Raw genomic sequence first — 72,089 nt, forward strand, 5'->3', positions numbered from 1 at the left:
GTGCCATGCGACAACACTGATTTTTTTAATGTTACCGCCTGCCCTACGCATGAAACTATATACGTCAGTGGCGTAATATTTCAATGCCGGGTGTAATGTTTTATTTCCCAGCAACGATCAGTTGTAGCGCTGTTCCTATCGTTTACTTGTCAGTGCCACATTCTCTTTACCTAAGTCATGTGCCAGGCAGCGGACGTTTTATTTGAGGTTTATAAATCCACGACTGTCTTCTGTTCATTGTGGGTGAAGCTTCAGGTACAGGCTGCGAAGTAAAGCTTGGGTTGCCACTTGAGGACCAGTGCTAAATATAGGTAATATCTTGTTTTAAGTAGTTGAAGTGAAAAACTGCTAGCTTTGATGTCCGTATATGAAAAGGGGCGCTGAAGAAGGATAACGTAAAAACCAAACGGCTTTTAAAAGATTAGTGACACTTTGAAAACATCTTGCAACCGATGCAAATTTGGCCGCTTGCAATTTCTGAATTTCCGTGTGATGGCTTATTTGGATTGCATGACCTCGTTGACCGTATCACATTTCAGTGCAATCAGCAAAGGCGGTGAATGGGGCCTGCAGTTCTCTTTAGGATTCTGTCCTGAAATATCATTTTCTTGAAACACTGGTAAATGGGTTGTTCTCTACACATACCCCAAATACGTTGAAAGAAGCCTGCTATGACAGGTGCTCTATCATCTTGCATTTGCAAAGGAACCTTCTTGGTGATTTCTACTTTCCGTTTATCGATTGGCAACATATGTCATCTTCATGTCACGCGTCCCAGGAACTAATCAATTTAACGTTAGATTTCAACCTCTTCCAAATCATTAAAAAACCCACCCGTGCTTCCAATATCTTAGACTTGGTTTTCACTAACGCTCCTAACACAGTAATATCACTTTCAAATGTGGACGGCTTTAGTGACCATAATCTTCTTCAATTAACTCTTGGCATCCCGAAACCTGTGCCTGGCAAAATAACAAAACAAATTCGCGATTACAATAGAGCCAATTACGATGAGATTAACTCTCAACTAAACAATTTTTCCCACAAGTGTTACTACCCTCGTTTAACTTTCGATCCGTACACGACAACTGGGTACTCTACCGGGACAAATTATCAGAGATAGTAGACAGGTACGTTCTGCTAGTGTCTATAACTAACGATAATTCCAACCCATGGTTCACACAGTCCCTTCGTAAACTAGAAACAAAAAGAAGCGTTCGTACAAAAGGGCTAAACGCGTGTGCACTTCCGAGGCGTGGAAAGCATACAAGGATTCTTTGAAAAGCTATTGCCCGGCAATATCTTTAGCAAAAAATAAATACTACTCACAAGACCTACCTTCCCTGCTAAATTCTAACCCCCCAAAATTTTGGCGAACCATATCTCCGGCCAGAGAAGCTAACACAATAACTTTACACGGAAAAGTTAACATACCCATCCCTAGCACCGATTCCCCCACAGTGTTCAACGCGTTTTTTAAAGACGATAGTCTTTCTTGGGCTACTTAAACCCAGAAATTTTGGTCTGTCTGTATGTCTGTATGTATGTCTGTCTGTCTGTCCGTCTGTCTGTCTGTGACTCGATTCAGCCACCCGGCCAAAGCAAAACAGTGCCTGCGCAATAGTCTTACATAGTCACAGCTAAATCTACCCGTCTATGACCGGTGTAAGGTTCATACTTGCCAACATTGTGGAAGAAGAACAAGACATTACGCAAATATGAGACAACAAATCAATACAGAAGGGATATTTGCAGTCTTCCTTTATAAAAAATGAAATCTGCTTGACTTTTGCGAAATTAAATACTTCATCAACTGCAGAAAAAGAATTCACTCCGCCGTCGCCTGGTGTCGCCCACGCCCCTATAGCGTCTGGCGCCATTTTAAGAAATCAACCGGCAACAGTTACGCAAGGTTCCACTAGATAGGGTCCACGTTCTGCTTGCAACGCACGTGCAGTAGGGAAACTCGGTTCTATAAACGTTGAAGTAGGACGCCTCGATTAACGAGCGTCTTCGCCGTACGGCAGCGTTCGCATCTAGACACCCGGTGTAGAGCAGTGGAACGCGGGAAATTTAAAATTATTTAAGCAAACCTTTGGCGTCTTTACCTTGGGAGGAGAGCGACGCAAGAGGAACAACATGAGAGGTGAGCGAGATAGAGAAGGGAGGTATTTACTTCACAAAATCTGATAAGGACTATCGTCTTTTGATGGCATTTGCAACGAAAGGAGGAGATACGCGGCCAATTTTTTCATTTGTTTTCACTCAGGAGGACTATTCCAATGTTCCAACCTTTTTTGAACTTGACGCCGCATATATGGAACCCATTACTATCACTGTTGAAGGCATTGAATCACTCATTAGGAACCTAAAAATATCTACATCAGCCGGTATCGATAACATTAAATCGAAGATATTGAAAAATACCCTCGCTATATCAAGCCAGATCTTATGCCATATATTTCAGCAATGCCTATCATCTGGAATGTTACCTGCCGACTGGTTAGTAGGAAAAATAATACCAATTCACAAAACTGGAGATATTCACTCGCCTGACAACTATCGACCCATATAATTAACCTGCATATGCTGCAAAATGCTGGAGCACATTATCAGTTATAACGTGTACAATCACCTCGAGGCACACAATTTCTTTTTTACTAATCAACACGGATTTAGGAAGGGATTTTCCTGTGACACACAATTGTTCGAACTAACGACCGACTTGCACTCTAACATGAACCGCAACCTTCAAACTGACTGTATCTTTCGTGACTTTTCCAAAGCATTTGACCGCGTGCCCCACTGTCGCCTAATCTCTAAATTATCTGCTCTACGACTTGACTCTTTAACATTATCCTGGATTCGAAACTTCCTTTCTTTTCGGCAACAGTTCACAGTTGTTATCAATTTTTCTTACCCACTTTCTTCTGTCAGTTCCGGTGTGCAGCAAGGCAGCGTCCTTGGGCCCTTACTCTTCTTAATCTACATTAACGACTTACCGACCCAAATAACTTCCTGGTATGCGACTTTTTGCAGATGTCTGTATTATTTACCGTCCCATTTACACTACTGATGATCACTTAGCATTCCAAGCAGATCTTAACCTTCTTTGTAATTGGTGCTCCAGATGGTTCATGACATTAAACTTTACCAAGTGCGTGGTAATGTGCTTCAGCCGTAAACATGTAAATTCGGAATTTTCTTATCACTTAAACAACACTGTGCTTTCTCATACCTCTTCGTACAAGTACCTGGGTGTTCTTCTTTCAGCCGATCTTTCATGGGTCCCTCATATCACGTCTTTATGCGCCAAAGCATCACGTTCGCTGGGTTATCTACGTCGCGACTTGCGAAATTCGCCTACTAACATTCGTAAAATCGCCTTTCAAACATTCATTCTGCCACAATTAGAATTCGCCTCGCCAATCTGGTCGCCTCACCAGAATTACGTAATAAATATAATAGAAATGGTACAGAATAGAGCAGCCCGGTTTATATCACGTAACTACACTATCAATTCCAGCGTAACACAAATAAAACTAGACCTGCAACTTTCTCCATTAGACAGTCGCCGTAATATTGCTGCTATTGTGCCTTTTCCACAAATATATTTTCACCCATAAACGAACCCGGCTACCACTTCAAATACCTCATTGTTTTTCACGCAGATTGCATAATCAGTCCAGTTTCATTCGCATATACGGTAAAACCAATGCATTTAATTCATCCGCATTGCCTCGTGTCATCCGCCTTTGGAATGATCTGCCTGATAACATTGCCACCATATCTAACCCCGAAACATTTCGCCGTCAGTTACTCCTGCATTACACAATTTAATGCTGTTAAAATATTTTTGTGTAACACCCATTACCAGGATTTTCGTGTATGTTGTGTATGTGTGTGTTTTTTTCTCTCACAAATTGTAGGCCACAAGTGTTCATGTACGGTGAAAAAGTGATCACCTTGTTCTTGCAAAATATGTATAATGCATTTACATTTTGTTGTTACGATGTTCCTGTCTTCAATTTATGCATTGTATTGTTATTACGTTTTCACACGCCCCCCTTACTCCGTGGCCTCCATTAGGGCCTGTAAGGTTTCTATAAATAAATAAATAAATTATAAAATAAATAAATAAAAAAAACAAGCATTTCTTACTCCGTAGTTTGTATGATACCACTCCGACAGGGCCCACGCGTATCACACATAATGTTTTTGCTTGACTTATCCAGCGAATTCAGCGAAAAGCTCAAAAACCACGATTAAAATATTTTTGAGGGAAGTAAACAGGCCCGCATAGAAACAGGGAGCAGAAATTTATTTATTTGAGTACCCTAAACGCCCCGAGCACCAATAAATGGGGGGGGGGGAGGTTATTTATACAAGGTATATGTCGATACGTGTAAAAAAGGCCGCATACAGCGATAAGACACAAGTGGGTAAAAGTTAAATTTTTCAAAAAAAACAAGAAACAACAGGGATTAACACACGGTGCATGTTACATTTGCAGTACATTTCTATTCCAAGAACCACAGTTGATCTTCAACGTTGCAAATGTTGGTGTAAGGCTGGAGAATTCCTTCAAATAAATTGAGACTCGCGGGAAATGTTTATTCACAACTAAAAATTGGCAAGGAAGTCAGTTACTGTCGCTCCTTTTCAGGGCACCCTTTAGACACAATCATGAATTTATTTGTGTTTCAGTAGTTCTATTACAGTCACTTTTATCGAGGTTTCATTATAATAGTTCAGAGGGATGTTAAATGTCGCTCTTATTCTCTCCCATTGAGTGTGTTTTAGGCTTTATCGAATAAATCAAAAAAATCTTTTACACTTGTGAGCCGCATATCGACATTGAAACGACGAATATTTGTTCACTGAACCGTCGGGTACTATTTTAACGGATACGCTTTTCTTTGTTAGTTATACCACTGAGCGCCCCTAATCATGGTGTTTCTTTGTTTACCGACCCATTCATATCTTTTTCCTTTTTATTCCCCTGCTCACAAGAAGCAGACAAGCCTGAAGCAGGAGCCAGAAACGGAAGTGATCGGGGCCGCCAACAAGGTCTTGGTGGAAGCCTTGGCGGAGGGGTTGGAGCAGGTGTAACCCTCGCAGGAGTTAATGGTGTAGGCCTTGGAGGAGGTCATCGCGGTTACCCTGCTGGAAGAGCTCAACCACGTGGAGGAGTAGGCTTTGCTGGAGGCCCCAGCCCAGCAGCAGCCGGTCGGCTTTTGAATGGTGGTGGTACAGGTAACGCCAATAGTGGACCTCCTGGTATTGGCGCTGCCAGCAGTGGGCCTGGAGCGACGAACCCAAGTTCAGGTAAATTAAGATGCAAGGCACGCCTTTTCATGAACCGATAACAATGCTTGCCACAATGGGCACCAAGTCTGTCACTCCCATCGTAGCTATCAGCAGGGAAGAGTCGAGCAAGTAAAACTTTCACGACAAGAAAAGGCTTTGTCGCCATTGTCAGTATCAGTTTATTTTATGTCTGACTCTATTATCTAAGTGCTGGACCTGAGCACAACTTTGATCTCATCCTTGGGGAGGTGCTGTTTGATGATGACTATTACAAAGTAGGTCGAACAGACTTCATATCACTTTGATCATTACCTCAAAATACCTCAACGGTACTCTGTCTCGTGAATTTTTACCTGTGTAATTTTTACTGCTTTTTATCGGTGGAAGTGAAATAAATCATCTTTGCGCCAGCACACCTAAAAAAAATTCGTGTTTGGTGCGGTGTTGGACTACACAAAATGTTTTCTTTAACGTCGACATTAGCCTCTTTTGCGCTTTGTTAAGACGCTAATTGAATGACCGCATCATTTAAACCTTAGGGGTGGCGACAAGTGGGTTTGTTGGTGTAGAGACATAGTGACTGGAAGCGCAGAAAAACGCTGGACAAAGAGAGTAACTATACAGCCCGAGCGCTCACTAACTCAGTTGTTAGTAAGCGCTCGTCGTGTGTAGTTCCTCTATTTGTCCTGCGTTATTGAGTGCTTTCATTCACGATGCAATTTCAACGTTCTTGCGACTGAGGCAGCACTTTTATGTGTTGTTTCTGGAAAGATAGCTAAAACTTCATATGCCGGCAGAAATATATATTCGACAATAAATAGCCCAGAAACATGATACAGGCGGTTTAGAAATTGGCATCTAAGTAATGTCTAATGCCACATATATACTATAATAAAGCGAAGCTTTTTACCTCTACGCCCAATGGTTCTGTAGCGACCGTTGGCGCGAAGAGAACGCTCCTGCGAACAAATAAAAGAAGTTACTTGCAGCGAACAAGAAATTCCCCGCATTTCCCCGAGGGGAAGAATGTGAAAGTGCGAATGCACGAGTTGAATTTGCGCGGTTCGGTAATGTTCGCGAAAGAGAGATCACACACACACACACAACTACAAAGAAAGAAAGATGCATTTATTCACAGACACCTATTTGTGTTGTCGTTGTACTTGATTGCTAGAGGGATCTCAGCTTTGAAATTTCGTGTCAGTACTCCTTTAAGCAGGTGCATTAGCCCTTCTCACGCCCGATTCTTGGCCACTCCCCCACGTGGGTATGTGCCATGTCAGCGGCCAGGCAGCGCGCGCCCATCTCCCCCCGTTGCCAAGGAAGACGAGGAGATTCCTGGCCAATCCCCCACGTGGGTATGTGCCATGTCAGCGGCCAGGCTGCGCGCGCCCATCTCCACGTGCGCGGACATCGCCGGTGGACGCAGGTTCAGGGTCGCTTAAGAAGTGCATTCGCACTTAAAAGAATCGAACCAGAAACGAATAGGGATACGGAGGAAGAGCCTTTTGTCTTTCCGATTGATCTACGAGGCAACGCGGAGACGGGGGAGACAAATGGGGAACTCGCCGAGCACATTTGTGGGTTTACTCCCCCTGCGTTCTCACTGAATGCCATGCGATAGCGCCACGCAACCTCTCGCGCCGCTGAGCGCTCCTCCCACGGCGCGCCTTGCGCATGCACAGGAGTTAGTGAAAAATAAGGTAAGCTCAAACGAGCGCATGGCATCTCACTTCTCCTCCGGCTGTGCCGCTGATCTCGTCGCCTCCGTTGGCCTCCGCAGAGAAGGAAGAGAACTGAGATAAACTAACACCGGGTTTGAGCTTCATTTCATTTTATGAAACAAAAGGTGCACTCATGTTCTTCATCTAAACAACTCAACCAATCACCTTTCAAGGATCATGCATTGATTTGACTTTAGCAAGGTATATAAGGGTGTGGTTAAGCGCATTTAACTTGTTACTGGTTTCACTGTTTGTTTCGCCACGTGTGCGAATTCAAGTGACGTCGCATGTGTAATTGCTGTGGGTGTCGTTTGAAGCGTCACTTTCCAACCACCTACACAGGATGGACTGGCGAGCCATTTATTCGTTTCTGTAACGTCGTATCTTGTCAATAGGGGCTTTGAAGGGCTTGATTGCGGGCAGTAATTTACGGTTGTGTTTGTGTCTTGTAGAGAGTTCCTTTGCATGACGCTAAGCTGTGAAGTGAATTCAATTTTCTTGAATGAACTTTGTTTACATGCACAGTTCGAGCTGTTTTTGGGGAGGCTTTTTTTTTTGTCGCCGAAATAACTCCTGTACTTCTACCATATGGTAATCTGATTTCACCGTATGCGTTTCCGAAGCCACAGAGTACACTGCCAAACGTAGCCAGGATCATGGCCATGTTACGAACATCATTCGCTTCGGCGCTGTTTCCAAAGCAAGGCAGCCTATTTGAGATATTGATGCCTGTAGATCTGTTTTAGCGATAAAAATGGCTCCCATAGCTGCATGAATTCAAAGACTTTGTTTTCTTTTCTTGACTGACAATATGTGAGACGAGTTTATAAATTTGGCAATTTAGAAATATTTTTTTGCCCGATGAGTCTTTTTTGTATTGCTGGCTGATTTCTACTGTACTTGTGAAAATTACTTTCATGAAATATCTATAACCACGTGGAATCCAGAATGCTTCTAAACCTCCCACTGATCTTAAGAAATAAATAACATTTAGGTGAATACGGAACCACGGAAACAAGTTGACCGACAAGTAAACCGCGATCGATCATTCTGACAAACTTTCAGGCATGTTTGGGTCCTTTCTCGAACGTTACTTTATTCTATTCTCCTTGCAACCTTCAGGCCACTCACGTCTCAACGTTTCGATAGCCGCTCAACAGTCATGTTTGAGCATTGTTGTAATAGTTGTAGAATGGATCGGGAGGTACCACAATTGTTACTGACACACAGGGACGTAGACAGAGTGCAGATTTGGGTTTTCAAACACCCCAAATGTTTTTCCAGGTACCGCGTAAGCGGGTGGAAGTGTCCCTTTTGGCAAAACCTCTGCCTTCCTATAACGCATAGCCACCCACCAAAAAAGGTTTCTGTCTATGGCTCTGCTGCCACACTGTTCTCCGACAAACCGTTACTCTACTTTCTTCTTACCCTTTACCCACCCGGAAAGCAAAAATTTGTTCATATTCACAAATCTCAAGAACCTGATTTCACCTGTCTACAATCTCCGCTGTTCAAATGTACGGCAGTGTTATGACACCAAAATATATTTATTTAGATTCGAACCCTTTTGTTACCTAGAATTTGATGTCTTTACAATATTTTATATTATCCACACATGCACGTTCCGCGAAAATACGGGCTAAAAGTCTCGTAACCTTACAAAAGCATATTTGTGAGGGCCACAATAAATTGACAGTGGTTCGGATAATGTGAATTGCTTGCTGATTTTTCTAAGGCTTCTCCTTGGTAATTCCAAATGTTCTTACGCAATTTTATCAGCATTTCGTGGCAATGCGGTATGTGTGTGTGTGGAGGTGCGTTCGACAGTGCGGCAGTATGGGTATAGGGAAAATGAATGAAGGGAGTGTAAGAAAACGTTAAAGAGAATACTTTGGAGAGATAAAGTGACATATTAGAATGCTTGTACCATTCAGAAAGCTTCGGCAAAGTCCCGAATCGCCTTCCACTAATCAAAGAAGTCGTCAGTGGCGAGACACCTCCAGATTTTAATACCATGCAAAACAGACTTTTCCGTTAGTCGACTTTAATACCATGATGATATGCATGTCTATATTATGGTTCTATATATTTTTGATCATATCATCGATACTGGGACATACTTAAATCATCATACGAATGTTTTGCTATTGCATTTCATCAGAGCATAACAAAAAGCGATTAACGTTGGTAAACACCTTAACACTGAAAAAGACAACTTTTGTTGTACTTGTAAATAAGCTTTGCCATCAGTACTTTATTGTCCGTCGTATCTAATCGATTTGTTGTGCCACTTGTTCTGTGATTAGGGTTGTCCAGTCGTACAGCTGGTGGAGGACATGGAGGAACTGTTGGCAGAGCTGAAAGCCGTGGAGGACAACGTGGAAATCGGCCTTCTGGAGGAGCGGTATTTGGAAGCCGCTCTAATTTAGGCGGTGGCTCCAATGGAGTTTCTGAAAGCGGTTTTTTTGAGGACGAATCATCAACTGCGAGCTTTGGTGGTGGAGACAGGTTTCCTGACGGCCTCGGCGGATCAAGTTCCTTTGGGAATTCTGATATGGCTTCAGGTGGCTCTGGAACCCGTACTTCGGCCTCTGGCGGTTCCGGTTTCGGCAACCCTGCTTCAGGTAAAGCAGATATTTCCGGGGTTGTGGGCCCAAAGGGTGCCACGGACTTGCCTAGACGAGTGGTGAAACACTGAGGTGGTGTGCTGTAAAGCATGATGTGGCGCTTCCAGGCTATACCAAATTACTACCGCTAGTGGAGCTATGTTACTGCGAACACAATACATTCATCTAGGAAACAATAATGCTGGCAAAAGCAAAAATTCTATTCATATGGGTGTGTTGGCTTTCGCTATATACATCACTACGAATGAAATCATATCGCGTAATTTTAACTTCGCATTGTACAAATAACTACTTTCTACCGTTAAATTAGGGCCTATTCAGAAATACTGGCCCCTGACTAGATTGCTGGCTTTTAAGCAGTTCAGAACCCCCAGAAGAAAACACATGTGGGAACAAGACAACACTGTGGGCGCCTAAACTGACTTTCTTTCAATGGAAAAGCAATAGTTAAGAAAAAGCTCATAGAAAGTTGAATAATAGTTTACAATCCTCCACTTCTTCCGAATGTTCCTGTCGGTATTTCTAACACGACGTCTAATCGTCCATTACCGCGTTATATAAACGTTCGCCACCACGTTTTTTAACCCTATACGTTTCTCGCTCGAAGCGGGCTTCGCTGGCATGGTTACCTACAATTTTTTTATGAACAAACTACGCGCAAGCACGGCACGTCCCGCAGTTAAATAGCGAAGGGAATTCTCTCCCTCTTTTAACAACTCGTGCTGCATTACTATATCGTCATAAAAAGCGCCCTGCATTACAATTTTTGGAGGCCTACGGATCAAGAAAATTGGGCAGTTGCCTCGGGGGCGAAAATTATTATTTCACGTGTCACTTATAGCAACCAAACATTTGTCGAGTAGAAGCGTGGGTTTACAGACAGTATAACAGTTTAATTATATGACGGTATATCAATTCGACCCTTCGGCTGTCACCTTATAGAGTGCAAATGCAGAAACGTTGGTGTGCACGGTCCCAAACCGTCGCTGAATTCGGTTCTCCAACAAAAGAAGCCTCGTGCAGCATTAAGACCCGCTACAATTAAAATTTCATCTTCACCCATTAGGACCTTTATTACGGTAAAAACCGGTGTATGTGTATCCGTTCAGAGTATTTTTATAGCTATCTCTCTACTGTAAAAAGTGGCGGCATACTCTGATATCCACCTCCTTTAGCTTCTATCACGCCTCTTATGGCGTACTGACGGGGAAAATAGGCCTTACTCGTTTAACAATTATAACTGCAGAATTTTTTATGTGGTAATCATGATATTATTCTAAGACGGGTGTTGTTTCGCTAACAGGTTCTATTAATTTGTTATGCCATTTGCTGTAGGATTAGGCTCGCTCAATGGGAGAGCTGGTGGAGGAACTCGTGGAACGGATGGCAGGCGTGGTGCACGGGAAGGAAATCCACTTTCTGGAGGATTGGCCTTCACCAGAGGGTCAAGTGCAAGCGACGGCTCCAACGGGAACCCTGCAAACTGCTTGTCCCAGGCCGACTCCTCGAGTTGGGGTTCACGTCTTCGTGATGGCTTTGCCTACGGCCGCAGAACATCGAGGGTTGGCGGTCCTGGAGGACATTCGTCTGGCTCTGCCAGTTCTGGAATTGGGAGCTCTTTTTCAGGTAAAGTAAAATTTCAGTGGTTTCCACGCATTATGTGTGACACATTTCCTTAAAGCGAGAACTAAACACTGAAGTGGAGTATGGTGAGAAATAGTGTGGACAGTTCCTTGACTTGCGACTACCCCTGCCAGCACTGCTATCTTGTCGGAAACAAGGCAGATTTGCTTAGCAAACCATACAGCAGATGCAGTGGTAAAGTTTCGAAGCATGAGCTTGTTAAGCTCGAGCATTAATTGAACAATGAGAAACGGAAAGATCGTGTTTTTTCGGCACACCAGTTAGAGGTACTCATAACTATGAATAGGACAACATGAATTTAACCAATAGCTATTGAGAAGCTCTAGAGTACTGATGAAATCCCAAAAAAAGGAAATGGCTGATAACTGGATATTAGCGACAATACCTCAACCCGCCTGCATTTCATACGAAGCCTATATTAAAACAAACGCAAGAGCGATGGCCCATCATACAGTATAGAACCCATTCATTCAACCGATTTTGTCCTGCGATACCCTTGAGAAAAAATAAATACCGCAAATGTATTTCAATTTACGCGTTGATAACTTAGAATACCACGCTAATTTAAAAGCAGTCATTGTCATAAGCACCCGATGGTTTGTCAATACTGATGATTGTTCAAAGGGTGTATTCTAATCTCCATAGTTTTCGTCGTCGTGGTATCAACATTTAGAAATATTGCACAGCCGCTAAAAAACCCGCCCTGCAATTGTTTTTTTCTTTAATTCATCAGAAATTGACGTAGTAGTCTGGCAAAAAATTTTGAATCGACCCGCGAAGCGAGAAATAAAGAGCGCGCACGTAGATGCGATTGTTAGCCGAGCCGGTGGCGCCATTCGCTCTAGTTATATATGCGGCACTCACGGCGTAGTTTTGGAGAGATTTCAATACGAAGCGAGGGTAGACCTTCCGAAAGTACAGCGCACCTAAATGGCTGGTGATTTCTTGACGGATAGTGAAAGTACGTAGTTGGTGAGAGCATGGCTGAGTAGCCGGTGGGAGATGGGATGGGAACCACTGCGACAAAATGGTGACACCTGTAAGAGCAGCAGGCAGCCGATGACGTTGTTAAGCGTGGTATACTTGCCAGTCCAATGTTCGGGCCGCCAAGCATGGGTGGCACGGTGTGTGAAAGTCGTGCTAAGAACACCACCCGGCGGCTGCTTCAAGCAGGGAGAAATCGTCCTCATCTGTCCAAGACTTTTACGTTCGCGAGAAAAAGGCGTGGATGATCCGTAATTGTAAAATCTCCAAAGCAATCTATCAGTATTTTTATTGAGTGATAATTAGTGCTACCTACGCGAGTACTTTATACTGTGACATGAAGAAAGCAAGAAGTGTGTGGATTTTATAGTTTTGTAGAGATATTTTTATGGGAAGTGGCAGACAATTCCCGTGGCGCCATTACCCACCACCAAGGATGATGACGAGAAGGCAGAAGATGTGTGAGGGCCACAGCCAGCCTGAGCTCAGTTATGCTTCATGTTAATACTTCGTATTATGTAAATACGTAACTTCATCTCCACATGGTTCCTGTAATCTGCCGCCACGTTACAATATGTACAGCCATATGCGAGCAATTGCGGAGGAGACGTGAAATTTTATTGTCATTGGCTGGAGCTTAGTGCTGCATATCGTTCGACAAACTGGTGCACAGTACTTGTGCTGAGGAACGAGGCTTAAAAATACCTGCGCGCAGCCAACCTCCAAACCATTTCAAACTTCCTCGGGCCTGTTGCAAATTATAGTCTCTCAGTTTGCGAAGCATTAAAAAATTTCAAAAGTTTACCTTACGTCACGGTCTTCTCAAAACAATTTACTGACTCTCCACTCAGTCGCTGTATCATGGCTCTTGAATTTTGCCCTCGTCAGTGTTTCAGAAAGTACATATACTCATTCCCGCGGCGCCACTAAAACACACTTAGGTCAGACACACGCTCTCCCTTCGGACCTAAAAAAAAGGCGCGAGGAGTAGCCAAAGCATGCTTCACACATAACTTTTGTGAACACTTGAATGTAACTTCAAAAAACAAAAGTAAAGGCGCCTGCTCTTTGCTAGTTGGCCTTCCATAATCTGGAATGCGCTTTGGATTTTATTACCATTTCGCGGGGCACTTTTATGTGTGCATTCGTGATTTTTTGCAGCAGGACGATATGTTTCATCATGGTAGTGGTACGTGCATCCTGGTGCTGCCGGAAGTGGTGATAGGGATTGAGAGTATAAAGGGAGAGGAGCCTCAGTCAAGTGTGAAGTGATGCAAATAATGGCAGAAACGTGTCGAGAACGTATGTGTGTATGAAATGCCTGCGGCCTATAGCGAGCAAAACCAGAATTTTTTATGGCTATGAAAACATCCTTTCTACAATTTGAGGTACTTAAAGTTTTCGAATGCCGTTCTGTTCGTAATTCGTCCTCATCAGTGCCCCGCATGCTGCTAAAAACTTTTTCCTCCTATGATATACACTATTTTGTCTGTATTGCGGTTTTTAGCCAATTTTACATGAAGCGTGTCAGCGTGATAAGAAGGAACTGGAACTTTAGGAAGAAAAACAATGTTTTGGGCGCCTACAATACGCACTTAAATAGTCATTGAGGCCGCTGTTCAATAATACTATTAAGCATACGTATGTCTATTAGATTATCTTTTCAGCAACGTATTTTAGGACAAATGTTTACTTCATATTAAAAGAGCTGACAGACCCTGTGCTGTGATAAAGAAATGCCATTTTTTTCGTGTTAAATAAATCATACATTTACCGTCATTTCAAACCTTTGCGGGAGATTTTGGCTGGTTTGACACTAAGACAAAAGGTATAAAAGCAATGACAAACAAGCAGAATCTCAGTTTTTTACTGTTTGAAGTCCCGCCTCTCTTAAGTCTATGTTTGTTGAAGGAAGAACGCTGAACGTCGAGTGAAGTCGTGGAGAATGCTTGTAGTTCGGAACGCCCTATAATCTCATTCCATCTGGACGATCAGAAGATTTGCCACTCAAATCCCTTGCCAGATATTTTTTTTCGTAGGGAACACTGAATTATTTTTCTAAGAGGATTTCACTTTTGGAATGGCTTGTTCAGCAAGCGGTCCTTTGGGGACGGTGGCAGATCTGTCATGAACCTCCAAAATGAGCTCGGCATTCGAGTCACAGTGGCGCCCAAGTTTCCAGTTGCATAACGCTTGCTGCTAAGACTGTGATATATGCTCACGAATGAGCCAAGTCGCAATCAAGTGTAGTGTGATGTGCGCTAGCCTGGCGGCGACGATATTGTCTGCTGCCAATCGGTTAATCACCGAACGGTTCGTTGCAGTTGTTTCGCAGTGTTTGATTACGGGCTCTGGTGAGAGAAGCGCAATCTGTGTAACCTCTCCTTGGGGCCACAAATGGGCTCCAAAAATTTTTTTACAACAGGTATGTATTCCTTGACACAACAGGAGTAAATTCTCATCTCTTCACAACACTGATTGATCCTATGGATAGTAAAGTGAAGCGAAACAATTTTGGACAAAAAAACAGAGTCATCCTGCCTTCCAGTAGTGGATGCCTTGCGAAGCTTCTGGGAATAACACGTATGCATCAGTAACTATGAACTATATACCGGTTAACACAATTACATAGCATCCAAGATTCTTCGCATTGTAGCGTAACCTACACTGACCGAGGTTGAGCTGTTTCGCGTGGGCCCTGAAGGGCCGTACTGCGCAAGCGCGAAGAGCATTAGATTGGATTGAATTGGCTTGCCTTGGCTTGACTTGACTTGACTTGGCTTGGCTAGGCTTGGCTTGGATTGGTTTGAAATATATTGGATTGTATTGGAAATCCAATCCAACTGTAGTACGGGTGTGTAGAGAATGGGTCTCCACATTCGCCAGATGCGCATTCCAGAGGAGTGTCGTCATAGCCACGGCAGACGCACTGCGCCGGCTCGTGCCCAGCTGTCGGCTCCGTTGCGCAGTAGCCAAGTCGGTCACTGCGCCGGAGCCGCTTGATAGCCGTTTCGCGTGGCTCCTGGAGAGCCATGCTGCTCATGCGGGAGGAGCAGTGACTGGACTTGACTGGACTGGATTGGATTGGAAATCGTTTTAGCAGCAGTAAACGTGATAATCAGCTAATTGTAGACAACCAGGAAACCTACTTATAACCGGCTGAACCTTACATCACGATACGTATATTCTAGCATAGCCAAGCTAAGCCACTGCTAATTTTTTTTTTTTTGTTTCGCCAGGAATAAATCGGGCATGTTGGCAAAAGTTCTCGCTTTGGAACCGCGGACTCAGCGCGATGAAAGAACGTAACACGAAAGAGGTGCGGCCAAGGGGAACGTCGAGCTACCCCGGCGGCGAAGTTATCTGCGGCACCGCAGCCTTCGGATATTTCGGGGCCTGATTGTCGGGGTAACGTCATGTCGATGTGGTGGGGGCTCGATCAAGGGTCTCCTGTAAAGGCGTGTTCGACGCAGCACGCGGATTCACCTCACAAACGGTGTGCGAGATACGCCGGGATGCGGGCTTCTCAAGCGAAAGCAGAATTATGAAAAGTGGGTTGTGAAAACAATAACAGGCACATATGTAATGCCAAAAGAGTCTATAATGCGCAAGAAGGTATTTTAGGAGATAAAAAGTCCATATAGAAGTAACCTAGTAATAGGAACTTCTGGAATGTTTCCTTTTGTTTAGTTCATGCTCCAATCCAAAGAGGTTTGATAAGGATACAAAAAAATAAAAATTTTGCTTAAAGTGCCTAGACCCCAGTTATAAGCTTTCGCACAAAAACTGAATAAAAGTTTCTGTTGTACGCATGAATAAAATTTTATGATCAGGGCCCCCTTGCCCAGCAGGGCCTAATTTTTTTATTTGATTTGATTTTTATTTCCTGGCTAAAACCAAGGGGACGCCGAGACTAAAGGCTAATTGATTAATTGTGCCATTTGCTTTATTATCAGGCTCGCCGGATGGCCGACTTGGTGAAGGAGTTGGTGGAACTGCGGGCCTCCGAGAAGGCACACGTTCTGGAGGAAGGGGCTACAGTAGGCGCTCAAGTGCAAACAGGGGCTCAAATAGAATCCGTGGAAGGGGCTTGTCTCGAAGCGGCTCAACTGGGAGTTCAGGCAGTGGCGACACCTTTGCTGCTGGGTTTGGCACAGGAAATTCCGCCGCAAACTTTGCAACGGCGGCAGATGGTCCCGTAGGAGGCACATCTGCTCCTACTGGAGGTGAGTTTGGAAGCCCCGTTTCAGGTAAACTAAAATGTTGTTCGTGTGCAGCCATAGAGTGGATACCTTTACTTAAGCCAGAAATCAAGCGCTCACGTCTGGTTTGGCAGGGGCGTAGCCAGGAATATTTTTTGGTGAGGGGGGGGGGGGGAGGGGGGCGGTCGACCAAAAGATGGGAGGGGGAAATATGTAGGCAAGGCTTCTTGAGCATTGTTTTTCAAACGAAGTTTGAAATAACTCACTTCAACATGCGATTTTGTATGCAGAGCGCTAACAGTAAAGCCCACTTTAAGGAGCTTAGATGATGAAGATCAGGGTGTCGAACCGGAATTTTTTCGGGTTCGGTTCGGGTTCGGGTTCAAGCCTTTCGGGTTCGGTTCGGGTTCAGTTCCGGCGCACCATTCCGTTCCGGTTCGAACCGGTTCGAACCGGTTCAGAGAAAAAAAAAAGCAGGCGGGTTTTTTTCTGTTATTTTTTTTGTGTTCGGTTTTCGTTTCCTTGTCAGCTTTCCTTGTCAAAAACGAAGCCATAATGTAGGTTTTTTTGTGCAAATGTTTTGTTTTGGCCAAAAATAAGCAACCCTGCAACACTTTTGTCAACTTTGTTCGAAATCTTGAATGCTGCAAAAAGTAGTCAATCAACACATCCAGTACTTAGATCAGGGAGTCGGAAAGTCCCTCAGACAAAAAGTACTGCTCTGTCCCCATCAGATAACTTACAAACTTGCTTGAAATATTTTTCTCTCTTCCCCATTCTTGGCGTTCTTCTACCGCTAGAATGACGTCATTACAGCGATGTAGCGGCTATTTGCCGGCTTTCCTTAAATTACGACATTAAAATGAAACCACAAAACCGAAGCAGGAACGGAAGGCGTATCTGCTGGGACGAGCAAATCCCGCACTGCTCCTCTGTGCTGGCAATAGCTATAACTTTTGCAGTGCTTCCAGAAGCGAAGATCAGAGTGAGAGCGTTGATCTAAAGTGTTGAAGAGTTCCTTTAACTGTAAAATGTACTGCAAAATGTTTTCTATAGTAGGTACACGATTACAACATTAACTGAAGCGAAATGAAAAATTCGCTCGGACACATAAGACTGCGTATTTGTATGAATTTGAAAGCCCTGCTTTTTATGGCCGCAAGTTTGTTTTTATTGGTTTAGTTTCTTTCATTTTTATAATTTCATTTAATTTATTCTTGGATCATAACACTGCAGTTTTATACCCCGCAGTTGTTTTCTTGAGGAAGAAAATGACGTACGATTACGACACTCGCTAATGCGAAATTGGAGTGCAGCGCGCACTGTAGTCTTCTCGGCGACGGCGCATAGATGCTGTGCCTCAGGAAGTCATCGCGTCATCAGCTAATGCACGACGGCGCGCGGCATACTCTGTCGTTATCTCGTAAGGGGTCGCCACTGTGAAGCACGTCTCGCACGGTCACGGAATTACGCCCTCCCCCTTACACTTTCGTCATACTTGCAACCTCAGTTTTCCTGCTAGCTCTATCTTCGGTGCCGTCTTCGTTCTCTCGGTTATAACGAGTCCAACGCTGAGGGACTACGCGAAACCAGAGGAGCGGGTGCTTAAGGGCTGCGTTCTAACGCATGGCTCTACGTAGCCGCTGTGCAGCCATGTGATCCACTCCCTTCGCCGACAAGTGACGGGCCGCACATCGTCTCCAAATAATGCATCCGCGCCACAGTCTTCTGGAAGGGAAACAGGTAGCATCCTGACCAGTGGGCAGCACACGGGTGCCTCCGACGCCTCCGCCTCGGTGCATCTTCGCCAGAATCTTCTGGTAATGGGCAGCCTCCGTGCAGACTGCCTATTGCCCCGTCCTACTAAGCAGACGACCCGTCCGTCCACAATCGTTTTAATGCGTACCATTCTTTGCCCACAGCAAGGACCGTGTAACCCCCTTCATTTCCACAAAAATACCGATTTCGCGGGAGTTCCAGCTGTAATCGCTATAATATAGCGTAAATGGAGATAACTGGTGGCACAAAATTTCTGAAAACCTAAAAAATAAAAAAAGTAATCACCGAAACTGGCAAACCGCGTGACACCCTGCCTTTCCACAATAATGAGGATTTCGGGAAATTTCCACCTGTAATCGTTATATAGGCTAAATGGAGATAATTAGTCGAACAAAATTTATAAATGTAAAAAATAAAAAAATGTAAAATAATTGCGGAAACTGGCGAACCGTGTAACACCCTGCATTTCCACAATAAGGCAGATTTCGCTAGTTACAAATGTAAGCGTTATAATAGCGCAAATGGAAATAATTGGTCGAACGAAATTTTGAAAAACTATAAAACAAGAACAATATTAAGCAATTAAGGAAAATGGGAAACCGTATAACTGCCTTCATTTCCACAATAATGGAGATTTCGCGAATGTTCCATTTGTAATTATAGCAGCGTCAATTGAGATAATTGGTCGGACAGGTTTTGTAAAACCAAAAAATTGGCTGTAAAAACTCACACTGAGGACAAGCGGCATAGGACTGCTACGCATTCGTAGATAATTGTTTGAATTTCTGCAGAATTTTTTTAGTACCCTGGAGTGTCACCATGGTACAGTATTTTGCGTCTCCGCCGCCTCCCCCCGCCGCCCGGGCGTCTCGTGGCGGGCCACCCCTCGTCCCGAAATCACGCATCCTCGCAGGAATCGCCTGCCTGGCAGGCAGCCAGGCAGGCAGGTAGTTTACTGGTGAGCGGGAAGTCTTTTGCGCGCAAGAGAGCCTGAGCGCCCAACATCTTTTTTGGTTCCACCAAATGTCTAGGCACGCACGCGCGCATGCACCCATGTTTTCGCACAAAGAGGCAAATAATTTTGCATTTAAATAAATTGATTGGTCTGCTACGCTTTTCATGTACCCCTTGTTTCAACGGCGCTTTAGCTTTAACACGAAACCATTAGCACTGCTAGAAGTCGAAAACAGTCCCGCGTCGGCGTCAACCTCCGACTATCAAGCGTGGCTGGTGGCGTTTAAAGCGATTTCCTTCTCCTTATCTTTCATATGCTAACGTACCAGTTAGAAAGAAAGAACGGCTTTAATGACTCATTGGACGTCGTGTACAGGACGGCATTGGATAGGGAACCACCGGAGATAGGAACTTGCTAAATGGCACTTCAGCGACAGGTGAGAGCGGTTGGGCTCTACGAAAGATAATAGCCGAGTGAAGTCACAAGCAGCAGTAATTATCCCTCCCAGAGAGAGGGAAAATGAACTTTAAATAAATATAGGAAAAGTTTCAGAGAGTCGTCCTCATTCAAGGAGTAGAGTCGACAGTCGTTTCCATCAAGAGAAACTGATCTTCCACGCCGGAGCTGGCCAAGGCTTTCTCCCAAATCTCTATGAAAACGTGCAGGTTGGGTGGATCTAGGGTGGACTTGTCGCAGCCGCCTACTGTGTGTATGAGGTTCCCAGGCTCCCCACAGAAGCGACGAAATGGAGAGAATTGTGTCCCGTCAAAGAGGTGAAGACTGGTGATGTGTGGGAAGGTGTTAATACGCAGTGCATGGAATAATCTTTCCTGGTTATTCGACAGCGATTTGTGCGGGAAGGAATACGTTCTACGGGAGCGCCTATAGTGCTAATTAATTTCCTGGTATGTATACAGGATGCATGCGCTCGGGCTCGGCTTCATCAGCGCTGGCTAAGCGGGTCAAATGTCCAGCCACGAGGTTGGTGATCTTGTCTGCCGGCGATGCCAGTATCAGCTGGTGCCCATACAATCCGGGCTGGTCTCGTTGGTGGTCTCTGCTTGTTCATTCGAAGTGTTGTAGCATGCAATAGACTGTTGGCAAAGTTGTGCCACGCCTGATAAGAGTCTGTTATTAGACTTTTGGCGGCCCTTTGGCTAAGTGCACGTGCTATCGCCTTTTCCTCAGCTTGGAAGGGGCTGTGTTCGGGGGTTGAGATGCTACACCTGTGGAAGGCTGCAGAACAGTAGCACGAAGAAAGAGAAGGTATCGGAGAATGCTATCGGGTGTCTTTCGCATCAAACCAGTTGATTGTTCCTTTTTTTTCTTTCAGTTTCGTTGCTTCCTAGAATTACCTCATATATATACACATTTTGAGTACCTTTTGGTGAATATAAGACAGGCGTTAGGCATTTAGTTTTTAACTTCATTGCGAGATGTAAATCTTACGCGAGAAATAACATAAGAGCGTAATACAAAAAAGGCCTTTTATAGTATTCAGGTGGTCGACGCATAACTTTCCGGCTATTTTGTGCGTAACTAAATTTCCTGATTGGTCGAGAAAGAGAACGCTGCAAAATTTACAAATGCCAAGGACCCCAAATCTATCATGTTTGGTCCAACCCTCTAATCCGCCTTAACTGACCCGCTAATTCCTCTAATCCATATTAATCAACACCGCGGTCCCACTAATTCACATTAGTTCATTCACTCATCTCACTAAACCACCCTAGTCTACCCGCTAATCCGCGTTAATCGACTTAAATCCATGCATCGAAATGCTATCGCATTTACTTTAAAAGTGAAAATGAGAAGGCCCCAATTCTTTTTTCGATTCTCATGTTCTCCTGTGGCAGTAACCAGAGGACACAACGGCACTGTACAAGAAAAAGTGATGGTGACTTAGAGAACTGTGAGTGTTTGTGCCTCAGTGCTGTTTTTATATAAGTGCCCACTCAAACTAAAATAAGTGGAAGATACGGATTTATTGTTGATGGTGTCCCTGAAGGCCTTCGCAAGCGGACACGGATGCATTCGAATTAAAAGCATGAAAACTTCACACGATTTTAAACACACTGCCAATAGAAACCATAAAGAATACCCCATGATATGTTGCCACGGAATATGCGTTCCAACATAAGTTATTTTAAATGCAAAAAGATAATTTGGGGAGATGGGCTATACCTAAAGCAAACTACTAGTGTATACGAACTTTACAGTAAATTTAGGGTAATAATAAGATGAGAACCTGTTGGGCCTTGGGAACTGCAGACTATGCAAAATATTGGGTGTGCCGTCTGGCGAATGGTAAAAATATTTTCGGATGCAAGGTAGGGTACCGGGATGGAAAACTAGAAATCACAGTTTTGAGGCCCCGGAACCGGTTCGGAACGGTTCCTTCAATTTGTTCCGGTTCGGGTTCAGTTCCAAAATGGCGGAAAAAATACGGTTCCGGTTCAGTTCCGGTTCCGGGCAAAAATTCGGGTTCGGTTCCGGTTTTCGGTTTGGTTCCGGCTCCGGTTCGACACCCTGATGAAGATGATGGCCTAAATTCCCGTTCGCAGGTCTATGGATAGGCCATGGGTGATTCGTTCGTCCGTAAAGCAGGCGGTTATGCGGGCACGTGCTCGTGAGCGTGATAATAAGCGTCCTCGGGAGTGGCGCGCGGTGCCCGAAGTTCGTCAGGCGGAAGTGGAGGCCAACACTGGGTGTTTACTATCACGATTCGCGTGTTTTATATTTTCCTTTAGGAAAGGCAATAATAAGTTTCCTGATCAGCTACGAAGTACAGTCGAGCACGATTTGAAGGTTATCGCGCCATCATCGAGCGGCCAAACGTGTCACCAAGCGTGGCAAAGCAACGCTTTCATATAGCAAAATTATGGAACTGCAATAGTCAATGAAATGCGATGTCGGTATAAAAATAAACACATCAAGGATTGATAGTTGACTGAACAAAATACTGTGGAACGCTCTGTCATGTTATTACACAGTCCAGACCACATGTATACCTATATTAGGCTTTTCCCGCTTTTCCGTCATCTCCCGGTCGTGCGGTTCCGCCTCCGAAACATAGGGACTGCCTCTATCCGGTCGCGGTAGGTTACAGGCGCAGCGCGGTGTATCCGGCGTGAAATGCAGCCTGGCTGTATATGTTGACATGCACAGCATCCGGAACGGGCATAGGGATCAGACGTTGACGTGGCCCTTGTTTTCAGATTTATATAAGCAAGAATGTGCTTAAAACTGCAGGTACCACACCTGCAGGCGACATGAGGCGGTACTCACAGGCTACTTGAACCGTACCCCATCCAGGCACGAAACAGTTCGGGGTGGGGGGGGGGGGGGGGGGGTGGGGGGGCACGGTCCCGGTGTGCCCCTCCCCCTGGCTACGCCACTGGGGTTTGGCGAATAATAATGGCTAGGTCTAGCATACAGAGTACTAGAAAGTGTCAATCATGCAATCTCATTGTATACGCATTAGGTTTTGTCCACGAAACCCTAGTGGCAGGAGCGGGGTGGAATTACAACGGCTAACGATAGCTGCTTACCCGCCTAGACGGAGAAATGCCAAATACTGTGTAATACTTTTCCTTTCACAATGTTGTATTTATTAATCGATATTTCTAACTAACGTGGATTCAAAAATTCTGGTTGTTGTGTAAGTTTTGCAGTTTCAAAGAGTTAACATAACTACAGAAAGTAACACGCGTGTGAAAACCAGGCCGGACTAGCGATACGTCAATTGACTTTCCAGGGCCAGTTTGGCTCTGTTGCTTCCGTATGCATGGGGGCAGCCGCCCCGTAAATTTTCTTCGCGCAGCTTTTTGTGGCTACTCCTTCCATATACTCATGTATACGTAAAAAAAATCGATTTGATTTGATTTTAAAAAGAAAAAATCCGCAATTTGGTCAACGGTGTGTACAACCCACCACTGCCATCAAATGTTCTGTGCGACATTGTTAATACGTTAATAAAAACGTGAACGCCTGAAAAAACTGTACCTGAAGCGAGTAAATAAACTGCAAAACACAAATATGTTTTGCCATGGTCCCAAACAGCCCCTATGCTTTGCGTTCGTCTCTAAAAGAAGCTGATATGCACAATGAAAACGCATGCTCTTAAGAACGGCGCTAATATTTAGTATATTAGTTGCTTAAGAACGACCAAGACATGTTCCTGTGTTTTTTGTTCCGTGTACGTTTTTGACGGCCACCTTTATTTTAACAAATCTAGGTGATACTTTGTGGACGCATATTCACTCAATATCGCGGATTTACCGGCATGCGTGCAAAACTCACACAAACGTTGTCCCTCATTTCGGTACAATGCAAGCCGCTAAATATTTTTGGTACCAAAACTGCCGTACTATTTGGAGCATGATTACGGTTCCGTATTGGCGAGGTTGGTGGAAGAGGTGGCGGAAATGCATTCGGAGCGGGGGGAGTCAGCGGAGCTCCAGTTCCAGGAGGTAGAGGGCGCTTCAATCGCCACTTGGGTACAAATGGAGGCTCTGATAGAACACCTCCACTCAGCTTACCTACGAGTGGCCCTTCTACAGGCAGCCCAGGCAGAGGAGACGGCGATTCCGTCAACCTTGACGCTGGAAATTCAGGAAGTAATTTGAACGGTGGTGCTGCTGGGGCTCAACGAGGCACTGGTTCTAGGAACTCTGGCGACTCCGATTTTGGCAGCTCCGGTGCAGGTAATGTATAAATTTTGGTGGTTTAAAGGCATCTAACGCGTCACTGATGTGCATACGAACTGCGTGAAACTGACAGTGTCGGTGGGAATGTCTACGGCCAAGGTAAATTAATGGCAGCGTGGGTGACCCCGAGTTTTTAGGATGATAATAAAGAGAAAAACAAAACAACGGTAGGAGCAGCGAAGCATTGCAAGCAGAAGTGTTTCTGCAGCTTGTGCGGAAAATTCCTATTTAAGAGGACAAAAATACTGTTCTTAATAGACCGCTACATGATCAATTTGGAACACTTCATAGGCATGCTTGAAACTAAAGTGAAGTTACGAAAACTTGCTGTTGGACACAATTTTTGTTTCTAGAAAAACAAGGACGGAAACGTTTTTCTCTATTGCGACAGGAATGGTGGGGTTTGCACGGAATTTTTTGAAGTCTAACACGTATATTCTGAGGCAAAAGTTCAGCTCTATTTTTCCCTCAATGTGCTTATTTTTTTGCAAGTAATCGCTTATACCGTTTTAACATCTGTGCTTTGAAATCAGCTGAAATTTGCCCGTCCAAGTATTTTTGGGAAGCGGACTTTTTTGTAACAGCTTAAAAGTGTGTTATTTAAATTCAAACCTAAAAATTGCTGCACCAGGGAAACCGTTTCTGAGCGCGAAAAATTGGACAGAAGCTGTACTTTTTGCGTTCTCGTTATATACAGCCCACCGGTTTTGCCTCCCATAATATACAAGGTATCAACAGAATCTATGGGTACCTTCGCACGAAATAAATTTACAAATTGTTGGTCTTGGCTCTGCGGTTGAAAGGCAGTTAAAACGGTGTCTATGCTTTAGCAAGCGTAATTCATTTGGAGTGTTTTAATTACTGATTGGTTATGGGGTTTAACTGGCCAATGGTACACAGGTGATGAGGCGCGCCGTAGTAGAAGGCTCGGGACTATACTGTTGACCACTTGGGGATATATAACGTGCGCCGAAATCTCGAACACTCATTCGGAGTTAAAACACCTAGTGAACTGGAGTGGCACCTGAAAACTTTCCCTCCTTTCCCTTTGTCTTAGTAGGCTTGTTGCAAATCTCTATCAATATAAGCTAAAAAATAACAGAAAATAGAAACAACCGTACATGGCATTCAGGTGCCTTGTGTTAACAGAATATAACGACACGTTCCAAAACGAGCAAGGAAAGACTGCTTTTCCGTGGCCTAATAAAAGCCCTCAAACTCAAACTATTCCGTCTTGGCACATCAATGTTGCACATAAACTTTCGAAATTTTTTAATTCGCATACCCGCGGGGTCCTCAGGATGCATAAGAAGAGCGGAAATCATAGACCTCCGTTTGTCAGACATTCAATGTATCATGTCTGTAGAAGCTATTGTTAACGGGGGTAAAATTTGATTGAAATGGCTGGTTTCGCACAGTTTTTTTTGTGTACTCTCTTTTACGGCTAACAATGACTTTTCTTTAATACAGCGGTGTGTGAATTTGTTCAGCTACAACTGAGGTTAAAAAGCGAACTAGCACTATATTGTTTCGTTATTTCTAATTATTATGGATAGTGCTATCCAGGAGAGAAGATAATAAATATAGGCGACAGTAGAATATTACATGCAAATATCTTCAGTGTGAATGCTGTAGGAAGGAAATGCCAGGCTCGACTTAGATTCCCTACAATGAGCCCTTACTTGAGCCTACTGGCCTTCTTTTTCGAGAAACCATTGTTGGCAACCTGATAATTAAACATGGTCATTTAGGCCTGGTCTTTAATATTTATTTCGGAATTGAAAGAAACAGACGGGGAATGGTTGCTTTACGCGACAAATAGAAGACCTTAAAAATTGTGATTTATATGGTCTTAGAAGCAGGGTTGTCGGTACAAGATTACGTTTACACGTGTAGCAAAGGCCTTAGTTGTGTAATCTTTGTTCCACAGGTAGCTTGCGATCTGCTCCTCAAAAATCCGTGAAACATGAGTTCCATTACGGCTGGGAAAACGAGTGTCCACTACAACCACGAACGAAGAAGCGGCATTAGTACCCCCTCCCCAAAAGCGCAGTGAAATGTTACGTTCACAGAACTACATTGAAGCGCGCAGGGTAATGTATCCTTCGGGGCAGTTTAGTTTTTGAGGCACGGGAAGCTTACCCAGGATATTGTGAACAGGGGTTCTACCCGAGGAGTTGGTTATAATGCGAAGGCGTGAATGGGCCATCGACCGAAAGAACAGGTTTCGATGTGGTCGTGTGTCTGTAGCACGGTCTGCATACGCATTGGCTGCTACACGTTTCATAGCGCATACTTCGCATATATTGCATACATAAAAGAAGGGAATGGCCTAGTCGCGACTTGCTTTATATCGTATGCAACCAAAATAAATCACAATGTAGGGCGGCGAAAAAGTAAGAAATCACAGACTTTTAGGAAACGCCTTGGCAAGCACACGGACACAAGAAAAGCGGTGAGAAAAACGGTGTCGGCGACAGCTGTACAGCCGCCACCATTCTCGTACCGAGCTGGGGCCGGCGGCTGCTTCCACTTCAATTTCCCAGCGGAACGGAAGATTCCAGAGGGCAAGGTCGCTTTCTGCGGCAACTAAAGGCAAGCGGAACTACTCTGCCCACACTGTTTCGTTAAAATGTGCCCATCCGCAACCTAATCTAAAGCGGTGGAACGGGGGTCGAGAAACACTTTATTGAGAAACGTGACAAGAATAAAAGCAAAAAAATAAAACAAAGACCCTCTCTTAAATACACTTCAGCGGTAAACAGGGATTTCTTTTCGCCGTGCTTTCTTTATTTTTCTTCACCAATTACTTTAACATCCCTCTCTGTCACCGTTGCGCCATTGCAGTGAGGCTGCATAGGACTGCAAATTAATGCCTCCCCATCTTAACCTCGCACGAATTTTACTTCTTCATTTTGTTTCCTTCATTAAAAATTGACATCGTTTTGTTTCTTTCAAAAGAATTGAAATTTGTCGCTAAAAAACGACCTGAACATTCTGTGTTTTAACTATCGTTCCTAAGTGGTACACTCTTTCCTGTGTTTGTTGAATGCACGGTTTATTCCAACTTAGTGTAAACTACACAAATACTGAGGACCTCCATTCTAACAGGGCTGGTGCGGCACGTAGGAAAGGTAGGTTGCTTATGATTCGACCGCTCCTGACACACGTCACGCGTTAGTGTCATATGGTCCGCACGTAAAGAAAGTTTATATCACCCCTAGTTGTTTCAGAGTGCTGCAACAACCTTGAATGGTATGACATGCTTGGTGTAAACAAATATCGAGATAATGAAGGTAAATACCGAGCCACCCCAATAGCCGACTTGGTATGCCGTTGGACACGTGATCCCCGGGTTGGGTAATCCGGTCCACTCAGGAAGAATCGTCGCGTACTCCACTTTTCTATAGGGAAAAATATTTACACGCACACAAAACCACAAACCAGTTCTCTTTTTCGGTCCTTCGTGAACTTGGGTGCTTTGTCGGTGTTTATTAATCAAGCCGATTCCTCGATATTATATTTATATGAATATATATGCATAACCGTTTCATAACCGTTGCGTGCAGGATAACTGGGTACTTTTTCGTGAACAGATGATCGCCCTGATTAACCAGTACGTTCCCTTGATTTCCATTTCCAATGACAAAACTAACCCCTGGTTCACTAAATCACTCAGCCAGCTAAGAAATAGGAAAAAACGTCTGTACCAAAAAGCTAAACTCCTACGCACACTCACTTCTTGGAACACTTACAAGCAATGTTTGGTGGAGTACTGCTTTGCAATACGCTCTGCCAAATCTAAGTATTTTTCAAAAGACCTCTGTTCTCTTCTAAAAAGTAACCCTAAAAAGTTCTGGGGGGAGATATCTTGTCGTCGTGACACTAACCGTATAATTCTATATGATGATAACCAAGAACCTTTTCCAAACAGTCAATGCTGCTCTGCCTTTAATACATTTTTCACTTCCATATTCACTCAGGAAGATCAATCTACTCTTCCTGACGTGCCGGAGTATGACTACCAATACATGCAGCCCATCGAAATCACCATCGAAGGTATTGCATGCCTCATAACTAAGTTGAAGGTATCCAGCTCAGCCGGCGTTGATGATATTAATTCCAAAATACTAAAAAATACCATTCCCATTACAAGTAAAATATTGTGCCTCATTTTCCAGCAATCAATAGCGTCTGGTAAATTACCAGATGACTGGAAAATTGCCAAAGTAATACCTATTTTTAAATCTGGAGACAAACATTTGCCGCAAAATTACCGCCCCATTTCACTTACATCCATTTGTTGCAAACTTCTGGAGCACATCATCGCCTCCCATGTATTCAACCACCTTGAAACAAACCATTTCTTTTCTCCTAATCAGCATGGGTTTAGGAAGGGTTGGTCATGCGAAACGCAATTACTTGAATTCACAACTGATCTTCACACTAATATGAATAACAATCTACAGACAGACTGCATTTTTTTAGACTTTTCAAAAGCTTTTGACCGCGTACCTCATTGCCGCCTAATTTCCAAATTATCTGCTATCCAATTAGATTCGCTAACCTTATCATAGATTCGGAATTTTCTATCACTCCGTAAACAATTCACTGTCATCGATAACGACTCGTCACCTGTTTCTTATGTAACCTCTGGGGTGCCGCAGGGCAGCGTCCTTGCTCCAATTCTGTTTCTCATCTATATTAACGACTTGGCAAAGGGCCTAACATCCTGTATACGCATATTTGCCGATGATTGCATAATATACCAACCTATTAAAAACGTTGATGACCATTATACCTTACAGAAAAACCTTGACCTAGTTAACAAATGGTGTGATGCATGGCAAATGACGTTAAACGCATCCAAATGTAAAACAATACCCTTTAGTCGTCTGCATGACCCGTCTGTGTTCTCTTACCGCATTAACAATGAAGTGCTTGCGCAGGTGTCCACCTACAAATACCTCGGAGTTCATCTCACCCATAACCTTTCATGGGCCACTCACATCACTAACATCTGCGCCAGTGCCTCAAGGTCTTTAGGATACCTACGCCGTAACCTACGTTCTACTCCGTCTAACATCCGCAAATTAGCCTACGAAACATTTGTCCGGCCCCAACTTGAATTCGCCTCTGCAGTCTGGTCACCTCACCCCAACTACCTTATAAATATGGTCGAAGCAATTCAAAACAGGGCTGTCCGTTTCAGTTCCCGCAATTACGATTACGGCTCCAGTGTAACACAACTTAAAAAGGATCATTCGCTTCAACTCTTAGTCACTCGCCGCAACATCGCTCTCTTGTGCCTCTTTCACAAATACGTACACACCAGTAAAATAACCAGGCTACCCATTCTACGATCCCCCTACTTATCAAATAGATTGTACAACCGATTTAGTTTCTCGCGTATATATGGGAAAACAAATTCTTTTAACGCATCCGCATTGCCCAGTGCAATCAGGTTATGGAATGCCCTCCCTGATAACATAGCATCTGACACTAACCTCGATTCGTTCCGTCGAAAGTTACTCTTACATCTATCTTGATAGTCTCATAATTCAATAGTCTGTTTTTGTTTTTGCATATGTATGGTGCGTGCAGTACGCCGTGAATTTCTAAAAACCACGTTTTGCGATTCCTTTTTCTTTGTTGTTGATTGAATTTCTTATCTTATATTGTCAACACGCTTTCGCTCGAAAGTTACGGCACCTATCTTCTTGACTTCCTTACCTTTTCTCAAAGTTTTAGCCATTTTCATTGCGCATCCTGTATCATTTGTAAACTGCATTCTACTTTTTGTCGCGATATGCTGAATTATGTATTCCAGTTTACTACACTATTTCTTTGTGCATTCTACTTTCTTTTTGAAGCGATATGCTGGTTTATGTATTTTATTTTTGCTGCACTGTTTCCTTGTTGTTAGTAATTTTGACGCATTACTCCTGTATATTCGAGACAAACGTGTACTTTTTCTTTTTCTGCCCCCCTTACTCAATGCCCTACACAGTGGGCCTGTAAGGTACTTGTAAATAAAATAAAATATGAATATTTGCAGGTTTTGTGAATCTGTGACACATCGAGTTGGTTGCAAAGACCCTTTCTTTATGTAAAAAGCGCTGGCGTATTTAGGGACGTTCATAGAAGAGGTTAACGTTTGTTGTCTAACAACGCACTTCAACTGATTGAAGAACAACGAAAAGAGCAACAATACTTGATTTAAAACTGTTCAATAACGCAGACATTACTTGCATTTTTTTCAACGTCCGCAGATAACCCACCTGGCATGTCACAATTGCAGCCCATACCCCCCGCACGAACCTCGATTCTCTATTTGAGGAATGTTGGTCGCCTAGCTGAACTAAGGCAGCAGTAAAATGTTTTTACATGCTTAGCGGCCTCATTCACTTTGCCGAATACCTCTTTTTAGGGTAAAGCTCCTCAAAACAAACGTATCAATATAAAAGCTGACTAATGTCAACTTAGAACGAGCGCTGCTTTATACTTTCATAACGCCCAGAAGATTTGTGATGGTTTTCTTTTCGAGTGCATACGTAAACCTATGTGTTGTTTTGAAAACAATGAGACCAAATATATGGTTTGTCAACGCCTCAGGATCCGGAACATCAGCGGGAACAGCCGGAGGAATTAGCAGAGGTGGAAGAGGCAGTAATGGAGGACCAGTGGCCCTTGAACCATCATCGCCCGCTTCTGGGAATGGAGATTTTTCTGAATCTGAAACAGGACATGACGGTGTGTAGTTCTCACCTACTAATGGTCCCCACGAATGCAATGCGGAGCCACCCCATTGGCGCACATAATCAGTGACGCCGGGAAAGTAAAGAGGCTAGTTAAAAACATGTCGGAGTCCCTTGTAGTGAGTTTATGACCATAACAAAAAATGTCAAAAACATTTGAAGCTGCCTGTGAGGGTACAAGCCATGAGAAGTATTTTGGCCCTATGACGACGCTAACCCCGGCACTATTTCATTATTCTGCATCAGGGGAGCACCACGAAAGTAAAATGACTAACGTGCAATGAGTGTGTTTTTGTATAAAAATGTCGCTAGCATTGAAAGTTCAGCGACACGAAAAAGAATTGCTACCGCTGCTGGGTAATTTGCATGAATTACGGAGACAAAAAAATCTTTCTTGTAGAATTAGGCAGAAACCACGTAGTAAAACCTGGATTAATTGCAGCTCTGCGGCTGGGAGTTCAGCAGGAGTAGTATGTAAACATTATTCACCAGTTATTTCCTTCTGCGTGTCTTTAAAAGTAAGGGGTACAGGTGAAGCCTTTCCACTTAAATAACCCGCCCCAGCAAAATTCACTGCCAAAATATTGACTGAAAAGGCTACGATGGTGTTGGCGCTTGCCTAACTTGGCTGTAAGTTCGTTGCGCCGTCGAATTGATCCTTCATAGAAGGGAATAAAATCATCGCGCTCACTAATTGTTGCGTCCTTTCGCAACTTCAAATGTCTCAAATTGAAGTGGAGAAGTCTTGCGTCAGGGTAATATCTTCTGTTACTTAGCAGCCATTTAACGGTGTTAGAACGAGGAGTGCAGGGGAAAAAAGCTACTTTAACTGCATTCTCTTTTGTACTGTTTAATAGATCTAGAGATTTTCAGAAATGAGAGCTGTTACAATATTCTGAAACGGCTGAAAATACGGCCAAATGACGGCAGAAATTAATAATACTTTCATGAATGTTGGGTAGATATTTTTTCTGTAGATCATGCAACTTGTCAGGACTGAACTACGCACTTGTAGCGAGGATCCTGGTGTAGCACGCCAACGGAAAATGACTAATAAAAAGCAATGTATGCGGAGATGATGGCGGATACAGTGGGTGCTTCAGATTTTAGGTTTCTTCATCAATCGACATATCAGGTGCAGAAGATTGCAAAATATTCTCCCTGGAAATGCAATTACCGTTTTGGCTGTATAACAAATTCAGCCACCATCAGCGTATATCCCTGCTTTTACAATACTCGGCAAATATTTATTTAATATCGAAATAGATGAGACTACTACCATTTTAACCTATTTGGTTCCAATCTAAATTACTCCAATTTCTGATGATGATGATGGTTGGTGTTTAATGGCGCAAGGCCTACGAGGGCAAAGAGCGCCAGAGAAGTCATTTAATGAAAAGAAGTGATTACCACAAAAGGTAGGTATAAAACGTGTAAACTATACATAGTAAGATCAATAAAGATAATGGTAATGGCTGGTGTATAGGGCCAGATTTGATTATGCGTGATAGGAAATGAGGTTTAAAAACTTAACATCTGACAAATACTTAAAAAGGCGTTTCACAGAAACCATGGCATCGTCACCCAGAAACAACGATGGGTGTAGGGGAATATGTTGTCTGTAGAGTTCTCTGAAGTGTTTGTGTCGTGTTGTGTCAAGTGCCTTGCATTGTATGAGTATGTGGACTACGGATAGGCCCTCCCCACACCTGCTACACAGGGGTCTTGGAGATCCCGTGAGCAGGTGCGAGTGCGTAACATGCGTATGGCCTATCCGTAACCTAGCTAAGGTAACTTCAATGTGCCTGTTGTGTGAGTCAGTAGTGTATGGTCCCAAGTGTGGTTTTATGATGTGTAGTTTGTTGTCTGTCTGTTCGCTCCAGTCTGCTTGCCAAGTTTTACGGAGTTGCTGTCTTAGGTGTGGCTTGAGGTCTGTTTAAGGTAGTGTTGTTATGTTTACTGTGTTTCGGAGTGCAGCATGGGCGGCCATTTCATCAGCCAGTTCATTTCCGCCGATGCCAGAGTGGCCTGGCACCCAACACACAGTCACCTCAAGATTTGAAGAATACGCCAGCATAACTGATTTGAAGACAAGGTTGACTGCATAGTTTTTCGATGACTTTCCGGATGTTAATGCACGGACGACGCTCAGCGAATCTGTATAGATGATGGATTTAGGAATATTATGTTCAACTATGTGATTTACAGCCAGAAATATGCCATATGCTTCTGCCGAAAAAATACTTGTCTTTGCATTCATGGTTCTACCTCCTTCAAAATTGGGTCCATGAGCAGCACAAGACACTGCAGTGAACGTTTTCGAAGCATCACTGAAAAACTCTGCAGCCCTGTATTTATCCGGCAGATACATGAAATGCTGCTGAATCGCAATTCTTGGTGCCCTGCTCTTATCAAGATGCGTAAAAGACAGGTCACAGAGCACAGGGCGCAGATTGCATGGTGGTATAAAATCAGTGATGGGTGTCTTGTGAATGTCTAAAAAGGGTACCTCATGCTCAGAGGCTTCCTCTCTTACCCTAAGTGAAAAAGGCAGAGAGATGGATGGACGATTTAAGAACAGTTGTTGTGAGGATATGTTATTAATGGTGGAATTAAAAGGGTGGTTAGTCAGGGCCATGATTTTCGAGGCATACAACAAATCCATGTAAATCCTCTGGTGATATAGGGACCATTTATCACACTCGGCGTAGAGGCTCTCGACTGGGCTAGTGCGAAAAGCACCACATGCAAGGCGAAGACCCAGATGCAGCACTGGGTCGAGCATTTTCAGTGCCGTTTTTGTGGCAGACCCATAAATGACGCTGCCATAGTCCAATCGGGACCCCACTAGGCTGGTAAAAATGCGTAAGAGGAGTTGCTTGTCCGTTCCATACGACTGGTGTGACAAGATTTTAAGAATGTTGAGAGCCTTTAGACATTTATGTTTCAATTGCTTAATGTGAGGGATGAATGTAAGTTTTTCATCCAACACCACTCCTAAAAATTTGTGTTCCTTCCTAACAGGAAGCGAAACGCTATTAAGTGTTATGTCTGGGTCCGGATGGATCCCACGCTTCCTGGAGAAGACAACACAGGTGCTTTTTTCTGGATTAAGTTTAAACCCATTCTTGTCTGCCCAGCTGGAAAGTTTTTTGACGGCCAGCTGGACTTGACGCTCACAGATGGACATATTGCTTGATTTAAAAGATACCTGGACGTCATCTACATACATGGAATAAGAAAGTGTACGTGGTAATGCCTTCCCAAGGGAGTTCATTTTAACTATGAAAAGAGTGCAGCTTAAAACTCCACCTTGTGGAACGCCGTTTTCTTGTACATGAACCCTTGAGAGTGCGCTACCAACTCTCACACGAAAAGTTCTTTGGGACAGATAACTAACAAAAATGTTCATCATGTTCCCTGAGACACCAAATGACTTCAGGTCACTGAGGATCCCGTAGCGCCAGGCGGTGTCATATGCCTTCTCAAGGTCAAAAAACACCGTTATGCAAAACTGTTTGTGAATGAAAGCGTCCTTTATGTATGATTCAAGGGCGACAAGTTGGTCATTTGTAGATCGCCCCGCCCTGAAGCCTGCCTGGCAGCCCTCGAGAAGACCGTTGTACTCAAGAAAGTACACAAGTCTCCTGTTTATCATCTTCTCGAGGAGCTTGCACAGGCAGCTTGTAAGGGCGATGGGCCGATAGCTAGCGGGAGAGGAAGGGCCCTTCCCTTCCTTCAGGAAAGCCACTACTATGGCCTCCCTCCAAGAGCGAGGAATGTGCCCCGAAAGCCATATGTTATTGTATAGATGTAGAAGTGTTTCAAGGGTGTCTAAGTGTAGGTGTTGTATCATGGTGTATGTGACTTTGTCTGCACCTGGAGCTGAAGGCTTACATGTTGCCAGTGCTGACTTCAGCTCATGAATTGAAAAAAGAGAATTGTAAGAAGTGTGCGACTGTTTGCTATCATGCAGTGATTTCTTCTCCGCAGACGTTTTGTGCTTCATGAAAGTGTTTGTGTAGTGTGCTGAGCTGGACACGTGTTCAAAGTGTTGTGCAAGTGTGTTGGCCTGGTCGACGAGTGTGTCCCCTGTTGTGCTAACCAGGGGCAGGCGGTGTGTCTGTTGTCATTTCAGCTTGCGTATATGTGTCCAGACTTTGTGTGTGTCCGTGTATGAATTTATGGATGTCAAGAAGGTGCGCCAACTCTCTCGTTTTGCCTCACGGCGCACACGTTTTCCCATCGCCTTTGCCCTTTTGAACAAGAGGAGGTTTCCCGACGTGGGGTACCGACGAAGGATACCCCACGCCTTGTTCTGGGCCTCCCGCGCCCGCCTACAGTCATCATTCCACCACGGCCTCCGCTGGTTGCGCGGGACACCACAGGCGTGGGGAATGGACTTATCGGCGGCGTCGAGGATGTGCGCCGTGAGTAGTTGGGAAGCTTCTTCAACGTGTAGGTGTCCAATGGTTGTGTGGTGTAGTTTGGATGTCTCTGTAAATGTACTCCAGTTTGCTCGTGCTTCATTGAACCTATTATGGGAAGATGGACTGCATGGGCCTTTACCTATGTATGTGAGTGAGGTGGGGAAGTGGTCACTACCGTATGGGTCAGTGCCAACACCCCACTCGAGGAGAGGAAAGAGAACTGCGGAGCCAATCGCCAAGTCAAGACATGAGTATGTGTTGTGTCCTATGTTATGGTATGTAGGCTGTTTATTGTTGAAAAGGCATGCTCCTGAAGACGTAAGGAATTTCTCTATAAGGCGACCTCGGGCATCCGTGCGAGCAGAGCCCCAAAGAGTGTTGTGAGCATTAAGGTCGCCTGTCAGGATGTATGGTTCGGGCAGCTGGTCAACCAGCGCCTCGAAGTCAGAGCTTAAAAGTGAAACATCAGGAGGAATGTATATGGAGCATACCGTTATCAACCTATTAAATATTATTGTTCTAATTGCCACAGCCTCAAGGATAGTGTTCAAGGTGACAGGGTGGCATGCTAAGGATTTGCGGGCGAATATGGCCACACCGCCAGAAGAGTGTGTGCAGCCAACCCTGTCCTTTCTGTATACCAGGTAACAATTCAAGAAATTTGTGTTCTTGGAATTCAGGTGTGTTTCCTGAACACACATTACACTTGGCTGATTAGCATGCAGAATCTCATAGACGTCGTCAAGATTATTTAGAAGGCCTCTGCACTTCCATTGAACGATATTTTCTCTTCCCATTATTATGTATTAGAGCTACTGGAGTGTGACTATTTATGTAGGGTCTTTCGGGGCTTGGACTCTTGGACGGGGTTTCTTTACCTCCTCTGGAGGTTTAGATGGAGGGACCCGTTCCTTCCGCTGCGAAGCAGACAGGAAAGGTCCCACATCCAAGTCATCATCTGATTTGGAAGGGGTACCCGGCGTACTGGACCCCCCGGACCTGGCACCCTTTGCGGTGCCCTTCGTTTTGGCCGAGACCGCCGAGGGCGTCAGGAGCGCCCCGGGTGGCACAGGCGGTGCAGCGGAGGTGGGAACTGCTGCGGTTTCCTCCAGCTCCATCTCCTCCGGGCCCTCGCATGTGCTTCGGGCCGGTGGAGAGGAGGAAACAGAGGGTGCAGCAGCATCCCCAACGGACGTGGATGCGACCACAGCCGCTGCTGACTAAGCAGGCGGTGCGGTGGCGGGTTGGGCCGCCAGAAGCAACCCAGGGGGGGGCGGAGGCGGGACCAAGTCCGACTCGTGGTACTGGGTCCCCGCCGAAACAAGACGCCGCTCCGCCCCCCGGCGGGCTGCGTCGGCGTACCTCCCCAAGGGGAAAGAGGCGAACCTCTTTCGCGCCTCGGGGAAGGAGATGTTCTCAGTTACTTTCACTTGGATGATCTTTTTTTTTCTTGGTGAAACTTCTCACAGCTACGGGAGTATGCCGCGTGCGGCCCCTGACAGTTTGCGCAGGTGAAGGTGGTGGAATCACACGTTTCAGTGGGGTGGTCGTGTGCGGCGCATTTTGCGCAGGTCTGTTTGCCGCGGCAAGAAGTGGTAGCCTGCCCGAACCGCTGGCACTTGTAGCAGCGGCGCGGGTTAGGTATGTACGGACGTACACCACACCTAATTAAACCAGCATTGATGTGATCAGGAAGTTTTGAACTGCTGAATGTTAAGATAATGTGCTTTGTGGGTATTTCTACATTGTCGCGACGGATGGTGATTCTCCTGACAGCTGTTACGCCCTGATCCTTGAGGCCTTCTAGAAGGTCGGCCTCTGTTTCACTTAGCAGATCTGGCTGAGATATCACCCCCTGCGAGCTGTTGAGGCTGCGGTGGGGTGTGACAGTGATGTCCAGATCTGCCATGCGGGTTTGGGTCAAGAGATTTGTGGCTTGTTGCTGCGTCTTGACTTCAACCAACACTTCGCCTGTTCGTAGTTTTTTTGCCTCGAAAGATTTGCCAATGATTCCTTCAAGGAACTTGGAGACGAGGAATACAGATTGGGAGGAGACGGGTTTGGATTTGTCTATTGATTCAAGGACCAAAAAACGGGGATAGTTGTCATGTTTCGGAACGTTGATAGTTGGTAGGGGTGGAAAGGAAACTTCGGTGCGGCCCCTTTTCGGGGGCCGATCACGTCTTGGGGGGGGGGGGGGTTGAAAATTCCATTGATACATTGGAAATCAGGGAGACGGGGGTACTTTCTCCTTTGACCTTACCCTGGTAGTCAAAGAGGTCCCGGAGCTCCCTGCCTGGTAGACAGGCAGGGAGCCTATCGGCCGGAGCTTGACCAAGGCTCCGACGGCCACCGTTTACGGCTTCTACCCTTCACCTTAAAAACACCTCGCCATGGTTGGACACGGCTTATGTTGGGAGCTCGGGGTCCGCGGTGTCGCTGCTCACCGTCACCATGAATACTCAAGGTGCCCCGTGCGGGGCACTCCAATTTCTTTTGGGGTACTACCACCGAATTAAACCTAAAATATATCAAATGTGCAAAAATTAGTCCACAGAATTATTGCAACAAGCCTTAGACAGAGACGACCACGCATACCATTTATAAAGTTCAAAATTATGTGTCTTAATGATATCGGTGAATTTTGGCTAGCCCAAAAGTTACCTACAAGTATTACAACAATATTCCCTTCTCAACTGAACTAGCTAATTTTCGTAATATGACTTGTCATACCAAATTCGAAAAACAGATAAAAAGGTGGCTCCAAAATCTCGGCCAAATTATGGGCTGCAAATGTTAGAAGATAATCTTCCACGATTGCATATTAGGTTTGAGAACCGAGAAATAGTGCTTACATCGCTACGCCCTGTGGGTTTACTGGTTCATGCACAACATAACCCGAAAGAACTTTTGTTCTATTGATTGTTGTTATTGTATTTTTCTGGATTTGCCTTCTACTTCATTATTTTTGGGGAGCTTGCGTGTGGTATTTACAGCAATTTTATGTAGTCACAATTCTCCTTACTGTTCTTCCCATTTGTAACCTGGACGAGTAGTGCCTGTGTTATTCTCCAATTCCTGGGTAGGTATATAAATATTTGTTTCATTTAAATTATGAATTGCGCGATTCAAGCACGTGAATTTGTATTTGACGTTTCATTTGTTAGTATTTTACCCACAGTTTCCGAATTTGTAGCTGTGTGTATATATTTTGTGTTTCAAGAATTGTTGTCACGCATAATTTTTGTTATGGTTCATGCCGGTGATATCTATTGGTTTGTGAACAGTGCCAGCCATTGTCGCACGTGGCTTAGTAACACTGAAGCCATCGCTCAACGGTTTTTAACTTGGCCTCCTTCAAATTTTAGGGAAAAAGAAATAAAGGAAAGACTGAATAAAATAAATGAATAAAGCCCCAAAGGTAGGGCTGCCTGTTTCATAAGCTTAATCAATAAGCGAGGGGCCACCTCTTTCTAGAGATTTTTTGCAGAAGGGAGTTTACGGATTTACAAACTAGGCACGAAAGCTGTCTAGCTAGTAACGCAAATGTCTAACGTTATCGCCACACTTTAGGTTCGCCTAATGCACCTGCGGGTGAAAACTCCACTGATGCTGGCAGCCCCAATAGTGATAACAACAGCGATCTCAGCATACCTCTTGGACTCGATCTCCCGAAATGGTTCCCCCGACGCAGTGGCGAACGGCGGCATGGTGAGCAAATTAATCTTCGCGTTCACTCTTTGAGTTAAGTTCGCATTCCCTAAAGCCTAATTTTTGCTAAAATCTTGCACAAAAACATTTACATGATTGACATATTTATATAGGCTGAGTCGACATAGGCCACTCCTTTAGTTAGGCATTATATTGTTGCTCGTACGTACAGCGTAAGGTAGTCTAAGGCCAACGTGGCAGTTTTACAATTCTTGTAATGCAGGACTCCTGCACGCTTGAGGGTATGTCCCTCTCACTGATTGAAAAAAGGGCTGGCGGTTGTACCATGGCTGGATTCCGGGTGGCGCTCAAATAGTAGATTCCTAATAATGGTATCGAAATTGTAAGATAGGCTTATCTAGGTAAATGTCGGAATAAGGAAGATCGCACCGTCTTTCATTACTCAGCGACGTAATAAGAGGTCACCACAGCTCCATTGGTTATCCAGACAAACCGAGAAAAAGGCTTAGCGCCGCACATGATGTAGCTGAACATCAACGCACTAATGCGCAGCTATACGACTACGCTGTAAAATGTTTATTTAGTGCTCTCTTTGCTTCTTTAATACTTTCTTCTGTATACATTAGCACGTTTCCGTGGGTTGAGCAGGAGTTCGCGTAGTGCGTGCAAGGTTGACGGGATAGATCGCGAAGGGGCAGATGACGGAACGCGGGCACACCTGTTCTATATCGACTGCTTAAAACGCCAATTCTTGCGACACAGTGGCGTGATGCGTCGCCCGTCTATCTATCGGCATAGTTTACGGCATTTCTTTAGATGGAAGGTGCGCCTACGTCGAATGTACAGCAAGTTCTTGTACTGCAAAAGCGTCGTTGACCCCTCAAAAATATCAATAAAGCCAAAGGACAGTAGGCCAAGAATGTAGTGGCAGACCCAAAGACAAGAAAATATATTGCAGAAAGTGATGGAAGCACAACAGAGCACCAGAGAGCTCTTTGATATGTACAGTCAGAGAAATTCATACTGCTTTAGCATTCGCTATGCTGATATTGTTGCGGCTGACACACTTTCATTTCTCCTGTTTATCGATTCGCATGACGTGGATATGTGGAACGAATGAACTTCGTTTCTTTCGTTCACTTAAGTGCACAAAAATAGTGCTGCGGTGCACGTTTCATTTATATCCTGTCGGTTTCCTTGTTCTGCGGCTATCGTATCTGTTGTTCTAGATATAACACTTCAGCAGTATACCTACTGTATAGCAGGTGTTGGATCTCTCTTACAATCGCCTATATGACTCTAGCTTGATCACCAGTATTTTAACGCAATTACATTATTTTCGGAATGACGTAGCTGAATAATGAACACTGCCCGCAACCATACTGCGATCATTGCCTTTCCGCCTCTTTAAACGCGCAGGTTGTTCGGTTTCACATCTTCTTCGACGTTTGATATTCTAAATGTGTTGTTTAAGGTACTAATTTCGTGTTATGAACTTTAGTTCGTGCTCAAGCACAGTGTCATTTCTAACCTAAGTGCGATATGTACCTTACCTTATTCACGCTTGGATTATCTGAATAAGGTAAGAGAAATGAAGTGTAAAACAGATGTCCTAAGAAAGTCTTTTTCCCCAGGACCATATCGAATTGGAAACGGCTACCTCGAGATACTGTGACAGTCATGTCTAACGATGCATTTTTTTCCATGTTATGACCCAATTTGTTGTAACATTCAAGTTGTGTATTGAAGTTGTGTATGTTGTTTAGGTTTGACTCTGCATTTATTGTTAAATAACTTGCATTGATTAGTGTATATTTCCTTGTACCCCCCTTCCCCCCACTGTAATGCCACAGGCGCTGTGCGTACTGAATAATACGCACGCACCAAGTACAAGCAAACGAGGCATATTCATAAATATTACGCGAGGCGTACCCGAGGAATTGTAGGTTCATTACACAACACCATACTACGTACGGGCAGCCAACAGGTGGTCGTAGAGGGCTATTTTGCTATGAATTGATCCTGCACTGTTCCTATTCCAGGTTAGCATAAGTGGATCATTTACACTATCACTTCACACGCTTGCCAACCTTGGTTTGCTGTTTACTTTAGCTTGTAGTCCACCTATTTCAAGTGATAAATGCAGTAGTTACCAAGCCGCACTTCACCATCTGATGTGCGCAAACAAATAGATTTGGAGAATCAGGGAAACGCAAGATAATTTTTATAAAAGGGTCAAAAATATAATATTTTTAATGCCCTTAAAGGTGTCATGCAGGCAACCTGGTGGGTCGCAGGTACTTTCGTAACTGGAAGGAATTTTATTTGAAGTGGACAAGAATTGTGTTACCTCCTCCTTCTCGGGCCCTCACTGACAAATAATGGTCTTTTTTGAAGGGGGTATGTTCGCTTTTACTTCTCTTCTTGTGTTTTCACTTGTTATGCGCACCTAGTTGCAATCTATTGTTTTATGTATATTTTGACATACTGGCACTAGATATATGGTTCGAAGTTTGCGCTGAGTGTGTTCCTCCTGTCTATGGTCCGTGAGTTTTTGCCGAATCGTGCTCGTATTAAGGATTGCCAACGTGCCCACAATGTTCCCCTTGTGAAACTGTTCTGAATCTATAACGCTTGTTTCTTTTCCCCTTTACGCGAAGACCCAGCTGTCGCTGCAGCAGTAGCACTTGGGGCTTTGGCTGGAGTAGCAGCAGTTGGTGCTCTTGGTGCCGGTATTGCAGCCGCTGTCCAGGCGAGTAGAAGACGCAACATGCCTCTAGGTAGGTTGCTGGTGCTTTTTGAGGAGGTGCATATTAGGAGTTTATAATGAAAGCGATTAATCCCATTGGTTGCCGAATTTTATTGCCGATATTCGTGTATTTGGAGTCATGGATAGCGAGGGTGGCGTTTTTAAAGGGAGTACTTCATTCGCAATGTGCCGGATCCCTGCAAAGGAGGAAAGCCAACATCTGGCTTCATCGTTGTGCGCTCACCATAGGTGGACTGGGTGACCTTGCAAATTTAAGGCTGTCGCTGGCGTCTGAATACCAGATATGTCAAAACGGCTGCTAGGCCGAGTCTGGCGTGCATCAATCACCCTTTCAACATATACGGTAAGTTGCTAGCACGGAACGAGACCCCGGGCACACGTTACACGAAGTGGTTGCGCTGTTGTACGCCTGCTTTCATGCAGCGCTCACCTGAGAGTTCTCACCCCAAATGCATCACCGTTTCAAAAACAGCACCTAAGGCATGCGTGAGGCTATTTCAGCCGCTCCTTACGCACGTTCTCCGGCCTTGCGTCTACTACGGTCTTTAGCACTGGCGTTCTCGGTCTGGAGCTGTTTCTTGAGCAGTACCGCCGTTGTTTACTAACTGAGAATTCTCAAGCTAGGACTCGGAATAGTTAAGCAGGAAATCGAGATATTTATTCCAAAAGGCACAACATTAAACATTATTTCTATGCGACTACATGGTATTTAAACAAAAAAACCGCTATTTCTAAGTGCACTTCTAATATACATATAAATGGCACTCTCCTACAGGTGACATATCCCGTTGTACGCGCAGTAGCATATTTTGTTGGAAATTATGTTGTAGCAGCACAGTGAAGTGAAGAAGATGAGGACAGAAACGGCTATGTGCTGTTAAGGTTGAATTTTAGAAGAGGAAGACAAACGCTTAAAGCCCTCCCGCTGTACGCGCCCCCGCTGGCATAGTTCAGCATTGTAAATAGTGTTAATGCTCCGTATTTCCTTGCTTCTGCCTCGTCACAATATTTACAAGATGGCATGGTGCCTGCTGGTGTTCATTAAAGACAGTCATTGTGCCTCATTTAGCAGGCGTACACATGCTAAGCATTACGTCTGTAGATTCCCGGCCACCCAACCTATTTTCCCTAGGGGAGACAGAACGGCTGTGAGTGCAGGTAGCACAAGTTTAGAATTTGCTCGTTCTATGTAACCCTTCCGACACTAACGGCGCTCGTTAATAGGAATGTGTGAAAAAGATTAGGACAACAGAGAAAATGAATTGGCTCTGCAAAGTGTTCTTAATATCGCAGGTGTATCTTCCGCGTATGCCAAAATGGATGAGAAATTAAAAGCTCTAGAACACCACACACGGTCTTTCTGCGACAAGATGATCCTCATTAGAATTGGTACCTATTTTTGCAGATCAAATACGCATATTTAACTTTCTAACACTAATCAACGGAATCGATGACGGGGTTGAACACCCTTTAAGGAAGTTTGTGGAGCAGTAACACTGTTTTCAGGCCTAGAAAGCGCATTGAATGTGTACGCAACAACTGCACAAGACAAAACAGACACGCTGCTCCACGAAGTTGCCGACCTTGGCATGACCACGCAATGAACTGGATGGAGCCAGCTAATGTCACTAGATACTATACAGAGTGCCGTCACTCAGGCATGCAAGAGAGCAGCAGCGGACATTGTGGTGTTTCAAGTTTCCGGTTTATTTCTTCTTGCCAATCTTGCCAATCTATGGAGTGTAAAGCTAGGGCTAAAGGCTACACTGAGGCTCTTCCTCCACGAAGCAATCCAGCAAAACAGCGAAGTAACAAAATAACATACAATTTCATATACCCAAACATGAATACATATACACGCCTTTTTTCGTGTGAGTAAGAACGCAGGTCTGTATTGCCGAACGAACTTTGTTCTGCTGTAATTTCACGATCTTACGTTCCGGTATGCTTTGTTTGAAATGCCACAAGAAGACGGAAAAGGATTACCTCGGTTATAGTGGGTTCGAAGCCTAGAAAAATGCGTTTTTTTATCTAGGACTCTTGCGCGAGCCAGACTGCCGATTTATTGTAGCTGATTTTTACCCCTACGGTTACGGCGAATATCGGATATAACGAACTAATGTACGGCCCCTATACTACTTCATTATAACGAGGTTCGACTGTATAGTTTTCTGAGGGCACGCACCCTAGCCCTTTCTCCTAACTTCTCTCCGCACAGCTGCCCTGGTAATGAACACGCGATTAGGCGCTCTTACTGCGCAACCACACCGAGCGCTGGCTGGACCTTGGATGAGACAGTAGGTCAGATATAGGTTACGAAGAAGAAGTTGTTTAGTAGGTTTGTACATAGAGTAATAGGGCGTTTTCTCTAGCAAACAGCTGTAACACAACAGGCAATACCAAATAAAACCTTTTTTTGTACCTGTGTTGTTCGTTCTACCTCAAACATTTATTAGTCTAAACGCGTAGTTAAAAAGAGTGCGTATTGAACACACTAAGCCAAACTCCTCTTGCAGGATAGTAGTTTCACAACGCAATAACATTCTTAGTGTAGTTCATGCCCAGGCTGATTATTATCATAGAGCTAAGTGTCCTAATATATAATTGTAGCCAAGGGTGAAATGTATATTCTAACGTCAATAGATGCTGTGGTTAAAAATAGGCTTTTTAAAATGCAGGAGCAGCTCGCAGGGGTGCAACTGGTCGCAGGCGAAGGAAACCTGCCCATAAGCCCCGTGGTGATCGGAAGCGGCGATCGATTCCAGAGTCCAAGGTTCCAGCGGAGGTTCTAGACCAAATTCCAAGTGCGTGTTGGCATCCTGCTTTGAAAAATTCTATATCTATAAACACAGGATATTATAAATTCGGTACACGGGAACCTTTTGGAATATCATAAATGTGTACATTCACTAGGAGTACCAGCATTAACTAACTTGTTTGGTAGTGGTTTATTAAAATTTGTATTTTTTCCTTTATCCCTGAGTATTTTCTTACGTAAAAAGGTTTATAAAGGAATTCCCTGCATTTTTTCAATATGCCATAGAAAACGCACTTCACGTCACAGAAATATCTTAAAGTGTTAAAGGGCAGAAACTTTGATTTGCATACTTTTTACACATGTTATTTCCTTTTTTTTGTACGCAGTGAATTTCGAGAACCTGTACAGAGGAGAGTTTACCCGTGACGCATTTCAAGACCATCTCTCTTCGCCGAGCTCTCGTATGTGAAACCAAACGAAAGCACCCTACCAGCTTTCGCAAACTTTTAGTGCGGCTGTGAATAAAACTTTCCAATTTGCCACTTTTTAAGATTGCGGATGCTCGTATCGTGATTTTATTCCGCACGACATGTTTTTGGAACACTCTGCCCGCTATATCGCATTTGTTTCCTGCAATAAAATTTTTTTACGCGTCATGTCTGATTATCGTACGTCCTAATGTTTTGAAGAACTTATGTATTTTACCCATATCTGTTTCTGGCGTATGTCCAAAATCTGCCCTTTTCGTAGTGCACTTGTTGGCTTAGATTGCCACGAGGGAATAATAATGTCTTTGTTTATAAATGTACATACGCGCCGTAGTTGTAACAAGGTGTTTTTCAAAACTCGACTCCATGTTTCCAGACGTGCACTTTTTTGTTTGTGTCTGTGGATGTGTTTGCTACAGTTTTGCTTCTTACCTGATGTCAGAATATTTTTCTACCGGTGTTTATGCTTTTATTGTTGGCTACTGAACTATCATATGCTCCTCCTTACTCTATGCCCCAGCCTGGTTCTGTTTTGTATGTTGAAAAAAAAATAAAATACCCGGAAAGGAAAACAAATTTTCTTGGGAATATTTTTGAAGAAAATTTGTTTTCAGAACAGCGGTCAGTCATCTGACAGAAAATGTTTTTAGTCAATAAAAGTTACCCTTACTCTTTCAGGGGTCTCCTTCTCAAGAAAAGATATTTGTCATGCTTGAAAAGTTTTACAGCAAGTGATACTAGTTTGGAACGCCGAGTTCCGTACTGCGTACTTTTCAGTTAGTGTTATGTTGGCTGTGCATTTGCCGCCCCTGAACTCACAAAGCGCGCGTATTAACAGTATTTCGCAAAAGCTTTAAGTGTAAAAATTCCTAAATAGATTATGAATTCATTGTTGTTTCCGATGGTATTATTTCGAAGGGAGAAAATGCCGGGATCTCTCCTCGATCGAGTTTATGAGGGCAGGTGTTCTCTATAAAATAAGTCACAAAATGTCGGATGGTGATACGTATTGCAAAAATAATGGAGACGGCCTGTCATTCGCGCACGTGAGTGGTACAGTACAGTCCCATAAAAACATGCTATCACTTTGAGAGCACTGTCGACGGAGCCAAACAATCCTGTTCCGGACAGTGGGTCAACAGGAGAGCTCGAGTCGTTCTTCCAACTCGCCTAGTAAAAAGGAGGTCGGCTTCACCTATCCTCATAGCTCAACCCCCCCCCCCCCACTCCCACCCCCCCAAAAAAAATATATATATATAAAACTGGCTGAAGTGGTTTGTTTATTTGGGCATTCCTTATACACAGAAATTCAGAGAACAGGGACGAAAAGCTTGTCATGCGAAAGCTTGACGAGGTCCCACTACCCATGGCATACAGCAATGGCAGATATTTTGTGTACACATGGAGGTCCAACTCAACTAACACAGAGAATTTAACACAAAGCCAATTGAGCTATTTAAACCTAAAAAAACGTATAAAGCATACAACTGTTTTATCTCCTAGGTAACAAGAAGCCATGCATGTGATTTACACAATAAAGACGACGCGGGTAAAACGATAAAGATTCTTATCTTGTCATCACTATAAATCTATGACAGCAATTAAAAACGAAATTAAACTTGTAAATGTACTTTTCTAAGTACATCAGTCAATACTAAAGGAATTCACAACGTGTCAGATGAAGTCAAAAACGTAAAAACGTCTAAATGATGCGACACTACCACTGTGCACCGCAGCGAGAATTTCTTCTTACACAAACAATTCAACTCACGAGAAAGAACACTAATAAATATCATGCATTTACACAGATATGATGAGGGGTCAACGGGGTTTGTATACTGCATTTTATTACTTACATAAAGCCTTCATAACTTCAAGTGCCAGAAACTTATTATTGACGTATCTGTAATTTTAATTGTAGAGCTGAAGTACTAATGCTCAACATATTTATCTTTTCTGATGTATATTCATTCAGTAACCTGCTAATACAGTTTTCAACACTATTTAACGCTTGGTTTGTTCTAGAAAAAGGTATCAACCACTTTGCCTAACGGCGAAAACTGTAGGAAGCCACCAAGCTATTTCCAGATTACACAGAGACAGAAAGACAGATTACCGAGGCAGATTAAAAAGACAGGTTACAGAGACAGAGAGACAGATTAAACAGAGACAGACAGAGACAGGCAGAGACAGTTCAAAGCGCGGTGTTTATTACGACTGAGCTGTTTTGCTAGAGCAGACGTCCGGTCTGGAAGGGAAAGATGTTATTAGGTGCCGAGTACCTTAGGACCGCACAATGTCCGTCCGCGTCCGGGCACATAGCATTTACAAGCGCAAAAAATCCCACAGGCACCGCCAGGATAAGGGCCTGTGCCTGGTAGACCAAGCAGAGTTTGTGTCATTCGTCTTACCCATTGGGCTGCGACCGCGACTTAGTACCCGAGAGTCAAATAGCTTACTCCCTCGGCTCTAACGGTTCGGAGTACCTAAAGACCTCTCAATATCCATCCGCGTCCGTTCATGCACACACCACCATCAAGCCTAAATCTCTTAATATTCAATTTGAGCCGTGAGTTGTAGTTTCATTTAGGGAATAATCTAGGTGCCACTCATTGCTCAAATCGAATGACGGTGGGAGCGCAAGTCGGATGTCACTCGGAGCGCTACTTGGATGTCATTTCGAGTTCCCGTACTCCGCCCCCTCGCCATCATCCACGGAGTGGAAATTCTGCAATTTTTTCTTTGGTCATTGCCATTGTTTGTTTAAATTTTACAGATAGGCTATATATAACAATGAATTTATTTGGAATCAAGGATACATGATGCAGGAGACCTGCAGAAAAAGCTGGCGTGATGCCAGCTTGACCAGGCCGCAGGCCCCTTCCCCCCTCCCCGAACGCATGGCAACAGCCGTCACACTTTCATAAAAATATGCCGGATCATCTGTGTGAAATAAACAGGTGTAGTACAAGAAAAATCATCACGGTACATGTGTGATGAAACAAAACGTGTAATGCTTGAACAAAATATAGTTTCAGAAAATGCGAAAAAGGTAGGCGCATTTGCCTTAAAAAAAAGGAACCATACGCGTGATACATAGAAGTGAAGCATACGAGAAGGTCTACAAAAAAAGGAGTAAAAAACGCTGTGCAGATATAATGAATTGGTGCGTATAATGCTAGAAACAAATAATCGATTTCGCAATGCGAAAGGGAAAGCGCATTTGCCTTGCAAACACAAAAACATCATCATAAAGAAAAGGAATGCCTAATTTATCGGTTTGGCAAACACCACAAATACAGACCCATTTTCCAAAACTGAAAAAAAACAAGACACCAACAAACGTATCGCGAGAAAACACAGAGCAGTATACACAAATACAAGTCAACAAAAACAGTATACAAATTACATTTTTAAGAAAATTGCAAGTAACAGAGGAAGTGATCATGACGCCAGGAGAAAATGATTTCGCAGTTGTTAAAAGGTGACATTTTTAAGTCAATTTTTTTATCCCAAATTTTCTTTAGCAATCGTGGAAGTTTATTTCCCAGCGAGTGAAGACCGTACGTGGTTCTAAAGGTTCGAACATTCCACACTTCATTTTTTCGGGTATTATACTTAGGCTGGTTAGGTACTAAATCTGCCAACTGCTTTAGAAACGGGTTACAGTTTTCCATATCTTGCTTATATTTCTTGGACAAGATAAGATCGTACATTTTTATTACTGGCGTGAGGTTATATTTTTCAAATAGGGGGCGCGTATGATACGTACTTGGCACGCCCTCTACCGCCCGTAAAAACCTATTTTGAAGCTTATGAAGTTTGTTTATGTTTTCTCGAGAAGTTAGAGCCCAAACTAGATGGCAGTAATTGATTCTTGATAAAAATAAGGTATTGTATATTAACAACAAAATATTCCGAGGAAGCAAGTGCTTGTTTCGGTACACAAGTCCGACTACCTGAGAGACCTTAGCAGCTAAAAAGCGCAGGTGATGATCCCATGATAAAGTTTCTTGACATATAACTCCGAATATTTTAAGAGAACGGACTATCTCGACAGCAATTGGATTTAAAATAATCGTTTGATTTACAATTTTCGTTTTATTTTTAGCATGGAATACCATAGCCTTAGCCTTTGCAACATTTATTTTTAGACCATTTTCTCTTGTTCATTTTTCTAATCTAACCAGCAGTAGATTTGCATGTGTTATTAGTTCCTTAACTGATTTTCCTGTTAACAATATACTTGCATCATCTGCATATATTATAAATCTAGCGTTAGAGGAAATGTTCACAATATCAATTATGTGAGATATTGAAGAGGAAAGGCCCCAAAATGCTTCCTTGTGGAACTCCTGTAACGATTGACAGAGAATCTGAATTGTGACAACCCACACTAACAATCTGATTACGGTGTTGCAAATAAGACTGTAGTAGTTATCCCGCCGTTCCACGAATACCGTACCATTTCAGTTTTTGAATAGGTACTTTGTGGTTAATGTGGTCAAACGCCTTCGTACAATTTACAAACAAGGCCAACACAACGTTTCCCTGTTCGAATTGCTGATAAATGTACTCTTTCTGGGCCATGAGAGCATATTGTGTACTAAGGCCTTTGCGGAAACCTTACTGCGAATCATGAAGCAAATGAAACTTCTGTTCAAAATTATTCAACCATTTTAAGATTAGCTTTCATAATGCCTTCGGTAAGACTCGCAGAATGGCACTGGCTGGTAATTTGACATGTTATTCCTATCGCCTTTCTGGAAGAGGACGGTAACGGGTGCAACTTGCGCTTTGTAGGGAAAAACAGCGCGGCCAAGGCACAAATTAAATATATGTGTCATATATGGAAGAAGGAACATCAGAACAAGTTTTATAGGTTGAACTTGCATCCCGTCAATATCAAGTGCGGTACTATTCTTCAAATTCAAAACTAGTAATTTCACTTCATTCTCACTTGTCGGATCTATAAAAATAGTAATGTCGATAAATGGGACATTTCTAAGATTATTACTCACATCATATGTTTCTGCGACATTTACGAAGAATTTATTAAAAGTATCGTCCAAGGGCTTTCCCGATATAACCTGGCCGTTAAGATTTATGCTGTGTACTTAACTCGTGGACACATTGCGATTTAAGAGAGAATTTAGCCTTTTCCACATTATATGTGAACACCCAGAAACTGAGCTAAATATATTGTTATAATAATCTTGCGTAGCCTTTTTCAGGTCTTTATTTAGGCAATTCCTTTTAACCTTGAATTCTTTAAACAGTTTAGTATCTCTCGTTTTAGGATAGCGGCTAAATAACATATTGCTTTTTGTATTCTTTTCCCAAGTTCAGCGTTAATCCAGAGTTTACGAACCTCTCTGTTCTGCTTTGCTTTAACCAGAGGAAACGAAGCAGCAGAAATTGCCTTTAGAATGTTCAGAAGTTCTTCGTACGCCTTGTTTGGCTGTTTTATTTTAAGTACATTCCCCCAAGAAGCCCTTAAAATATTCTCAGAAAACGTTTTCAGAGTTTGTTCGTTTATACGCTGGGTGAAAAAGGTGTTCGGGTTGTTTTGATCATATAAATGTTTCCTACAAGAAATGTATGTTGGCAAATGATCACTCAAATCCACAGTAATGACACCAGCATTGAGGTTTCCTGTGGGTATATTTGTTAAGAACAAATCAATCAAGGACGAACACATTTGTGTGATTCTCGTAGGAACAGTGTTCGCATTTAAAAAGCAATGAGACTTCAAAAAATATCAAGTTTTTGTACTACAGCCTCCGGTTTGAGCATATTTATGTTCATGTCACCGCCACACACAACGACAGAGCGATTTGTATTATCGAACGCAACAAACGTGTCCAGGTAATCCAAAAAAGATGCCGTTTCGCCATTTGGTGGTCTATATCAAACGGCAAGAACCACATTTTGTAGTTTAACTGATAGAAACCCGAAGTCATTGCGAGATGTGGTGTAATTTTGAATTAGGTCACAGTCAAAGATCTTTTTCACTAGAATACATACACCACCGCCATGACCGGAATTTCGCTTAAGGTAGAATGTATTGTACGAAGGCAGGCGAAACACGCTGGCTTCATCTATCGACCATGTTTCAGTTAGCATTACGACGTCGACAACGTGATTCAGCTGTTCAAAAAAAGGCTAAGATCGGGCTGTTTATTATTTACCGATTGTACATTCAAGTGAAAACATTTAAACGAGTTGGAATACAAATTTCCTAAACTTCGCGAAAACGCTTGGGGAAGCACGTAAGAATCGTTTCCTACGCTAGCCATGTTTAGCCGATCATGTCCTTTTTCTTTAACTTAGTTTGTTCAGGGGCCCTATTCTAGACTGCACAAATTGCCGGCAATTCTGGCAATTTGCCGGAAGTCTTTTCTGATTGGCTTTCAATTTCGGTCCCGTGCTTCCGGTTGACAAAGCGGTTGTGTGTGCTGTAGTCATTTTGACGTTTCATGTCGTTTACGGACACCAATTCTAACGTTTGCCTTATTTCTAGTTACTAAAGGCGCATAATTCTTGGCTGGCAATGAAAAAGCAGAATAAATGCAGCGGACATGACAACGTAAGCCTGTCTTTGCTATTCAACAACAATACTGCTTGTAATACACACCTCCTCTGTGATTGGCTGAGAAGGCGTGACGTAATTTAAACAGTTGGCGGGAACGATTACGTCATGCGTTGGCAACTTCAGGCTGCGTAAAAGCGACGTAATGCTACGTAACAGCTTGAAAATGGCGGCTCTTTTTATCGGAAAATACAAGCAAAGTAAGGCAAAAAATTGCCCCGGCATACCGCGCCGCGAAATCTGCGGCCATTTGCAGCAGGCGCAGTTTCGCATGCGCGCTGTTGAAAGCATGTTTCCTACCGAAACAAATTATACTTTCAACTGCTTCCAAGTCAGCGATCATGGATCATACAAATAACGTGCAGTATTTTGGTTTTAGTTTGGCCTTAAAATAAAATAAAACTTTTTTGGCGTAACCGCAACATAAGAGGGCAGTACAAGCCTCTCCATGACAAAGAGAACCCAATGCGTGGAATTTGTCCATACTCGTCCTAGTAAGCTGTTGGGTCACATGATCGAACTCAATAGAAAAATAACAAAGAAAAGTGACTATTTGGTTCAATACAGCGTTGATTGAAGTCGAGCTTGACGAATGAGTGCATCGGCGACATCGGTGCTCTCCGCGGTTATCAGGCGTAGCGCTTCGCTGCTCTTATATGTCATAGAAGCAATGGTCGCGGCCGTCTTTTTCTGGTATCACGCCATAAACTTGTAACATAGCAGCAGGCGATGGCGTGGCGGCGGTGGCGTCAGGGCAGGTGATAACACAACAAAGCTTGCATTGAAGCAGAGAGCCCAGCTATGTTACTAAAAGCGATTGAAAAAAATAAATACATACGGTAAAAAACTTGTGATGTTTTTTTAGCTCGAAATCCGCCTTTCACTCGCGGTTGGATCAACGTTAGTCGATCGCCTTGTGATGTTGACGCCAAATTTGACCACCACAAATGTGTTTTTCTTGTCAGCCTCAGCTACCGTCTTAATTTTTGTAGTACATGCCAAATGTTTTTATATCTTTCTTGCACAATATTTGATACCTTGGTAGAGACCTTTATGAGTGACTCGTCAAATTAAACTGCATCTCGTCATAACTATCGGTGCAGCACTTCACTGATTGCTTACGTCGTGCTTGCGCAAAAAAGCATGGGCCAATTTCCGGCAATTTGTGCAGTCGAGAATAGGGCCCCAGATCAGCAGCATTCGCGATGCGTATGGCTTTCTCCCCATAAGCTTTGCGCACTAGAACGTTCCCATTTGAGTGCCATCTATACTTAAAATTCGTTTCTTGAGCCCAGTTTTTTACCTCAAACCACAGCGCATGCGTTCTTTTCGTCATGTTATCCGTCAAGAATAAGTCCGTATCTAGGCTGCTAAGTTTCTTTCTGTTTTTCCACCGAAAGTCTCGGTCCGCTTGCTTCACAAAACGACAGATAGCGACCGGCATCTTATCTTTTTTGGGCGGAAGTCGATGAATGGCGACCACATCATTTTCTGCGAGTAGCGGAAGCTGGTGATTAGCTGCCATTGCATTGATCTCTTCTAGAAAGTTTTCGTCTTCCATTTCCTCTATTCCGCGGAATTCTAGGGTTGAGTCTGCAGCTCTTCCACTCAAGATTATCTACTTCTGCCTGTAGGTCAGCTACTTCTCGGTCACGCATCTCTACCTTTTCCAATGTAAGCTTAAGGTCCTTGACGTCATGCTCATTCTGCTCCGTTTTTCAAAGTATTTCGTCGTATTGCTTACTCAAGTATTGTATCGCGTCGTCAATGCTCTCAACCGTTTCTCTGAGCGGTACTAGTTTGTCCAGCTTGTCGTTAATAGCTTGCATTCAAATTCGGACATCTCGCATGTCGGCCTCACTGCTCAGTTCTTTTGATTCAGCTGGTGCTGCTCGTAACCTCGAGCGCCTACAGGTAGGGCAGCCCATCCATCGCAGTATGCCTGCCCTTTGGACTAGATAGTTGCTTCAGAAATTCCAGCACATTTGCCGGCGTGGAATGCGTGACAGAAGTCGCTACATTCAATCCACATGACGTCCCCAGTGAGCGAATTATTGCACACAGGACATTTTCTATCCCGGGGCATAGTTGCACAGAGCGGCAATTGAGAACAGCAGTGTACACAGCAGCAACACCAGTAGCAGCAGTAGTTGCGGCACAAACAAATTTACAACGTGCATAGACACAGCACCAACCTGCCGAACAGGAGACAGCGTTCGTTTTATTTACGCCTTTCTAGGGTTCCGTGAAGTTTTGTCCTCTATAAATAAAAAAAGCGCACACATACGCACCACACCTCAATTTTGTGTTTCTTTTTTTAAGGATTGTTGTGACGTTTCTTCCAGTATCTTTCGTGTTTAAGCCCGCGCACACGAAAGGTTGCCAGTTATGCGTGCACGTTATGGAGGATGGTAAAGGGGGGTGGTATGCATGCCCAATTAGGCTTCATATGCTAACTCATGACACATTTGTAGTTATGGCGGTAGACTTCAACGAGTCATGACGCCTTCCTGCCCGGTGCGACGCGACTGCTGTCATTTCAGCTCGAGGGGTTTGGGATCGGGTGTTACGCCGACAGTAAGACGCCTGCGAGGAGGCAGCGAGACGGGCAGCCCTTATTCTTGAGCTAGAAGAAAGGTCTAGTCTTTCAAACGTCCATGCAGTTAAGTGGCTAGTTAGTATTCCGTATCGCTAAATCAAGACGTTTGGGTTTGTTTTGGTAGCGAGGTTTGCTGTGTCTGTAATAGAGAGTAAATTAATTTGTTGCCAGAAATTTTTCATCGTGCGTTGTGTTAGCACAACGCGTGAACACACTTTCAAGTGCTTTTCAGTGCCAAGAAAAACTCGTCTTCTTTAGGCAGACAAGTATTACCACTATATATTTTAGATTGCGTAGGATGTTCGAAGTAGTTAAATAGCTGTTAATTTATTTTCTTACTTCATTTACCTAATACTGCCAATCCCCATAAAAGGGTTGACCCTCACTGTCAATTTTCACGTATGTAACTCAAGAAATATCAATATGAAAGAACGCATAATCATTTGGAACATAGCAGTACAGAATAGTACCATCACACAGTTATTTGTACCATAACACAATATGTATTCACCAACAAATAAACTGAGGTTGAGAAGAAAAGAAAGAAGGAAAGAAAAAGCACAGAGAGGAAATATCAATTCTGGTGTAATATTATTAAGGAACCGACAGACCAATAAATATGTGTAGGCAAGTGCTTTAGTATGGCATTCCAACCGGGATGGGCTCTGTGAAGAAAACAGTTAGACTTTACATGCTACCTCGTTTTGGATCGCCCCGCACGGGGCACCTTGAGTATTCATGGTGACGGTGAGCAGCGACACCGCGGACCCCGAGCTCCCAACATAAGCCGTGTCCAACCGTGGCGATGTGTTTAAAGGTGAAGGGTAGAAGCCGTAAACGGTGGCCGTCGGAGCCTTGGTCAAGCTCCGGCCGATGGGCTCCCTGCCTGTCTACCAGGCAGGGAGCTCCGGGACCTCTTTGACTACCAGGGTAAGGTCAAAGGAGAAAGTACCCCCGTCTCCCTGCTTTTATACTATGCTTTATGGTATTGTCTAAAACCCCCCCCAACCGTGATCGGTCCCTGAAAAGGGGCCGCACCGAAGTATCCTTTCCTCCGTTGCCGTCGTTAACCTTTCCTGAACCGGACCATTTTTCTCGATTTCTTGTGATGGAATCCCTCAATCCAACCCACCCTCTTGCATCTCAGTCAGTCTTCTTGATCGCCAAGTATCTTGAAGCCATAGTAGGAAAAACGTATAAGTGCAAAAAACAAAGGTCTGGTGAACTCCTCATCGAAATAAATGACAAGCAGCAGTCCATGAAGCTTCTAGCTCAGACTAGACTGGCTGATCTAGACATCAGGGTCACACCCCATCGGAGCCTCAACAGCTCCCAGGGTGTGATATCCGAGACAGATCTTTTGAACGAAACGGATGCGGATCTCCTTGCCGGCTTGAAGGATCAGGGCGTCACTGCCGTGAGACGCATCACTATCCGCAGAGACGACAAGGAGATTCCCACCAAGCACATCATCTTGACCTTTGACCGCGCAGTTCTCCCACAACATATATATGCAGGTTTTATCCGTTGCTCCATCCGTCCGTACATCCCGAATCCGCGGCGCTGTTTTAAGTGCCAGCGGTTCGGGCACGGTACAACCTCTTGTCGTGGCCGAACGACGTGTGCGAAATGCGCGGCGCACGAGCATCCGACTGACAACTGTCCATCCGAAACCCTCACTTGTGTGAACTGCGGCGGTCCGCATGCAGCGTACTCCCGCAAGTGCGAAAAATTTCAATTTGAAAAAAAGATAATTAACATCAAGGTCACGGAGAACATCACCTTCCCAGAGGCGCGAAAGAGGTTCGCCTCTTTCCCTCTGGGGAGGTACGCCGACGCGGCTCGCCGGGGGGCGGAGCGGCGTCTGGTTTCCACAGGGACCCAGTTCAGCGAGTCTGACCTGGTCCCTCCCCCGCCCCCCCCTGGGTTGCCTCAGGCAGCCCAACCCGCCACCACGCCGCTTGCTGAGGCAGCAGCGGTTGTGGTGCAAACGTCTTCCGTCGGGACCGGTGCCGCTCCCGCCTCTGTCTCCCCGTCCTCCAGTGCGTTGGAGGGTACCGAGGTGATGGACACCACGGGCCCTGCACCGGTTCCCACCGCCACCGCAACGCCCGTGCCACCTCTGGCGCTCCGGACGCCCTCGGCGGTGGTGGCTCAAACGAAGGGCTCCCGAGGGGGGGCCAAGTCCTGGGGGCCCGGTCCGTCGGGCACCCCTCGGACATCCGACGACGATATGGATGTCGGGCCGTTCCTGCCTGCAACGCAGCGCAAGGAACGCGTCCCGACGCCAAAGCCTCCCGACAAGCCTAAAAAGGCGAGAGTCACAGCCCCGAAAGACGACACATAAACAAACACACACACTCCAGTAGCTCTCACACTAAATAATGGGAAGAGAAAACATAATTCAATGGAACTGTAGAGGCCTTCTTAAAAATCTTGACGATGTATACGAAATAGTGCATGCTAATCAGCCAAGTGTTATGTGTGTTCAGGAAACACATTTGAATTCCAAGCACACAAATTTCTTGAATAGTTACATGGTCTTCAGAAAGGACAGGGATGGCTGCACACACTCCTCTGGCGGTGTGGCCATAATCGCCCGGAAATCCTTAGCATGCCACCCTGTCACTTTAAACACTATCCTTGAGGCTGTAGCAATACGCTTAATAATATTTAATAGGTTGATAACGGTATGCTCCATATACATTCCTCCTGATGTTACACTTTCGAGCTCTGACGTTGAGGCGCTGGTTGACCAGCTGCCCGAACCGTACATTCTAACAGGCGACCTTAATGCTCACAATTCTCTTTGGGGCTCTTCTCGTACGGATGCCCGGGGTCGCCTGATAGAGAGGTTTCTTACATCCTCTGGAGCATGCCTTTTCAAAAATAAACAGCCTACATATCATAACATAGGACACAACACATACTCATGTCTTGACTTGGCTATTGGCTCCGCAGTTCTCTTTCCTCTTCTCGAGTGGGGTGTGGGAACTGACCCATATGGCAGTGACCACTTCCCCACCTCACTTACATACATAGGTAAAGGCCCATGCAGTCCATCTTCCCATAATCGGTTCAATGAAACACGAGCTAACTGGAATACATTTACAGAGACATCCAAACTACACCACACATCCATAGGACACCTACACGTTGAAGAATCTACCCAACTCCTCACGGCGCACATCCTCGACGCCGCCGAAAAGTCAATTCCCCACGCCTCTGGTGCCCCGCGCAACCAGCGGAGGCCGTGGTGGAATGAGGACTGTAGGCGGGCGCGAGAGGCGCAGAACAAGGCGTGGGGTGTCCTCCGTCGGTACCCCACGTCGGGAAACCTCCTCTTGTTCAAACGGGCCAAGGCGTTAGGAAAACGTGTGCGCCGTGGGGCAAAACGAGAGAGTTGGCGTACATTCATAACATCAATAAACTCCTACACAGACACAAGGAAAGTATGGACACGAATACGTAAACTCAAGGGACAACAAACACACAGCCTGCCTCTGGTCAGCACTACAGGGGATACACTCGAAGACCAGGCTGACACACTCGCACAACACTTCCAACACGTGTCCAGTTCAGCACACTACACAAACACTTTCCTGAAACATAAAGCCTGTTGTGAAAAGAAGTCCCTACGCGACAGCAACAAATCACAGACTTCTTACAACTCCCTGTTTTCACTACATGAGCTGAGGGCTGCTCTAAGCACGTGTAAACCCTCAGCTCCAGGCCCAGACAACATCACATACACAATGATACAACACCTGCACGCAGACACTCTTCTAACACTCTTACACCTATATAACAAGATTTGGCTTTCGGGGCACATTCCAAACTCTTGGAAGGAGGCTATAGTTGTAGCTTTCCTGAAGGAGGGAAAGGACCCGTCGTCCCCCTCAAGCTACCGTCCTATAGCCCTGACGAGCTGCCTGTGCAAGCTCTTCGAGAAGATGGTAAATCGCAGGCTCGTGTACTTCCTCGAGTACAACGGTCTTCTCGAGAGCTGCCAGGCAGGCTTTAGGGTGGGGCGATCGACGAACGATCAGCTGGTAGCTCTTGACTCGTACATCAAGGATGCCTTCGCGCATAAGCAGTATTGTTTAACTGTCTTCTTCGACCTTGAAAAGGCATACGACACCGCTTGGCGTTATGGGATCCTTAGGGACCTCAAGTCATTCGGTGTATCGGGTAACATGTTAAACACTCTTGTTAGTTACTTGTCAGACAGAACGTTTCGAGTAAGAGTTGGTTGTGCACTCTCAAACGTTTACGTGCAAGAAAATGGCGTGCCACAGGGTGGCGTGTTGAGCTGCACTCTCTTCATAGTAAAAATGAACTCTCTTGGTAAGGCACTGCCACCTACAATCTCTTATTCCATGTATGTAGATGACGTGCAGATATCCTATAAATCATGCAATATGTCAATCTGCGAACGTCAAGTCCAGCTTGGTGTAAAGAAACTTGCCGGCTGGGCAGACAAGAATGGTTTTAAATTAAATCCTGTAAAAAGCTCCTGCGTTGTGTTCTCCAGGAAGCGCGGGGTCCATACGGACCCAGACATTACTCTTAATGGCGTGTCGCTTCCTGTGAACAAGGAGCACAAGTTCTTAGGTGTTGTGTTTGACCAGAAACTCACATTCATTCCACACATCAAGGAACTTAAACATAAATGTTTGAAAACAATGAATATACTTAAGGTTCTCTCCCATCAATCTTATGGTTCCGACAAAGAACTCCTATTACGGCTCTATACTGCTTTGGTTGGGTCTCGTTTAGACTATGGCAGTGTGGTATATGGGTCGGCGACTAAAACAGCGTTGCGAATTCTTGACCCAGTGCTACACTTGGGGCTCCGTCTCGCCTCGGGTGCTTTTCGCACTAGCCCTGTCGAGAGTCTGTAGGTCGAGTGTGATAAGTGGAGCCTTGAGAACCAACGAACGTACATGGACTTGCTATATGCTTTTAAAATTTCATCACTGAATAATCACCCTTTTTATCCTGTCTTTAACGATACATCAACATCTCTGCTCTTTGCAAATCGCCCATCCGTTCCTCTGCCCTTTTCACTGAGAGTGAGAGAGCGAGCCTCGGATCTCAGTGCTTCGTTTTTAGATGTGTACAGGTCATCCTTTTCTAACAGTTTACCGCCTTGGCAAGTTCGCCCTGTGTCGTGTGACCTCTCTTTTATGAGACTTGACAAAAATCGTGTACCACGAGCTGCAATACTGCAGCACTTTCTGTCTTTGCAGTTTAAATACACATGTGCAGAATTTTATAGTGACGCTTCTAAAACCTCCAGTATGGTGTCGTGCGCTGCTCATGGTCCTAATTTCAATGCAGCCAGAACCATGAGCGTGCACACATCAATTTTTTCAGCGGAAGCTTATGGAATTTTACTGATTGTACGACACATCCTTGAAAATCACATTCCCAATTCCATCATATATACAGATTCTTTGAGTGTTGTTCGCGCACTGTCATCGCACAAGCCCCCCAGAAACCACATAGTTAATCTTGTATTCTGCACTATCATGTCCGTGTATGCACAAAAGCATGAGGTGGTCCTCTGCTGGGTCCCAGGACACGCAGGGATCTCTGGGAACGAGTTGGCAGACGAGAGGGCCGGTGCGGCTGCACTCAGGAACACTGTGGACATTACCACGGTACCCTACACAGACCTCAAGCCACACATAAGACAACACCTGCGCAGAACATGGCAAACACACTGGGACGAACAGACAGACAACAAACTACATGTAATAAAGCCACACTTGGGACGGTACACAACTGACTCACACAACAGACACACGGAAGTCGCCTTGGGTAGGATGCGGATAGGGCACACCCATGCGACGCACTCGTATCTGCTGACGGGATCTTCTAGACCCCACTGCGGCAGGTGCGGAGAGGCCCTATCCGTAGTGCACATACTAATCACATGCAAGGCACTTCACACAACACGACACAAACACTTCAGAGAACTCTACAGACAACATATTCCCCTACATCCATCGTTTTTCCTAGGTGATGATGCCATTGTTTCCGTGAAACGTGTGTTTGAGTATTTGTCCGACGTCAAGTTTTTAAACCTCATCTCCTATCACGCATAATCATATCTGGCCCTATACACCAGCCATCACCATTGCCGTTAATTGATTTTATTGTTATTTTGGCTTTAGTAGCCTATATTTTATTTTAGATACTTTTGTTTGGCGCTCTTTGCCCCAGTTGGCCTTGCGCCAAAAAACTCTAACGATCATCATCATCGTTTTGGATCAGTCAGTACCTTCAATTAGTTTAATAAATTTTCCTAATGTTGGCTGCTGTGTAATGGCTGCATCCAGTGTGTTCCATTCTCGAATTGTGCATGGAAAGAACGAGTAAAGAAAAGAATTATTACTTAATGAATATTCTTGGTGTTTCCATGCACGCCTCCGATTCGTCAGTCCCCGATTGTGGTACCTTGATTTTGGTACCCCGATTGTGGTACCATAATAATATCGAACTTAGACACCTTGTTTTTAATGCACAAAAATACGGTTTTGTCAATGTTTATAGTCATTCGCCAATCTGCACAACACTAATCAATTTTATTTAGTTAATTATTTAACTTCACCTGGTCATGGTAATGACGCATTTCATTGTAGAGCACACAGTTGTCTACGACGAGTCAAAGTTTTACGTCTGCGTAATTACGTCGCTGCTATCTTTTAAGAAAAAAGCTGGGGATAATACAGACCCCCGCTGAACGCCTTATAACAACGGAGCAAGGTCCGAAGTGTGATAACCATACTGAATGTATTGGTAACGGTCAGTTAAGTAATTAGTTAGCCACTAAAAAATGGGGCCATTCTTTAACAAGTGATTTTTTAAGAAGTAGTTTAGTGTGCGAGAGGCGGTCGAATGCCTTCGAGAAATCGAGAAAAATTACATCAGTTTGAAGACGTTCATTCATGCCAAGAGACAGGCCATAAAATGTGTAACGAGATGTGTAACAGGAGCTGTGTAACAGAACAAACTGTGAATCAGCTGTGTCACAGGAGATTGTCCTCATCTACAGCCATGCTCATTCAAATGCAGAATGCTGCTTGATTCACTAAAACGTATAGGGAATTTTAGCACTGTGGGTTCAAGAATTTTGCTACTAGAGGACGTGATCAAAGTAGGCCTAAAATGAGAAGAACTGGCTGTATTACATGATTTAAATATTGAAGCAATTTTGAAATTTTCTATTCAGCGAGAATGTACCCATCCTTGAATGATTTGGAATATATCAAATGCTGATGTTTACTGATTCGCTCCGGATGTCGTTTAACGAAGCTGTTTGGAATTCCAGCTGGACCACTAGTTTTCTTTTTATTGATGCTTACAAGCAGCGAAAGAATGCCGGCCTGTGATAAAGAAGGCATGCCTAGCAATCGAATATACTGATTGTATAAAGAACCATTGGTGTTCGCAGTACCGTTATCAACTGTAACGAAACAACGAAAGAACAATGGGAATCGTCTGCTGCTACTTGATCTTGAGCGTCTGGTGTAGGTAGATTAGGCATTTTTGTGTTCATATGCCGCCGAAATTTGTGAGGGGAGTTCTTAGTGAACTCATGCAATGTAGACCCGCAGAACGTATGTTTAGCGTTTCGCACCTGGTCCTAAAGTGATCTAGTAAGGAATTTAGTACAGAACGGTAGCCTGAACATTCTGGTTCCTGCTAGTTTTTCTCAATCATTGGATTTTGCGTTTAGTATGAAATATTTCTCGTGTGATCAATAGGCTGTGTTTTTGAGTGGATTGTATATTATTCGAAGAAACCTTCGCATACAGTGCATGACATGAAATCGGAATTTTAGCCGAACCGCATCAGTACTAGATGAAGCATCTGTTGAGAGGTCATAAAATGTAGGGTACTCGTACACAAGATTCGTAATTATAGCCGCATTTTTTGCCTTGTTAAATTCTAGTATTTCTTTTAGTTGGCAGCAAAATTTTTGTTGGCTAACAAAGGGCAATGTGCATGATACCATTTTTTGAACAGATAATTAATCAATTACGCCTACTCGGGGTTGGATTATAGGAAAACTGTTACTGAAAAAGACAAGGTTTGAGATTGAGGATGACATTCCCTGCGCCCGAGTTGGACCTAAAACAATCTGCTCGTGATAGAAGCCAAACATGAGATCTAATATGATGCTTTAAGTTTTTGTTTCCGGTAGAAGTTTCCGATTACATGCGAATGCCTGTGATCGAAAAGAGACTCAAGGTATGTATATTCAGCGTTGGGGGACTGGTAGAACACACCTACTTTAGCGATCGTATCTTGAAGGTGCACATTTCACCACAAAGCTACAGTATTCTGAACGTCTGTCATTGTAACAAAATGAATGGATTCCTTAAAAAGAAGCGCAATACCGCCAACACGTGATTTCCTGCCTTTGCGCACTATCGCATACACGGGAGCACACTTCTCTTATCGGAAACGTCAGAATAAAGCCACGTTTCTGCAATAGAGTCAATATTAGGATCATGTGCCAGGAGTATTGCTTCAGCCTGATCAACTTTATTAAGGATACCACGAGCTTTCACGTTGATAAGAGTTGCTGACTGCGGCTTCGCGTTACAAGCGCTTGGCTTGGTGCTTTGTTTTGCGTTGCCATCAACTTGACGTTATTGTTTGCTACTTCTACCATTTTATACGACTTTCGTCTGATAAAAATAGTCGGCCCTCAACTTTAACCTTAATTTAGACAAGGGAAATCCTTTCCTGCCGGTCTCGATTCCCCTTCGTGTGTACCCTCAGCTTCCCTTGAATTTCACAGAACGGCTGAGAAAAGTTTTCACTGACTGAAGTTGGGCAGCCTTGCAGTCTGGAGAAGTTTTTGAGGTGTTGGCTTTGTATCGGTAGTCAACAAGCTTCAGTATGACAGTTATAGGTTCTAGCCCATCGCTCTGTTTTGTCGTACCGAGATGATGAATACGCTCTACGCCTGATATCGAGACACGGATTACATCATTGACAACGTCCTTCACTGCAGCCGTTTCAAATTTACCCGGTGACTCATATTCTTGTGCGTTGACACCATACACAATTAAGTTAGAACGGCGACTTCTATTTTTCAGGTCATCGAGTTTTTCAGCTATAACTGCCATACTGAATTCAAGGTCAGCCATTCTTTTAACGCAGTCAGTAACTTTGATCTCAAAGCTAGCAATTTTCTTGAGCTTTTTATCAATTGCGCTGATCCTGTCCCTTGTTTCTACTTTGCCTTCCTGATTTTTTTTATATCCCCCGCGATTAGTTTCAGCTGCTTTACGCACTCCCCAAAATCAGGTAGAGGATTGAACTCGACATCCCCAGCCATAAGCAGCAAAAACCGCAAAGATACATGTCTGCGTCTGTGCAGACATTCTACACCACGTCGCATAATCGCCGCTGGCACGCCAGCGGTATAATCGATACATTATAAGAAAGCATACAATAAGAAAGCGTACTCGCCATAAATGGCGTTCTGAGAAGGATGCTTTTGGAAAAACCAGGGTCAGCTTCTGTGAAAGAGCTATTTGTACGCAAAAAAAACTCGCTCTGGTTTGTAGGAGAACAAAATACCAAAAGGAAACGGAGAAGGGTGCTGCGCGTAAACCCCCACTAGGAGAAAAACGGGAATCGAGCGAAAGATGTCCTTAAGCGTTAAAAAGTCCCCATCATCTATAATCAGCATTCCACCCAAAAAGGGAGCAGAGACAAACTCAGGAAGTTTTTAGTGACGCAGTAATCACAGCCTTTCTTGCACTGCGTTCACGTGCCCTATTTGGCAAAACTCATGCATTGCTTTCCTGCCGACACTAACTGATTCATGGAGAAGTTACGGTTAGTATTATTGCGAAAGCAATACGGAACCCTGGGCCGAAAAACACGGCGCTGTGAGTTGCGCATACCGAAATTTCATGCGGGTTCAACTAAATAAAGCGTAGAAAAGCGAATGAACATGGCTGGAACGCCAAGGCGCACACTGGCAGGTAAGAGCGGACGACAAGAGCAGTGACAAGAGCAGTGACAACAGCTGTGACAAGAGCGGACGTACCTTCCGCAGCTAAAGTAAGTCTGATTACGTGCCTTAACAGCTCCTTCTCGTAGCGCATGTGCAGCTTTCCCACTCATGGCTGTAATTTCAACAGTGATTACTCTGTAGTTATTCAGCGAAGTGTGCAGTTTATTCGCGAAGCTCATATTGGAGGCGAAAAATTGCTTTGTGAACCGTTTCAAGTCTCGCACGTTGCACGACTAAGTTCCTGAGCCATGGAAACTATCCCATACAGTTGCAGGGAGAGTAAGATTTGACAGCGAATTACACGAAACATATTCAGAATCCTGGAAACTTCTTTTCGTGTTTTCCGCTTGACGTTGACTTTTTGTTTTGTGCCAAATATCACTTTCCTGAAGTGGTTTTTCTGGGTTCCTGAGAGGTCGGAATTTTGAGCGAGAAAGCTGGGTATGGGTACTTCACTGCTACTTCGCGTGAGCGTCAGGTTGTATATATGAAGCTACCACGATATGGCTCAGTGCACTTATGTACGGAGTTACGAATGGTCTTCGGACTGTTCACGTACCCGCTCAAGGGGAACGGCAAAAGGCAGTGGTAACTACCATAGTTGCGAGAACAGGAATTCAAAAAAAGGACGTTCGGGGAAAAGCAAGCGACGTAAAAGCTTTCTATGGCATTGTAAATGGCTGAGACAGAACTGCCGCGAAACCACTTTCTGTCGCGTCGTTATTACATAAAGGGCATGCTTCGCTTGAAATTCCCCGTGTCTCACAGAGTCGCTGCGCTGAGACGCGTGACTTTGCCGCTGCACATACTTTTGGTGATGCACTTTTTGGCAACCTTGTAAACGCAGCCCTTTTGTACGACAAACGGAACACGCGTTCTAAGGTACACTTAGGTCTACTTACGCACTTCCATTTCTAAAGCACAGCTTCCGATCGAAGGTGTATTGTGAAGCGAAATGACCGAGTCGTTTAGGGAAACGAAAATGAACACGGCTCTGTTCGACCGCCACCCAGGTCTAGCGCTCGAATCTAGACGGCAGGCTGGGCGACTTTCGAAGAACAGGCCATGTTTACAATAATCAATGTTGAGAGAGAAAGCTCTGTTATTCTAGGTATACACTGGGAAATCTCCTTGTAGAAGCTCACAGAGCTGCGTCCAGAAAGCCGCTATGATTTGTGCAAAATGACACTGACAACCTTTCGTACAATTCAGAATTGGGGTGTTGTGGCTCGGGAAGAAATTCATAGGCCAGACGGACTGATGCCGGGTTAATAGAAGACAGACTGATTGTTCTCCGATATGGTTAATTAGTCCCGATAACAATGATCCCAATATCATCGCAATTTTCGAAAAAATAGCGGAGATATTAAAGAAAACGTGTGAAGCAGTCGCGACCCCCTAGTCAATTTCCCGCAACTTTTCTATGACGTCACGAAACCTTGTTTGTGCAATTGGCGGCCGCCTAACTGACCTTTTGCGACGACACATCACTGGACGTCTGTAATGGGGCCTCTAGTTCCATTTGACCGCATCACTTTAATGCTAACGGGAAGTTACGTTCTGAAAACTATGTTTTGTTGTTGGCGCGTATGACGTCATCCTTCCTCATAACACGTCACTGTGGTGCAAAATTTGTATTTTTTAAATACTTTTTGTTCTTTTTTGTTGAAAAACCTCTACATCTTTTATGGTTGTAATGGAGCTGAGTGAGATACTGAATCCTAGTTCTTTCAAATTAACCGAAGCTGTATTTTCTCTTTATGGCTCACTTAACAATGCCTAGTGCGAGCTAGGCGGATATAACTAAATGTAAGGGAGGTTATTTATGCAGATTATATTGTTGGAGCTGCCTCGTCTTGCATATGTGTTGCGTCACTGGGGTTTACAGATAAGCAGTCAGCATGTCTCCGCATCCATGGCTTCGAAATGCCGACAGGGCAGTAAGAGTATGGAGAGGGTGGATAACGCTGAGAATATTTATGTCGGCGTTTTTTGAAATAAGACAACCTGAAGGCTACAAATGTTTGGTGTCTCTTGACTAATTCGCTGTTTTGTATGTGTTATGAAATATTTAGGCTAACCGTGTTCCGTCAATCTCACCTTGAAGCTCAGCCCATGTCAAAGCCGTGCCTCATGTGCTAGCGCGGAGCGAAAGGAGGTAATAGCTGGTTGTTTCAAAGTGAACGGGGGATGAATGGAGAAGATAAAACAGCGAGCGATCAGAAATTCCGCCCAGTTACAGCGGGATCTCGGCCGGAAAAACGAGCTATTTTTCAACAAACATCAGCTTTCCGCCGCATTCTGCATGTTCACTGGGCGTTAGCATGGGTGGCGCGGAGAAGCGGGCGTGTTTCCTGCGGTGTAATTGTAATTCGGCTAGTTGCTGCTACAAAGCGATTTTCTAGCAACCGCTTCACCATAGCTCAGCTCGCGCTCGATGAACTTGCCTTAACCGCGTTTAACTAAGGCACATTTTTTCCGTGTATACATGTTCGTGAAACACAGGACCATATTTGCACCGCTTCTGATGTACATTTTGTACGCCTTGGTGAGTTTCTCGTACACCACAATATCAGTTTTAAAATGTAGCCCTGGTATGAAAATGACTGAGAATATGGACATTTGCGTGGCACTTGAAATTCACACATCCAAATTTATTGTTTTGGAAAGCACACCAACATGGATGCTTACTGAAACCCCTCTTCGACTATGCAAGAGTAAACAATCTCATTGGAATTCGTTACTGTGGCTAAGCTACAAACAGATGGGCTTGCACACACAACATGGTAGTTGTGCGTCATGGTGTTCCAACACCCATTTTGTCTATGACAATGTCTTCATTTCCTAGAAATTGTCCTAAAAATATTCCACTGACTAAGGATGACACGGTGGCTTACAACTTGGACAAACTGGAAACGGTGTAAACTCTTTTGCGTTTTCGTATGAACCCGGTCGAAGTGGAATGCTGGGCTAATGTTTAAATATTAGTTGTGCAGACTAAGGCGAGATTTAAATGAAGCAACCCTGGTCCTGGTAAAACAATATCTTCAGTCTTCATTCTCCTGTCCTTTTTATTGACGTCGGCATGCGGAGGCGATTGTGTTAAAAAACTGTCACCCGTCGGGCGGTATCTTTAAACGTCTTTTTTATTAAAAGAACAGATTAATTTTACAAGCTTGTTGTGAAATTATTACTGCCTGTGGTGTTGCCAACATTTCTTCAATCCTCTTCTTTCAAAGCCTAATTCCTGCTGAATGAGGGCATGAATTTATCATGATTCATAAGGAATGTGTTCGTACTTTTTAAAACAGAGTAGTAAGCAAGGGAAATGACATTTTTCTGTTGGGGTCACGGTTAAGCTTGCAAACCCCTACGCATGATTGTTGTGAACATGGACAACCGCTACTGTTACTCTCGTCAGCTAATCCGCGTAGAATCATGTGTATTATTTTGTACAGGCAAGGTTACATAGCCCTCATACGAAAGAATATTTGCACAGTATCGAAGTTTTTATGGCACAATCTTTAGTGGTAGGTTTACATTCGTTTCTTCTTATATAAATATGTCCTAATTCACTGTTGTAGAATTTTCGTAGTATTCTTTTCAAGTAACACAAAATATTCTTAGGAGCTAAAAAGTATGTTTGTAAGACAAGCCCGGTTTGGAAGTCGCCTGACGACACGGTTGTAGATGACCAGGACTCAAGAATGTTGTGCAAATACAACTTCATATGTATATTGCGGCGAAGATAATGCCGCGGATGCTGAAGTGATCTTAATGGTCAGCCAGAGACGGTTGTACGCTTTAGCCCACCTTGTGGGCACAAGGTTCAGTTTAGCGACAGCTCATATATATTGTCACGAAGCCAAGGACGACGCAGTTGTCTGGAAGGAGAAACAAGTTTATTGGAGCGAACTTGTGCTCCCCTAACAACTCAAAAGAATACAGAGGCGGCGAAGCAACGGTCAACAAAATGACTTGCGTCGGCGAGCGTCGCAGAATCGAATGCCGAGGCGTCTGCCCTGCATGCCTTTTATCTTTCGGCGCGAGTGTTTCTGGAACCGTCGATTCACACCCAGAACATTGTAGATCACAGACGATTATTCTGGGCTAGCGACGTTAGGGCGAAACAGTTTGCTTATCTGAATGTGATAGCCCGTGCGGTATAAAAATAAAGAATGGCAGACGCGCTTTGCTTGGAACGCAGATAACGCAGCCGGGCGTGGCCCGGCAGTAAAAACAAACGATAAATAAGCAAGCCCATACATGGTTCGCGGCATTACCCCCCCTCTAAGAGTGCATCGCCCCGATGCTAAAATAAAAGACAGTCTGAGCAAACAACAACAACAACAGAAAAGTCCTTCACCTTGCATAGTAAGGTTTCAGCGAACCATGTGGACGACTTCGGGCCGCGTGCGTCGTCGTGATGTTCCGGAATCACCATCGGGGATCACCTCGTAGGTAAGTTGGCCGACACGTCGTAGAATTTGGTAGGGTCCGAAATATCGTCGCAGAAGCTTCTCACTGAGTCCACGTTATCCGATGGGAGTCCAAACCCAAACACGGTCCCCTGGGTGGTACTCGGCGTCTCGGCGTCGGAGGTTCTAGTGCTCGGCTTCCACCAGCTGCTGGCGCGTTGTACGAACTCGAGCCAGCTGGCGGGCCTCCTCCGCACGCTGAAGGTATCCTTGGATGTCGGTGTTGAGGTCGTCGTCTTCTAGGTGCGGAAGCATGGCGTCGAGCATCGTAGTTGGCTGTCTTCCGTAGACAAGCTCGAACGGCGTCAGCCGCGTCGTCTCCTGGATAGCCGTGTTGTACGCAAACGTGACATACGGGAGAACTTTGTCCCAAGTCTTATGTTCAACATCAACGTACATTGACAGCATATCTGCGATTGTCTTGTTCAGACGTTCTGTTAGTCCGTTCGTTTGGGGGTGGTACGCCGTCGTTCTTCTGTGATCCGTGTTGCTGTAGTGTAATACTCCTTGCATCAGCTCCGCTGTAAAGGCCGTTCCGCGGTCCGTGATTAGGACTTCCGGGGCTCCATGTCGCAGCACAACTTGGCTTATGAAGAACTTTGCGACTTCCTGTGCAGTGCCCCTCGGAAGAGCGGCGGTCTCTGCGTAGCGCGTCATGTAGTCTGTCGCGACGACAATCCACTTGTTCTGTGATTGTGACGTAGGAAACGGGCCTAGAAGGTCCATTCCAATCTGTTGAAAGGGCCTCGATGGGACGGCGATCGGTTGCAGAAAGCCGGCGGGTCTTGTCGGCGGCGTTTTTCGTCGCTTGCAGTCACGGCAACTCCGAACGTAGTCGGTGACGTCGGATGTAAGGCGGGGCCAGAAGTACTTCGCCTTGATTTTCGCAATAGTGCGAGCTGTGCCAAGATGTCCGGAAGACGGGTCATCGTGGCACGCTTCCAAAATTTCGTCACGGAGCTCTGCAGGGATGACAAGTAGGTAATGCGTTTTCGTTCCGGGGCTGAAATTCTTCTTCACGAGGACGGAGTTTTGGAGGCTGAATGTTGCCAAGTTCCACTTGAACGCCCTAGGCACGGCGACATTTCGTCCTTCGAGGTAGTCGATCATGACGTGCAAGTCGGGGTCGGCTGGCTGCTGGGCGGCTAGGTCGCTCTCCGTAACGACTCCGAAGAACGCGCTGTCTTCATCGGAGTCTGGTGGTGACGGGTCGACGGGGGCGCGGGACAGGCAATCGGCGTCTGGGTGTTTGCTGCCGGATTTTTAGACGATTCTAACCTCGAACTGTTGCAGGCGCAAGCTCCACCACCCAAGACGGCCAGAGGGGTCCTTCAAATTGGCGAGCCAACACAGCGCATGGGGATCTGTGACAACCGACAACCTTGAATGGTCTACCAAATACGTATGGGCGAAATTTTGAAATTGCCCATATAATTGCGAGGCGCTCTTTTTCAGAGGCTGAGTAATTTTTCTCCTCCTTCGACAGACCACGGCTGGCAAAGGCGATTACTTTTTCGCTACCGCTTTGCTTATGGGCGAGAGCGGCACCCAAGCCTATATCGCTGGCGTCGGTGTGCATTTCTGTTTCCGCGTTTTCGTCGAAATGAGCGAGCACTGGAGGGCTTTGCAGGCGTTTTTGCAGCTCGCAGAATGCCTTTTCTTGGTCGTTTTCCCAGCTAAAAGGCGTGATATCTTTCGTCAACCGTGTGAGTGGCTCTGCAATGCGGGCGAAGTTTGCGACGAAGCGCCGGTAGTATGCGCAAAGTCCGAGAAAATTTCGCACGCCCTTCTTGTCTTTCGGCCTTGGGAAGTTCGCAATGACCGAAGTTTTTGCCGGGTCAGGTAGGACTCCCGCGGCGTTGACGACGTGGCCCAAGAACTTCAGCTCTTCATACGCGAAACGACACTTTTCAGGCTTCAGCGTTAACCCCGATGTACGAATAGCCTCGAGTACAGACTCCAACCTTGCAAGGTGTTCGTCGAAATTCCGGGCGAATACCACAACGTCGTCGAAGTATACGAGGTAAGTGTGCCACTTCAGGCCAGCTAGCACAGTGTCTATGACGCTTTGAAATGTTACTGGCGCCGTGCACAGCCCAAAAGGCATCACCTTGAACCCGTATAGGCCGTCCGGGGTTGTAAACGCAGTCTTCTCTCGGTCTCTCTCGTCCACTTCAATTTGCCAGTAGCCGGTCTTCAAATCCATCGATGAGATGTACTTGGCATGGAAGAGGTGGTCAAGGGCGTCGTCGATTCGTGGGAGGGGATACACATCCTTTTTGGCGATTTTGTTTAGTCGCCGGTAGTCAATGCAGAACCTTAATGTGCCGTCTTTTTTCTTTACGAGTACGACCGGCGCAGCCCAGGGGCTTATTGATGGCTGTATAATGTCGCCGCTGAGCATGTCGTCGACTTGAGTCCGGATGGCTTCCCGTTGGTGGGAAGAGGAGCGGTATGGTGACTGTCGGGTAGGTCGGGCTCCATCTTCAGTTATAATACGGTGCTTCGCTAGGGGTGTCTGACGTAGTTTTGAACTCGACGAAAAACACTCGCTGTAGCGACGCAGCAAAGCCAATAATTTGTTCTGTTGTTCTTGCGGTAGCGCCGGATTCACGTCGAAGGGCTGCGGAAGCTTGAAGGTGTCATCGGGTGTGCGTTCAAAGTCGGCGACCGCGATCACGTCGCTTGCTTCTTGCGTTTCTTCGAGGAACGCAATTGCAGCTCCCTTGTTTAAATGCTGGTACTCGTCGGTGAATTTAGTGACCAAAACGTGAGAATGGCGTTGATTAAAGTGCGCAATGCCTCTTGCGACGGAGACACCGCGGTCGAGAAGCAACCTTCGATCACTCTCTACGATAGCGTCGATGTCAGAAGCAGCATCCTCACAGTAGACGGCGATCATCAAGCTTGCGCGGGGTGGCAGGGTGATGTGATCGTCGGCGATCCTGACAGCAGCACGGTGATCGGGGTTCGGCTGTGGCGTCGGGGAGTGATCGGACGAAAAAGTTATCGACTGGGTCTGCAGATCAATTATTGCGCCGTTGTCCGTCAAAAAGTCCATTCCGAGAATTACGTCGCGGGAGCAGTTAGGCAAAATAACGAACTCAGCAGGGTACGTGGTGCCGCCTATGGTGACGCGTGATGTGCCCGTTCCACTTGGCGTTACGAGATGGGTTCCTGCTGTGCGTATATGCGGACCGTCCCATGTTGTAACTTTCTTCAGCTTCGACGCGAATGAGCCGCTCATTACCGAGTAGTCGGCTCCCGTGTCGATGAGGGCGACTACGTCAAAGCCGTCGATTGACAACTGGACATCGGACGCCGCTTTCCTCGAGTTTGTGGTGCGTCGGGGCAGCGACGGTAGATGTGGTCGGCCTCTCCGCAGTGGTAGCACAGCGGGCGAATATCGGGTTTCCTCCACACGTCGCTCTTCCTTGGCGTCTGGTATTGGTCTACAGGGCGTCGGGTGGGCGGCATCGGACGGCGGTATGGCTGGGCCTCTTGACGACGGGTTGGAACAGGGCGGGGTTGACGAAGAGCTGCGGAGTTGGTCATCGCTTGG

The 72,089-nt window shown here is 44.7% G+C and overlaps 1 protein-coding gene and 1 pseudogene across 1 annotated transcript; one reads left to right on the forward strand and one right to left on the reverse strand.

The window, feature by feature from the left end:
• Nucleotides 1–5,042: 5,042 nt before the first annotated feature.
• Nucleotides 5,043–45,056, forward strand: LOC144160508 (uncharacterized). The gene is made up of 10 exons (XM_077691779.1): nucleotides 5,043–5,328; nucleotides 9,341–9,658; nucleotides 10,997–11,287; nucleotides 16,246–16,515; nucleotides 23,788–23,931; nucleotides 30,550–30,687; nucleotides 38,696–38,833; nucleotides 41,455–41,574; nucleotides 44,243–44,368; nucleotides 44,709–45,056. The coding sequence occupies exons 2-10, from the start codon at nucleotides 9,589–9,591 to the stop codon at nucleotides 44,789–44,791; spliced, it is 1,380 nt and encodes a 459-aa protein (XP_077547905.1). The 5' UTR covers nucleotides 5,043–5,328; nucleotides 9,341–9,588; the 3' UTR covers nucleotides 44,792–45,056.
• A 7,397-nt stretch (nucleotides 45,057–52,453) lies between these two features.
• LOC144160515 (uncharacterized) lies at nucleotides 52,454–53,488 on the reverse strand (annotated as a pseudogene).
• Nucleotides 53,489–72,089: the final 18,601 nt, after the last annotated feature.

The sequence above is a fragment of the Haemaphysalis longicornis genome, unplaced genomic scaffold, assembly GCF_048455015.1.
Source record: "Haemaphysalis longicornis isolate Haplotype H1 unplaced genomic scaffold, Haemaphysalis longicornis Haplotype H1 scaffold_101, whole genome shotgun sequence".
In the NCBI taxonomy this organism is placed as follows: Eukaryota; Metazoa; Arthropoda; class Arachnida; order Ixodida; family Ixodidae; genus Haemaphysalis; species Haemaphysalis longicornis.

Excerpts from the sequence above, each read along its gene's own strand:
- LOC144160508 (XM_077691779.1), top strand. The coding sequence starts at position 9,589 with ATGGCTTCAGGTGGCTCTGGAACCCGTACTTCGGCCTCTGGCGGTTCC. Across the intron at positions 9,659-10,996 it reads TTTCGGCAACCCTGCTTCAG|GATTAGGCTCGCTCAATGGG; the intron begins GTAAAGCAGATA and ends CATTTGCTGTAG. Across the intron at positions 44,369-44,708 it reads GGTTCTAGACCAAATTCCAA|TGAATTTCGAGAACCTGTAC; the intron begins GTGCGTGTTGGC and ends TTTTGTACGCAG.